The sequence below is a fragment of the Sus scrofa genome, chromosome 11 (assembly GCF_054392235.1).
Source record: "Sus scrofa isolate SSC_HxYL_T2T_F1_AM1 chromosome 11, Sscrofa_HxYL_maternal_Yorkshire_Landrace_v2.0, whole genome shotgun sequence".
Taxonomy (NCBI): Eukaryota; Metazoa; Chordata; class Mammalia; order Artiodactyla; family Suidae; genus Sus; species Sus scrofa.
The window spans coordinates 48,055,770-48,127,858 of NC_139393.1; positions in this window are offsets into that span (position 1 = coordinate 48,055,770).

The following is a 72,089-nucleotide window of genomic DNA, read 5'->3' on the forward strand; positions in this document are numbered from 1 at the left end:
TCAGTCACATTTCTGTATACTAACAATGAAATATTAGAAAAGGTATACAAAAATAAAATACCTTTTAAAACTGCATCCCACAAAAAAACAAATACCTGGGAATACACCTGACCAAGGAGGTAAAGGACATATATGCTGAGAACTGTAAAACTTTAATCAAAGAAATTAAAGAAGATGTAAAGAAATGGAAAGATATTCCATGTTCATGGATTGGAAAAATCAATATTGTAAAAATGGCCATACTACCCAAGGCAATCTACAGATTCAATGTAGTCCCTATCAAATTACCCATGACATTTTTCACAGAACGAGAACAAACAATCCAAATTTTACATGGAACCACAAAAAAACCAGAATTGCCAATGCAATCCTGAGAAACAAAAACCAAGCTGGAGGCATCTCTCTCCCTGACTTCAGGCAATGCTACAAAGCCACATTCTTCAACACAGTGTGGTACTGGTACCAAAAAAGACAGATAGACCAATGGAACAGAATAGAGAACCCAGAAATAAACCCAGACACCTACGGTCAATTAATCTTTGACAAAAGAGGCAAGAACATAAAGTGGGGAAAAGAGAGTCTTTTCAGCAAGTCTTGCTGGGAAACCTAGACAGCTGCCTGCAAATCAATGAAACTAGAACACATCCTTGCACCATGCATGGAAATAAATGAAAAATGGCTGAAATACTTAAATATAAGACAAGACACCATCAAACTCCAGGAAGAGAACATAGGCAAAACATACTCTGACATCAACCTTACAAATATTTTCTCAGGTCACTCTCCCAAAGCAATAGAAATAAAAGCAAAAATAAATCAGTGCAAACAATCTAACTGGCCAGCTTTTGCACAGCAAAGGAAACCAAAAAGAAACCAAAAGACAACTTACAGAATGGGAGGGAGAAAATGGTTTCAAATGATGCAACTGACAAGAGCTTAATCTCTAAAATATACAAACAATTTATACAACTCAACAGCAAAAATACCAGCAACCCAATGGAAAAAATGGGCAAAGGACCTAAATAGACATTTCTCCAAGGAAGATATACAGATGGCCAACAAGTATATGAAAAAATTCTCAACATCCCTGATTATTAGAGAAATGTAAATCAAAACTACCATGATATACTACCTCACACCAGTCAGAATGGCCATCATTAATAAGTTGACAAATAACACATGCTGGGGGGGGTGTAGAGAAAAGGGAACCATCCTGCACTGTTGGTGGGAATGTAAGCTAGTACATCCTCTATGGAGAACAGTATGGAGGTACCTCCAAAAAGTATACATAGATCTACCACATGACCCAGCAACCCCATTCTTGGGCCTATATTCGGACAAAATTTTCCTTAAAAAAGACACATGCACTCGCATGTTCATTGCAGCACTATTCACAATAGCCAAGACATGGAAACAACCCCAAATGTCCATCAACAGAGGATTGGATTAGGAAGATAGTGTATATACACAATGGAATACTACTCAGCCATAAAAAGAATGACATAATGCCATTTATAGTAACATGGATGGAACTAGAGACTCATCCTGAGTGAAGGAAGTCATAAAGAGAAAGAGAAATACTATATGATATCACTTATATCTGGAATCTAATATATGGCACAAAGGAAACTTTCCACAGAAAAGAAAATCATGGACTTAGAGAACAGACTTGTGGTTGCCTAGGGGGAAAGAGAGGGAGTTGGAGGGACTGGGAGCTTGGGGTAAATTGATGCGGAATATTGCCTTTGGAATGGATTAGCAATCAGATCCTGCTATGTAGCACAGGGAAATCTGTCTAATCAATTATGATGGAACAAGTAATGTGAGAAAAAAGAATGTATGTGTAACTGGGTCACCATGCTCTACAGAAGAAAAAAAATATATATATAAACGATTAAATAAAACAAAAATAAAAAAGTATAAATGATTGCAGAAATTAATAATTTAGCTGGGAATGTTTATGTGTCTATCTTTTCTGCTTTTTTTTGGTGTGTGTGTGTGCGTGTGTGTGTGTGTGCAGCATTTTGTACACATGCATTCATTGAGGAGAATACCTTCTCTGATTTCTTCCTTTTATTACAACTACATTGTAAATAAAAAACTGAGCAGAACCATTTTTAAGCTTTTTTTCTATCTTTATATTAACGTTTTGATATTTCTATTTTCTTTTAACCTGGTTTACTGCCAATTGTTTATCTAGCTGTTGTTTCTTTTAAATTATTAGCCTAATGCATTCTTTAAGATTATTTATGAAATATGCAGATTCTTTCACCTCAATTCATTGTGTTTTTTCTTTTTTAACTTACTGAACCTTCCTCCTTTTCTTCTTTTTCTAACTTACTTAAATGCTTTAAATGGTTGAAACGATTTAAGAATCTAACCAATTGAAATCCTTTAGTCAAGACTATGTAGAGCTAAGTGCAAGTCTGTGTTATAATTCATTGTTTCCATTTACTTTGGCTCGCATTTCTCAAGATTCTTTTGCATGTCTAAATGTCTTGGACTGCATGTTTATTTACTTATTTATTCCTACAGCATGTGGAAATTTCTGGGCCGGGAATCTGCCCTAGCTTCAGCAGCAACAATGCTGATTCCCTTACTTCTAGGCCACTAGGGAACAACTCAAGTTGCATTTTAAATGTTTCTATCTTCCTTACAGGCTTTTTCTGTTATTTCCAATATGCCTTTACTTTTCTTAAACATTTCGTTCCTTGCTGGTTCTAGCTAATTTTCACCTCAGGCTGTGATTTTCTTTCTTATCTACTGCAAGTTACACCTAAATTCAAAAATTCAATATTTATTTATTAGACCCTTTGAATTCAATGGTATGGTCATTTTTAAAAATTATACTGGTTATATAAGTGAATTTACTTCTGGTTCCTTTCCTTCTTTATTTTACATTTTCTTTTAGCTCCCATTCCCTCTTCACTGCTAATCATTATTCATCATCCAAAGAGGACTTTTCTTCCTGAACAAGTTATTTGCAAACTGATATACATTAGAAGGAGCCAGGAGAAAGCTCTAAGCTATGAGGTGATTTTCAGGGATAAAAATTATATAGGTCCCTCAGTCTCTGTCTCTATCACTATCTCTCAGCATAAGTGTGTGTGTGTGTGTGTGTGTGTGTGTGTGTGTGTGTGTGTGTGTGTGTGTGTGTTTATTTAGCCGTTAATTTTGGTTGATGAAAAATATTACCAAGAGGGTTTATCAGCCGTGATTACCTCTTGCCATGTCATTTGCATAATATTCTTATTTCCTCTTTTACCAGATCCTCCCTGTTCTTCCTCCACTCAGATCCATTCACTTTTACCTATCAGCTCAAATTACAGACCTCTGATTTTATTTTTTAGGGTGTGTATCTACCTTGTAGAACTACCTACCCTGTCAACATTTCATTATTTCTTTTCTTTTCTTTCTTTCTTTCTTTTTTTTTGGTTTTCTAGGGCCATACCTGCAGCATGTTTCCCAGGTTTGGGGTTAAATTGAGCTACAGCTGCCATTCCACGCCACAGCCACAGCTACTCAGGATCTGAGCCATGTCTGCAAACTACACTATAGCTCATGTCAATGCCAGATCCTCTAACCCAATGAGCAAGGCCAGGGATCGAACCCTCATCATCATGCATACCAATCAGGCTCATTATTGCTGAGCCACAATTGGAACTTTCAACATTTCCTTATTTAAAAAGTTTGAGTATCCACCATGCAACATCTGGCATGACATAGTACATTTTTTATCTTCATTGAACTTGGCACTTTTCTTCTTACTCTTGTGTTCAGAAAGAGATCTTGCCCTATTTTCTATTTAGATGAAATTACTGATTCATGTTCCCTTCAGTTTCATTGGATTTAAAGAAGAGGAGGTAATGCTGTCTTTGCGGCCTTATTTTAAATGCAGAATTTTTGGTAATGTTTAATTTCCTCCTGGAATATCATTAATTCTACACTATTATGTTTTGTCTTGAAATATTCAAAATATATTGAATACTCTTTCACATAAAAAATGCTCGGTGACATGAAAAATGAGTAAGATACACTTCCTTAAGCTGCTCCCTATTTACTCAGAGAGGGGAACACGTATACATCCAATCACAATACATTGGCAGAGTGTGATGAGTTTGAAATGATAATTGATTAAGACAAAATGTGATTTGATAAAACAGATGACTGTTGACACTATCATTTTTTTTCTGAGTTATGAAATTATGACAGCATACCATAAATATTCTTTTCAAGCTATTCTCATTAGGTCTTAAAATCTTTCACTTTAGATTTACAGTGGTCTGAAAAGACCTGCTGTTGTATCACTCTGAATACTGTAAATTATTCATGAATCAGCATTCTTCATGTTAAACTGAAGTAAAGCAATTGTCTGAAATATGGCAATAATTAATACCTTACAAGTCACAGATCTTTCTTTCTAGCTCTTTCAGTGTCATTTCTTTTATGCCTCAGTCACATATTAATAAACCATTAGGATATTATTTGTGCTTTTTTACAGGTAAAAGACTGTGATCAATAACAGTTGACATTTTGAGTTTGTCATATAATAACTGAATGGTATTAATTTTAATGACAAATTTTAAGTCATTTCATTTCATTTTGAAGAATTTTTTTAAAAGTCTCTCTCGATTGTGTTTCCCGTTAGGGTCCACATGAGCCAATGTTTATGTGTGAATTTTTCTTGTAGTCTTATTATTTCATATACTTGTATTACTGCCAAAAATGTATTAAAATTTTTCTCTGAAGACATATTCCGTTTCATGCAAAAATGTTGATGTTTTCTCTGTTCAGCTAATAAACATTATCTCCTATAGCTTCATATATCTGGATAAAGTTCCATTTTTTTCCCTAAGCAGCATGGAAGATACAGTTTATTGTTTTCTCAGTTTCCCATTACCAACATCGAGATATCACATACTTAATTTCCAAGATGTTTTACACTGTTTTAAGTTAAATAATACAGATGACTTGGTAAGTAATTATTCTGGAACAAAGTCTGATAAATTTAAAAAGTCTTAATGCCCCCAAAAATGAAGTGTCTATATAGAGCAATACTTTTTATTTATAACTATGTTTGCCATAGTTGAATAATAATTCAAGGATCTCAATACACATTTTCTCTTGATTAGTAATAATATGAAACACTATTGACCACTTCCCACCTATTTTTTAATGCTTAGGGTAGATTATAGAATAAAGCAGAAACTTTCTCTGTCTTATTAATATGTGGAAAATAAACACTAAAAAATTACATATAATTAATCACATTTTTACAATTGTGCCAATAGGAAGTGTTTTTCAAGCTGAAACCAGAGAATAACTAGGATTGAATGATCAAAGATTTGGGGATGGGAGGGAGTAAACATTCTAGACATAAAGCATAAGGGACAGTTGAACACTGTATGAGACATCAAAGACCAGAAAATAATTCAAAAAGAGTGAAGGAAGGTGATTGCGATAAAATTAGTTTAGAACAGATAACCAAGGCCACATCATGTGACAATTATATACTTGTGATTTTGCATTCTTCCTGAAGCAATTTAAGTGGGGGAGGGTAAAAATAATCCACTCTGCCTCACCTCAATATTATTTTATTGACTATGAGAAATATGTTAGTAAGTGTCTTGGCAATAATGTGAACAAGCAGATGGACACGAGGAAGTAGAATTTCTAAAGGTTGGTGGCTAAATATTAATTTTCGAACATGGAGATATCGAGATTCATTTTCTAGCATTGTTGCTGGAACTCTGCCTCTGTCACCAGTGCCAAATAGAAATGCAGAGACAGAATTTTGGGCAAAGGAGAAAAAAAATAGCTTTATTGCTTTGCCAGGCAAAGGAGGGTCACAGCAGGCTAATGCCTTAAAAACTGTGCCCTCCTTAGGAGAGATTGGGAGGTGGTTTTATAGTTAGGGAGTGAAAAATAGGGCTGCAGATAAGGATCAAGGTAGAGGCAGGCTTGCATTGTTTTCAAAGTTGGTGTTCAGTGGTCTAGTGGTCTTCTTTCTGGAATAAAGAATGCTTCGTTATCATCTTACATTTGTTGGGGGAGGTTACTTCTGTAGAATAACTCAAAGATATTGTTATCCATATTCCTTGAGGTGGGACCAAGACCCTACCCCTGAAACTGCACTATTGTTTCTTTATTGCTGCTCTCTAGTCCCTACATCCCTTCCCTTCCCTGATTAGCAATTGTTTGAATCTGCCCATTGGAACATGGGGAAGGTCATTGAGCCTGAAGTTTATTCCCTAAAATCAAGCAATGGGGGACAGAGAAAAGTTTGTTTGCCTAGGAGCCCCACAGGGTACAATATTTAGTACTATCAAACTTGGGAGAATTGCTAGTCTTTACTGATTGGAAGAACACTAGAAAAAAGTAAAATATTTCTGTACAGAAAAAAGTCTTGGATTCTTTTGGGGACATTGTCATTTGAGAAGCAAATGAAATACTCTAGCAGATATTTATTAAATAAAATATTTATTGATTATCCTTTGAATGTTTGAAGTAATAAGATACAAAATCCTTTCAAAATAGTTCTCATGGATGTTATATTGAAAGGAGGGTAACAAACAACAAAAACCAAACAGTAGTAGAGTATAAGTCCTGTGAAGAAAACTTAGATAAGAGATTCAAGGGAATAAAGGATGCTAGTAATAGCTATTTTAGAGAAGGCAGGGCAGAAAGGGTCTCTGAACCCAGAGCTCTGTGCCAGGCTGAGTATGTAAGGTGAGCATTTCAGGGAGTGAGGGAGGTAAATTCTTTAAAATGGTGGGTTTGTGGATGGAAATAGCTGACTTCTGAATAAAGTTGATTTGGGAATTATTCAGTCATCTCTGGAAAATTAAGTGTGGGGATTAAATGAAATAATCCAAGGACACCTAAAAATACAACTCCGGTACCTCTTTTTGTTTAATACCATAATTGGTCTCCAAAACAGAGTTAGAGTCACTTTCTCATTTTGGGTCCTGGGATACAATTATAACATACATTGTGATAAGAATTTTGTTGTTGTTGTTTTGTTTTTTATGGCCACACCTGCAACATATGGAAAATCCCAGCTGCCGACATATGCCAAAGCCACTGTAATGCCAGATCTGAGCCATGTCTGTGACCTACAGCACAGCTTGGGGCAATACCAGATCCTCAACCCACTGAGTGGGGCCAGGGATCAAACCCACATCCTCATGGATACTAGTCAGGTTCATTTCTGCTGAGCCATAATGGGAACATCCACATTTTGGAAAGGAAGAATTTTTTAGAATGCAATGGGCAGGTTATTAGAGGGCACTCTTTCCAAGTCAGGCCATACTAAGTTTGATGTTAATTTTTAATTGTTTTGGCCAAGATGAGAAGTGGTGTCCTAAGGCTGTCATGTATTGGTTTAAGATATGGGCACATTTGAAATTCTAAGTAGTTTTCAGGCACAGGGGTAATGCTTTTACTCACTAGCAAGATGGGCCTCTCATTTCTATGAGATGATAGTATTCAGTCAGTTTTGAATTTCAGAGATTTTGAGCACATTCACCAGAAACCACCATCCAAAGCCTTACAGCCTCCTTCTGAACATTAACTATGTTAAAGAGGCTTTCTAATGCTGCTCTTTTAACATTATCTGAACTCCAGTTCTTATATAATTAGCTATGGCCTTGATCTCCATCACCATTTAAATGCCTCACTGGAAGATTTCTCCTGTGGCACAATATGATCTGTGGCATCTCTGCAGTGCCAGGACACAGCATCCACCCCTGGCCCAGTGCAGTGGGTTGAAGATCTGGTCATCACCACAGCTGCGGTGTAGGCTGCAGCTAGATCTCTCAGATCTGGTCCCTAGCCCAGGAACTCCATATTTCTATGGAGTAGCCAGAAAGAAAGAAAGAAAGAAAGAAAGAAAGAAAGAAAGAAAGAAAGAAAGAAAGAAAGAAAGAAAGAAAGAAAGAAAGAAAGAAAGAAAGAAAGAAAGAAAGAAAGAAAGAAAGAAAGAAAGAAAGAAAGAAAGAAAGGAAAGAAAGAGAGAAAGAAAGGAGAGAAAAAAGCTAACTGTCTCATTTGTGCTCTAAAAACTGCATCCTTCATAATCTGTTGTTTGGGTATAGCCTTAGCAATATCTCCTCTGAAACTCTAAGGAATCTGAGTTTCCTTCAAAACTGCCAAAAAACAGTTTTATCTGCTTTCTCTAGTTCTCTTATCCAAGAGCCCCTAAAAGTCATTCAGGATTCTACCATCACCTCAAAATCCAGTTGCAGGACTGAGCTATTGCACGATAGCATAGACAGAAGTTAATATCTACACACATATTCACAACATTTTAAAATCTCTCTCTCCTTCTAAACAATTTGGATAGTGTACTTTCTTTTGTATCTCGGGGGATTTTGCTCAGAAAATAATGATATCTGCTTTTTTAAAAAAATTATTTATTTTTCTGCTGTGCAGCATGGGGATGAAGTTACTCTTACATGTATACTTTTTTTTCCCACCCTTTGTTCTGTTGCAATATAAGTATCTAGACGTAGTTCTGGATGCTACTCAGCAGAATCTCCTTGTAAATCCATTCCAAATTGTATCTGATAACCCAAATCTCCTGATCCCTCTCACTCCCTCCCTTCCACTCCCCTCAGGTGGCCACAAGTCCATTCTCCAAGTCCATGATTTTCTTTTCTGTGGAAATGTTCATTTGTGCTGGATATTAGATTTCAGTTATAAGTGATATCATTTGTCTTTGTCTTTCTGACTTATTTCACTCAGTATGAGTCTCTAGTTCCATCCATGTTGCTATAAATGGCATTATGTCATCCTTTTTTATGGCTGAGTAGTATTCCATTGTGTATATATACAACTTCTTCCTAATCCAATCCTCTGTTGATGGACATTTGGGTTGTTTCCATGCCTTGGCTATTGTGAATAGTGCTGCAATGAACATGAGGGGGCATGTGTCTTTCTCAAGGAAACTCTTGTCCAGATATATGCCCAAGAGTGGGATTGCTGGGTCACATGGAAGTTCTATGTATAGATTTCTAAGGTATCTCCAAACTCTTCTCCATAGTGGCTGTACCAGTTGACATTCCCACCAACAGTGCAGGAGGGTTCCCTTTTCTCCACAGCCCCTCCAGCACTTGTTATTTGTGGATTTATTAATGATGGCCATTCTGACTGGTGTGAGGTGGTATCTCGTGGGAGTTTTGATTTGCATTTCTCTCATAATCAGGGATGTTGAGCATTTTTTCATGTGCTTGTTGCCCATCTGTATAACCCTCCTTGGAGAAATGTCTATTCAGGTCTTTTGCCCATTTTTCCATTGGGTCGTTGGCTTCTTTGATGTTGAATTGTATAAGTTGCTTGTATATCCTAGAGATTAAGCCCTTGTCTGTTGAATCATTTGAAACTGTTTTCTCCCATTCTGAAAGTTGTCTTTTTGGTTTCTTTTTGGTTTCCTTTGCTGTGCAAAAGCTTTTCAGTTTGATGAGGTCCCATTGGTTTATTTTTGCTCTAGTTTCTATTGCTTTGGGAGAGTGACCTGAGAAAATATTCATGAGGTTGATGTCAGAATGTGTTTTGCATATGTTCTCTTCTAGGAGTTTGATGGTGTCTTGTTTTATATTTAAGTCTTTCAGCCATTTTCAGTTTATTTTTGTGCATGGTGTGAGGGTGTGTTCTAGTTTCATTGCTTTGGATGCAGCTGTCCAGGTTGCCCAGCAATGCTTGCTGAATAGACTTTCTTTTTCCCATTTTATGTTCTTGCCTCCCTTGTCAAAGATTAATTGACCATAGGTGTCTGGGTTTATTTCTGAGTTCACTATTCTGTTCCTTTGGTCTGTCTGTCTGTTTTGATACCAGTACCACACTGTTTTGATGGCTGTGGCTTTGTAGTATTGCTTGAAGTCTGGGAGAGTGATGCCTCCTGCTTGTTTTTTATTTCTCAGGATTGCTTTGGCGATTCTGGGTCTTTTGTGGTTCCATATAAATGTTTGGATTGTTTGTTCTAGTTCAGTGAAAAATGTCGTGGGTAATTTGATAGGGATTGCATTGAATCTGTAGGTTGCTTTGAGTAGTATGGCCATTTTTACAATATTGATTTTTCCAATCCATGGACATGGACTGTCTTTCCATTTCTTTACATCTTCTTTGTTTTCTTTGATTAAAGTTTTATAGTTCTCGGCATATATGTCCTTTACCTCCTTGGTCAGGTGTATTCCAAGGTATTTGTTTTTTGGGGGATGCAATTTTAAAAGGTATTTTATTTCATACTCTTTTCTAATATTTCATTGTTGCTATATATATATGTGACTGATTTCTGAATGTTGATCTTATATCCTGCTACTTTGCTGAATTTGTGGATCATTTCAAATAGTTTTGGGGTTGAGTCCTTAGGGTTTTGCTTTTTAATATTTATACTTAATCATTGGTCTTTGATATTTAATTTGACTAATGCTAAGTAAAATCTTTTGGAAGAGTTACATAATAATCTTCTTTCTTTCTTTATTTTTTTCTTTATCTTCTTTATTTCTCCTACTCTTCCTTCTGAACCAGGTCATTATAGTTATGAGACATCGTTTGCAGCTTTTCCCAGGGCACTGTTTTCAGAAAATACCAGCAAAAATCATGGTACACCTTTTAGTCACCATCCAATTTTGAAATAGATGATTTAATATGCATGTAAAATGGTAGAATGTAATATGTACTTTAACATGTTTACAAAACAATATTCTCAGAAGTTGAAAGAGTAAATTAGCTTTCAACTCTGATTCTAGGTGAGACCCAGGTAACCAGCAAAAATTATAATAAGTCTGTTATAACAGAATTTCCCTGCGTATTATAGGGCATCAATCTAGACTAGATTGGCATACTGTGTATAGAAGTGAGGTCAATTCCGAGAAAATTCAATATTCTCAAGTTATACTCAAGCTCTATTAAGCTTCAGTGTGACATAGTAAAACACTCAGAATTTTCTGTGACTCCAAATGTATTAAAGAATAGTCCAGAGTGATAAGGGATGTGTTATTTAGCATGCTAAAGTCCTAAAAATTGAAGATTTTGTGCCAAGAAGGCAGGACAAAACTTGTTTTCAGAAGATCCACAGCTCTACAAGGCTAGGAGAGTGATGAGTTTCTATCTATGGTGAAGAGCAGACAGAATGAATTTCATGTGAAATCAGTGGACAGTATAGCCCTGGAACTAAATAGGACAAAATCTTGGCTCTCCCATTTCAATCACTATTGCAATGAAATTTGCATAACATATCACTGTCTTTGATGAGCCCTTTATCCTAGTCTCTCTTGAGACCTTTCTAACAGTTCCTATGTTGTACTAGGTCATGAAATCTAGAACAAATTGAAAATACAGAAATCATTTTGAAAATAGAAGTTAATTAGACTAAATAAAATATTAAACAAAAACATATTGCAAAACATTAGAAATGCAATGTTGAGGAGGATATAAAAATAATAATACTAACATAGATATATATACTTTTATCATATTTACATATATGTATATGCAATCTAAATATTTACAATATATAAAATAAATCATCAAACATATTATAGCCATAGTTATTGCAGATTATTTGGAAAAAAATTATAACACTGTGTTGAAATCCATATTCTTTAAAACAATGTTATTACCTTAAAAATACCCAATAAATTTGTATTATATAATAATAAATAATATTTATGGTAATAATGCTGTCATTCAGTCATTTAACAGAAAGTATGAGAAAGACAATAGCAAAATAATTCTAAGAAATCAAAATATTTTAGATATTATTGATTACACACAGAACCTCCATTCTTTACTATCACATTAGGTCTTTTACCATAGTAACAGGTTCTTCAACTACCTCTTTCTTCCTCAAGGAACTCTGCATTATAAAAAGTGATCTCACTACCAATTTCAAGGGTAGAATTAATACAAAGTATTCCTTTTGCTTTTGCCACTTGTTTCCTGCAGAATGGATATGTGGCAATTCTAGCCAGTAAAATGCTAAGAAAAGGCATAGGAAAGTTTGATTTATTTTCTTTGTCAGCAGGCCATTGATTCTGTTTGCACTGGTTGGAACTGCCCTTGTCATTTACTACCATGTAGGGAATGAAGGGAACACTAATAACGGCAAGAGGGAAATAGCTCATGTCCTTGATGAAATCTTTGTGTCAGAGAATCAATCAACCTGAATGTCACTAATTATCAGGAATTCTTAGGAGATATAGTATATTTTTCTTGGACTACAAAAAATGTGGAAGCATAGTTTGTTTTATTTTCAGCTAAAAGCATTCTAACTAATTATCAAGAAGAAAATAAACGAAGGTAAAATTAATTAGAGACCAGAAAAAGGTGATGAATATGCACGGCAGAAAGAGATGTATAATAAACAATATAAATATAGAGTGAATTGGAATATCATAAGAAGAAGAAGTATACAATTTAAATCCCTAAAATTGAGGTGAATTGAAGTAAAAAATCAGATATAGGGAGAAAAAAGAAAATTTAATCATGAGTAGATAGAAAAGATAAAATATTTAAACCCATAGAGAACATTATATTGTACATTATACTTTACATTACCTATCACAGAATGATTATGGCACGTAGTTTTCAACAAAGTTACCTTGAAATTATCATGTGATCGGTAATACTGCTGTTACTTGAATTGCAGCAGAAAGTAAAAAATAAGTATTACTTTCTTATATTTTTTTCAGAATAACATAGTAACTTACTATTGTATGAGTAACAGCCTTAATATGCCAACATCTAGCCTGGCAAAAACAAATGCCCTACAAGAGTCAGAGTCAAGAAAAAAATGGTTCATGATTTTTCTAGATTGGTAACATATGAAAGTACCCACTAAGTTCAATATAAGAAATACTGAAAAAAATTCTGGTCACAAGTAATCAAAGAAATAAAATTATATCTGATTGCCTCAAATATTTTTTAATGTCTTACTAATTTTCAGACTGATGAAGTTTCATTTAGACTATTCAAATAAATTACTGAGAATTTGCAAGCAAAAAAATTCCTGATCAGTTCCATGACATGAATATCATCCTTGAAAAAATGTGCTTAATGGTCAAAAATTGGCAGACTTTACTTGAAGATTTTGTTGATGTCTAAACTACCTATTTCCTCTGTCTCTTCTATGTTGGTTTCACAAAATAATAATGCAAGCAGATGCAGAAGATTTCTTACACTTAGGAACAAAATTCCACTACATTCCATGATGGAGATTATGATCTGAATGACATAGGCAGTATGGCCATTATTGACAAAGCTTCCATGAACATATATATGCAGCTTTTTGTGTTGTTCATTGTATTAGATACTAAGAGTATGCTCAGTTTTTTAAGTAACTGCCAAACTGTATTCCAAAGTTGCTGTGTCATTCTATATTCCCACCACCAATGAATTAGCGCTCTTGTTGCTCTTACACTCTCACCAGCATCTGGTATTTTCAGTGGTTTGGATTTTTGCTATTCTAATAGTTGTGTAGTGGCATATCATTTTTATTTTAATTTGCATTTCCCTTATGACACATTATGTCAGACATCATCATATGCTTACTTAACATCTGCACTTGTTCTTTGGTAAGGTATCTGTAAGAAATTTGGTCCATTTCTTAATTGTATTATTTGTTTTCTTAGTATTGAGTTTTAAATATTCTTTATCAATTTTGGATATCAGATGTGTCTTTGGCAAATACTTTCTCCCATCCTGTGTCTTATATTTTATTCTATCAATAATGTGTTTTGCAGAGCAGAAGGTTTTACTATTAATGAAGTCCAGCTAATCAATTATTTATTTCATGAATCACACATTTAATGCTGTATGTTAAAGGTAATCACCATACTCAAAGTCATTTGTGTTTGCTCTTGTGTTATTTTCTAGGAGTTTTACTGTTTTGTCTTTTACATTTAGACCTATTTTCCATTTTGCTTTAATATTGTGAAATGTGTAAGGTCTGTGTCTAGATTTGTTTATTTTTGAGTGTGAATGTATACTTTTTCCAGCATCATTTGTTGAAAAGTTGTCTTTTTTCCATTATATAAAGTTATTCCTTTGTGAAATATCAGTTGACTATATTTATGTGTCTAATTAGACACTCTGTATTCTGTTCCACTGATCTACTTGTCTCTTCTTTCGGCAATGCCACACTGTATTTCTGCACCTTTATATTTCATCTTGAAGTTTCTTTTTAAATTTTATTTATTTATTTATTTATTTATTTATTCATTTATTTATTTTTCCACTGTACAGCATGGGGATCAAGTTACACATACAACCATACATAATTTTTCCTCCCATTGTGGTGTTGAGATGTAAGTATCTAGACTTAGTTCTCAGTGCTACAGGGCAGGATCTCATTGTAAATCCATTTTAAGAGCAATAGTTTCCATTCACTAACCCCAAGTTCCTGATCCTTCCTACTGCCTCCCTCTCCCCCCAGGCAGCTGTAAGTCTATTCTCTAAGTCCCTGATCTTCTTTTCTGTGGAAAGGTTCATTTGTACCATATAATAGATTCCAGTTATAAGTGATATCATATGGTATTTGTCTTTCTCTTTCTGACTTATTTCACTTAGTATGAGAGTCTCTAGTTGCATCCATGTTGCTATAAATGGCATTATGTCATTCTTTTTTTTTTTTTTTTTTTTTTTGTCTTTTTTGCCATTTCTTGGGCTGCTCCTGTGGCATATGGAGGCTCCCAGGCTAGGGGTCCAATTGGAGCTGGTGCTGCCAGCCCACACCAGAGCCACAGAAATGCAGGATCCAAGCCGCGTCTGCAACCTATACAACAGCTCACGGCAACGCCAGATCGTTAACACACTGAGCAAGGGCAGGGATCGAACCCACAACATCATGGTTCCTAGTCGGATTCGTTAACCACTGTGCCACAATGGGAACTCTTGTCATTATTTTTTATGGCTGAGTAATATTCCATAGTGTATGTACACCACATCTTCTTAATCCAATCAAATGTTGATGGACATTTGGGTTGTCTCCATATCTTGGCTATTGTGAATAGAGGCGTTGTGAACATGTGGGTCATGTGTCTTTTTTAAGGAAACTTTTGTCTGGATATATGCCCAAGAGTGGGATTGCTGGGTCACATGGAAGTTCTATGTATAGATTTCTAAGGTATCTCCAATCTGTTCTCCATAGTGGCTGTACCAGTTGACATTCCCACCAACAGTGCAGGAGGGTTCCCTTTTCTCCACAGCCCCTCCAGCACTTGTTATTTGTGGATTTATTAATGATGGCCATTCTGACTGGTTTGAGGTGGTATCTCATGGGAGTTTTGATTTGCATTTCTCTCATAATCAGGGATTCTGAGCATTTTTTCATGTGCTTGTTGGCCATATGTATATTTTCCTTGGAGAAATGTCTGTTCAGGTCTTTTGTCCATTTTTCCATTGGGTCGTTGGCTTCTTTGCTATTGAGTTGTATAAGTTGCTTGTATATTCTAGAGATTAAACCCTTGCCTGATGCATCATTTGAAATTATTTTCTCCCATTCTGTAAGTTGTCTTTTTGGTTTCTTTTTGGTTTCCTTTGCTGTGCAAAAGCTTGCCAGTTTGATTAGGTCCCATTGGTTTATTTTAGCTTTTATTTCTGTTGCTTTGGGAGACTGATCTGAGAAAATATTCAAAAGGTTGATGTCAGAATGTGTTTTGCATATGTTCTCTTCTAGGAGTTTGATGGTGTCTTGTTTTATATTTAAGTCTTTCAGCCATTTTGAGTTTATTTTGGTGCATGGTATGAGGGTGTTCTGGACTCAAGCCAAAAACTACTTGAACTGATTAATAAATTCAGCAAAGTAGCAGGATATAAGATTAACATTCAGAAATCAATCACATTTCTGTATACCAGCAATGAAATATTAGAAAAGGAATACAAAAATACAATACCTTTTAAAATTGCACCCAAAAAAACCAAATACCTGGGAACACACCTGGCCAAGGAGGTAAAGACCTATATGCTGAGAACTATAACACATTAAGGAAATTAAAGAAGATGTAAAGAAATGGAAAGGTATTCCATGTTCCTGGATTGGAAAAATCAATATTGTAAAAATGGCCATACTACCCAGAATGATCCACAGATTCAATGTGACCCCTATCAAATTACCCATGACTTTTTTTTCACATAACTGGAACAAACAATCCAAAAACTTACATGGAACCACAAAAGACCCAGAATTGGCACAGCAATCCTGAGAAACAGAAACCAAGCAGGAGGCATAACTCCCCCAGACTTCAAGCAATATTCCAAAGCCACAGTCTTCAACACAGTGTGGTACTAGCACCAAAACAGACATACAGATTAATGGAACAGAATAGAGAACCCAGAAATAAACACTGACACCTATCGTCAACTAATCTTTGGCAAAGGAAGCAAGTGCATAACGTGTGAAAAAGAGTCCATTCTGCAAGAATTGCTGGGAAAAATGGACACCTGCATTCAAATCAATGAAACTAGTCATGAATTGAGTAACATCAGCCCCTCATTGTGGTTCTTCAACATTTTCTTTTCTATTCTGAGTATTTGGTCTCTCTCCATATAAACTTTCGAGTCAGTTGGTCCATATCTACAAAGTAACTTTCTAAGATTCTGGTGGGGAATGCACTGACTTTACAGATCAAGTTGGGAAAAAATGACATCTTGAACATGTACTATATCTCCATTTATTTAGTTCTTTATTTCATTCATCAGAGTTTGTAGTTTCCTTAGCTATATCTTGTACATATTTTGTTAGATTTATACCTAATTATTTAATTTCTGGGTGCTACCATAAATTGTATTTTTTAAATTTCAAATATCATTTTTTGTGTATTAACCTTGCATTCTACAACCTCGCTATAATTGCATATTAGTTTCAGCGGTTTTGTTGTTATTGCTGTTGTAGATACTTTTCTATTCTCTTCATAAATAATCATGTAATCTGAATGGGCAATTTTATTTCTTCCTTCTCTATCATAACATATTTTTTCTTGTCTTATTGCATTAGCTAGTATAATAAGTATTATTCTTGTATAATATCAAAAAGAGTGGGAGTTCCCATTGTGGTGCAGGGGTTAACGAATCCGACTAGGAACCATGAGGTTGTGGGTTCAATCCCTGGCCTTGCTCAGTGGGTTAAGGATCCAGAGTTGCCATGAACTGTGGTGTAGGTTGCAGACATGGCTCAGATCCCACATTGCTGTGGCTCTGGCATAGGCCGGCGACTATGGCTCTGATTCAACCCCTAGCCTGGGAACCTCCATATGCTGCAGGAGCGGCCCAAAGAAATAGCAAAAAGACAAAAAAAAAAAAAAAAAAAAAGAATGGTTAAGGGGATGTTCTTGCTTTGCTCCTGTTCTTAGTGGGAAACCTACTTTCTTATGCACTATTTTTTTTAGGAAGTCTAAAAATCTGTAATCATTTTTCTGGTTAAGCTATAAATTTATTTTTTCTATTTAAACCGCATACAACATAATTTATATCAAAGATAAAATATCTACATTTTATTTTGAACTATTTCATTGGCCATTTAAATCAGATCATCATTAAAACTATTTTTTTTTCTTTAGCTACACCTAATGTTAGGAAAGTTGAAGTCAACTAAGACACAATTTCATCTTATAATAATCAATTAAAATGTATAGATTCTATTAGATCAACTGAAATGTATTTAGAAATTAATATGTTTACTATTTAGGTGTCTCTTTTTATTAATAATTACCATCTGTAAACTAGGATCTCAAATGTCACTTTTACTTTGAGGTTTTATAATTTCTCTACCTAAAAAGGATTTGTAGGTTTTGAGCATACTTTTTATTTTTTCTTAAAAATATGTAGTACAGGTTTTGTGTGAGAAGGATATAAAAATGTACATATTTCAGCACTGTAATTTCTCCATGACAATCCAGAGTGAAAGATACTTAAGAGATTTAAAAATCCCTACAGGAGTTCCCATCATGTTGCAGTGGAAATGAATCCGACTAGGAACCATGAGGTTCCATGTTCAGTCCCTGGCCTCGCTCATTGGGTTAAGGATCTGGTGTTGCCATGAGCTGTAGTGTAGGTTGCAGACATGGCTCAGATCTTGCATTGCTGTGGCTCTGACATAGGCCAGTAGATATAGCTCTGATTGGAGCCCTAGCCTAGGAACCTCCATATGCCATAGGTGCGGCACTAGAATTGACAAAAAGACAAAAAATAAATAAATCAAATAAAAAATAAAAATCCCTACAGATCATTGAACAGACATGCATAGATACACACAGAGAAACTAAAATGTTACTCTTTAATAAAAAAAAGGAAGAAGCCAGGGTAAGAAGCTGATGATATTTAAACATATTCAAAAAGTATTGAAGATCAAAGAACCTGAGCTTATTGCTATATATCTGAGAATATATTTTGAAAAGAATTTTTGGTGATACCTACTATCAAATAAAAATTAGTTTCAGTTACAAGTAATCTTTGAAAAAAAATATGTATTAGGCTGACTACAATAGACAGAGTGTCATAAGATTAAATGCTAAAAAATTAATTTCTGTGAACTAGATAAACCAAAGCTTGAAGGTCTAGGTTCAAAATCCCAATATAGTGAGACTGTGGAATTTGGATGTTAAGCATTTTTTTTATGTGCTTGTTGGCCATCTGTATATCTTCTTGGAGAAATGTCTCTTCAGGTCTTTTGCCCATTTTTCAATTGGGTTGTTTAATCTTTGACAAAGGAGGCAAAAATATAAAATGGGAAAAAGACAGTCTTTTCGGCCATTATTGCTGGGAAACCTGGACAGCTGCATCCAAATCAATGAAACTAGAACACACCCTTACACCATGCACAAAAATAAACTCATAATGGCCAAAAGCATTAAATATAAGACAAGACACCATCAAACTCCTGAAAGAGAATAGACATGCATAGATACACACAGGCAAATATTCTCTGACATCAGTCTTACAGATGTTTTCTTAGGTCAGTCTCCTAAATCAACAGAAATAAAAGCAAAAATAAGCCAACGGGACCTAATCAAACTGACAAGCTTTCGCACAGCAAAGGAAACCCAAAAGAAAACAAAAATAACTTACAGAATGGGAGAAAATAGTTTCAAATGATGCAACTGACAAGGGCTTAATCTCTAAAATACAGAAGCCATTTATACAACTCAACAGCAGAAAAGTCAACAACCCATTTAGATTTTAAAGTGATTTAAATTGCAGTTGGATCAATCTGAGAACATCATTCTTAAAAGTAACAACAAAGCACATTACTAAAGGTTTACATATCTTCTATGCATTTAACTTTTAAATTATTAATGTGATATTTAATGCCTATTTATGTAATTCTTCATAGAGAACAACTAAAATATGATTTTCTGGAAAAGAATTACTAAAAATGCTAATATGAACTTTAAAATAGTATTGTCTTAGTTGTCCTTGAGACCAAAGCCCTTTGAACTTGAGGAATATGTTTTTCTTGAGTGTTTTTTTTCTAATTTTTAATAATTAAGGTGTAGCAGATATCATAGTGCATATGAGACACTGAATTTGTTTGTTAAACAAATTATTGAATCAACAAAGGAATTAGTTATCTAGTAGCTAGTTGTAACAATAAAGACCCAAGAATGCCAATTTTTTTCTGAGTTATGTCATATCCATTGCTTATTGTTAAGATAACTTTTTCTTATGGAATGACACAATAAAATTTATTTTTATTTTCCCTACTTTTTGTTTTATCCACTACTCTAGAGTATTTTTAAAGCATATATTGGGGAAATATTTGTTATGTTAATAACAGTATAATAATTATGCTGAGTAGTAAAAGGAAATGGCAACAAAGAGATAGTCACTGTATTTGATCTTGGAAATTTTCATTGACATAGATCAAAGCAGGTTCAGTGGAGTTAGGATGGAGACCTAGAAAGAGTGGTTATAAATGTGGAAGTGAGTATGAAGGAACTGAAGTAATAAATAGCATCACCAATAAATGTTTCTCTACATTGACAGCATCTGGGAATAGTATGTTATTTTAAACTAATAGCATTTGAGAATAACATATAGCTCATTTATCTAACTCTGAATATATCTTGTGTTTTCTGCATGACATATTTTTGAGTGAAAACTCTTAGTTCATCAATGTTATTTTTCAAAGAATATTATAAATGAATCTATTTTTCTGAGTGTATAATAATATTTCCAATTGAACTTATAACATGGAATATTTATCTCTCGTTTTGCTAATGAATTTTGGGAAATTAATGGATTGTTCCCATAATTCTCTGTGTTTAAAAGCTTAAATCCAGCAATGCATGTTGTATATGTTCAGGATCTTCAAATTTCATCATTTATCATTACATTCCTATTCTTATTACTATGATCCTGTATTTTTATTATATTACAAGTTTTATTTATTGTTAAACATATTATTAAATATTATATTTATGTATAAGCTATATGTATATGCATTTATAAATTTCCTATATATTTTTCTCTCATATTCCCTTCACTATGTCTCCCTACCTATTACTCTTCTGTGCATTTTATTTTTATGTGTTTTATTATACATTTTAATTTTATGTATTTAAACAGGAAAAAACAAAAATTAAGGCTTTTCATTCTCCCTGAAAACAGCTGTTGACATATTTCAATAATTCTCTATGTAATATAATAAATTGTTTTTTTCATAATAATAAGAGCTATGTAGTATTTATCCAGTGGCTTGGATATTTTTGAATAAATAATGATTTATTTGTTATTTTGAATTAAAATCAAAATGTGTATTGGAAAGTATCAACTGAATATATTGATTTATATTATAGAAACACATGTGATTTTTTACATATTCTATATGCCTTAAAGATATATATCTGTTTATATACATATGTTGAATTTTATAACATTCAAATAAAAAGAATATTTCAAAATTTTGATTTATAATCATGAACTCCATAAGCATTTTTGCTTAAATAAGTATGATATTATAAAGAAATCAGATAATATGCTATTATCTGGAGTTTATGGAAAGATTACTAGTTGCATAGTTAAAACATAGTGATGATTTCCAGTGACATTTTTATTCTATAAAAACTTTTAGTGTCCTAATATACTCACTATAATCTCAGGGAATATATTAAATTTAAATTTATTTATTTGTTTATTAATGTGTATATTTATTGTCTTTTTAAGGCTGCACCTACAGCATAAGGAAGTTCCCAGTCTAGAGGTGGAATCAGAACTACAGCTGCTGGCCTACACCACAGCCACAGAAATTTGGGATCCAACTGCATCTGCAACCTACATCAAAGCTCAGGGCAATGCCAGATCCTTAAGCAACTAGGCAAGGCCAGGAATTGAACCTGTGTCCTCATGGATGCCAGTCAGATTTTTTTCTACCGAGCCATTATGGGAATCACTAAGTTTAAATTTAAATTGAAGTATTCAAAATTTTTACTGAAATGAAAATACCTACTAATCAAATATCATGTGGTGTAAAATTTGTTTTGTTTTGTTTTACAATTTTAAGGAAATGTTTTTATTTTGAGATATGTATAAATTATTAGATAATTATAAGAAATTATACAAAGAGATTCATGATAAAGTGTTGAGTTTCCCCCAATGGTAGCATCTTACAAAACCCTAGGAGTCTATAACAACTAGGATATTGACATTGATACACACAATGTCAATTAACAACGTTTCCATCAGAACAATGACATATCATGTTACACTTGGCTACATTTGCTTCCCTCTCTCCCCTACCCTTTCTTAATCTTTGATATCACTACACTGTCATTCATTTTTATAACTTTTTCATTTAAAAAATGTTACATGTATATACATTTTTCCTCCACCCTTTGTTCTGTTGCAACATTAGTATCTACACATAGTTCTCAATGCTACTCAGCAGGATCTCCTTGTAAATCTATTCTAAATTGTGTCTGATAAACCCAAGCTCCTGATCCCTCCCACTCCCTCCCCCTCCCATCAGGCAGCCACAAGTCTCTTCTCCAAGTCCATGATTTTCTTTTCTGAGGAGATGTTCATTTGTGCTGGATATTAGATTCCAGTTAAAAGTGATGTCATATGGTATTTGTCTTTGTCTTTCTGGCTCATTTCACTCAGTATGAGAGCCTCTAGTTCCATCCATGTTGCTATAAATGGCATTATGTCATTCTTTTTTACAGCTGAGTAGTATTCCATTGCATATATATACAACTTCTTCCTAATCCAATCCTCTGTTGATGGACATTTGGGTTGTTTCCATGCCTTGGTTGTTATGAATAGTGCTGCAATGAACATGCGGGGGCAAGTGTCTTTCTCAAGGAAACTCTTGTCCGGATATATGCCCAAGAGTGGGATTGTGGGGTCATATGGAAGTTCTATGTATAGATTTCTAAGGTATCTCCAAACTGTTCTCCATAGTGGCTGTACCAGTTGACATTCCCACCAACAGTGCAGGAAGGTTCCCTTTTCTCCACAGCCCCTCCAGCACTTGTTATTTGTGGACTTATTAATGAGGGCCATTCTAACTGTTGTGGCTGTGGTTTCAGCCGGCAGCTACAGCTCTGATTCATTCAACCCCTAGCCTGGGAACCTCCATATGCCACCAGTGAGCCCCTAAAAAGAGAAAAAAAAAAATCTGCCTTATAAGGGCAGAATTGCCTATTAATTGTGTGTAGAATATAGAAGTTACACAATAAATATGTGATAAATAAATTTTAAAAAAAGTTACAAAAACCCAATCATGAATTTTCAAATTTTCAAAGTTGTATAAACATTAACTTTAAATATGCACAAGATATGATCTTGTTGTTGTTTTAAAGACTGAATTGTGATGGACATCCAAATGATAAATATGAATTTTTTTGTGACTAGAAGCCATTATTTAACACATTTTTTCCCTGCAAAAAAAAATTTAGTAGTCAACAGTATTCCTTGAATGCAAAATCAATTAGGAACCAGAACACCAAGTAATATTCATGTATTTTAAGAATACATAATTCTGTTAACACTTTGTTAAAGGTTATTTTAAGTAATATCAATTTTTGGTTCCTGTTGAATCACACTGTCAACCTTGATCAAAATAAGGAAACTGTGTATTGCATCTGATCAGAAGAATAATGGTATTACAGTAATTTTCTGTCATTTATCAGAGAGGCCTTGATAGTCACTTTCAAATGTGTTAACAGAAACCTGATGGGTCAGGAATGATGAGAAATGAGGTTTGGTTCTGGGTGTAATAGCAAAGATGTCACTGGTGACCTAACTGAGAGGTATCAGTGCAGTGCTGAAGGTGCCATTCTCATTTGAGTTGGTTGAAAATAAAATCAGAGAAATAGCCAAGACATGGAAACAACCTAAAAGTCCATCGACAGAAGAATGGATTAATAAGATGTAATATATATACACAATGGAATACTACTCGGCCATAAAAAGAACAAAATAATGCCATTGCAGCAACATGGATGGAACTAGAGACTCATACTAAGTGAAGAGAGTCAGAAAGAGAAAAACAAATACTACATGATATCATTTATATCTGGAATCTAATATATGGCAGAAACCCTTCCACAGAAAAGAAATTCATGGAGTTGGAGAACAGACTTGTGGTTGCCAAGGGGGAGGGGGAGGAAGTGGGAGGAACTAGGAACTTGGGGTTAATAGATGCAAACTACTGCCTTTTGAATGGATAAGCAATGAGATCCTGCTGTATAGCAATGGGGAACTATATCTAGTTACTTATGATGGAGCGTAATGGAGTATAATGTGAGAAAAAGAATGTATTTATGTATGTGTGACTGGTTCACTTTGCTATACAGTAGAAAATTGACAGAATTTTGTAAACCAACTATAATGAAACAAATCATTAAAATAAATAAATACATACATAAAAATAAAATTAGAGGGAAAAAATAGAGGTGAGTTAAGATAGCATCTTAAGGAAGGTTTTTTTTTTTTTTTTTTTTTTTTTTTGTCTTTCAGGGTCGCACCCATGACATATGGAGGTTCCCAGGCTAGGGGTCAAATTGGAGCTACAGCTGCTGGCCTACACCACAGCCACTGCAACACCAGATTCCAAACTCATTTGAAACCAACACCACAGCTCACGGCAATATGGATCCTTAGCCCATTGAGTGAGGCCAGAGATCGGACCTGTGTCCTCCTGGATACTATTCAGATTCATTTCTGCTGAGCCATGATGGGAATGCTGGTTTGTCATTATTTTCTTGTTTTTTTTTTTTTTTTTTTTTTTTTTTTTTTGCAAAGAAAAAGAGAAAACAATGGTGTAGAGAATGACAAGGATTGATTATGAGGTGATTTTTAATCATTTTAAAATAAATATACAATGACATATTATTCAGCTTTAAAAACAAACAAACAAACAGGAAATACCACCATTTCTGACAACCATTTGTGACAATACCTTGAGAAGATTATGCTAGACACAGAAAGGTATCACACCATCTTACTTAATTGTGCAATATTAAGAAGTCAAATTTATAGAAATGGAGTACAGAACAGTGGTTGCCAAGTTCTGGGGGATGGAAGACATGAGGAAATACTGGTGAAAATGTATAGATATTCAGTTTCAAGATGAACAAATTCTGGGGGTCTAGTGTACAGCATGGGGACTATAGCTAATAATACTGTTCCATATACTTGAAATTTGGCAAATTTTAGTGTAGAGTAGCTCTTAAATGTTCTCACTATGCATACAAAAATTAACTATTAGGTGATGTGTTAACTTGATGGTAAAAATAATTTCACCAATGTATACCTAAATTAAATCATCATGTTCTTCACCTTAACAAATCATATTGTACACCTAAATATATACAGATTTTATCATGTCAGTCATGTCTCAGTAAAAGTAGTAAATTTTATATTAAACACTTTTTTTGGTTAAGATTGGAAGTGTCACTGGAGTGAATAAAATGCTGTTGCAGGAGACTAACTGGAGAATTTTCAAAGTGAAGAACTTGAATTGTATAAGAGGATGTGATTTGCATACACACATGATGTTACCATGTGTAGAAAAAAATAATTTGAAGAAATACAGTAGCAGAAAAGCAGAACACATGATGTTATTATGCATAGAGAAAAAGATAATTGAAATACAGTCACAGGAGAGAAATCAGAGTGTAGGCTTAGATGCATAGGGATAGGTGTAGTTAATGAAGATAGAAGACATTGTCTCCTGAGTGTTTCATTTATGGAAAATAGAGGGTGGTAAGTCAGAATGTGAAAAAACAAGGTGGGAATATAAGGACAGAAAATAATCCCTAGAAATATCCAGAAGTGTGAGATAATAAAGATAAGTAGGTTAGTAAAGGAGCTAGCAAAATTCTTGTTAAATATTAAGACCCTAGCTCAGATTAGATATTGTAAATTTAAAATCTGGCCCTTACAATGGATTTATATTTCACTCTAGCAATATTCATCTGTATAGACTTGGGCATGGAGTAGCCTATAATTGGATTTTGGTTTAATCAAAATAGTAAAATGAAGTTAAAGAGACATGGGACTCATAATCATATTTGCAACTTTCTAATAGGGTTATAGGTTTCTGGGTTGACATACTAGAATAAGTAAGCTGGAGCCTTAGGATACAGTGCTCAGAGGTTAGAGTGACCATTATTAAAATTATGAGAGATTGCTAACATATAAGGTATCAACATGGGAGTGAATAACCAAGGTAGTCTAAAAGACAAGTGCACAGGAAAAAGAGAAACAAACAAAAACCAAACAAAAAAAAAACAAAAACAAAAACAAGGAAATGAGGTGCCAAGTCATTAAGAGTATTATTTATGTGACTATCATCAAAACAGAGGATTGCAATGGAGATACAATGGAGTTGAAGAGAATGAGAGTGATTTCAAGTTAAAATATTTTATTGTTATATCTATTTATAAAGGGATAAAATAACATTTTTTATAAATTACTTCTCTGATTTTGGTATTAGTGTATTCAACTCTGGAAATACTAAGGTAAATGTGCTATACTTTGGCTATCCTTTGTTGCAGTATTTACTGTTACATTATAATTGCCTTGTGGTAATGTAGTGAGAAAAGAAGGAAAAACAATGCTGATTCTCCCCTTCTTCTAGGGACAAATGTGGTCATTTATCATGGGTCCATAGTACTGAAACAGAGATTTTCTCATGAGGTATTTTGTGAGAGCACTGTCACTGACTTCCCAGAGATATAGTCCCTTGACTGGAGCTGTCATACAAAAGTTAAACAGGTAAAAGGAGTTACTTCCACATATTTTTGCTGATAGGACTCAATTTTTTCTGTGCTCTAGATGAAAAGAGATGACATTTTCTGGATTTTGTGCTGTTCATGCATGCTGAGCATTTCCAGTACTCAGGCCAATTTGGGGGCCAAATCTGGAGGTAAACAACAGCAACAAACCCTCTCTGCTGTACAGAACTTTCTTAGTTTTGACTTCCTTTTCAACCGGCCTGAATGTAGTTTTCATAATCTGTAGATAGTCATTCTTTGCACCCTGTCAAGAGCTTTCAATTGCCATTCATGGGGGAAAAGGCTTTATCGGGTTGATACCATTTTTATCAGTACCAGAATTTCAAGACTGAAATATTTAATTGATAAAAAGAAATGTGAATATTTTAAAGAAAAAAAATACTGAAAGGCAAACTAGGTTTTTAGAAACAAATTTATCAATAAATTTCTGTGTCTGTGGTTAAAAAAAAAAAACTTACCTGTGTTCCTAGTACAAATTCAGATTAGATTATGAATGGTTTACAGTTAAATTATCATAAGTAAAATGCGATAATACAACAAATACAATGATTTTTGAAAGTTAAACAATCAACGCATTTGTAATCCATGTTTTTGCTCATTATAATATAAAAATAGTAATATCCCCATAAATATTTCAATGGAAAAAATAAAATGCTGACAAGAAAGAATATTTTATAATGTTGTGAGTTAAATTCTATGACAGTCTCAGAATAATGAAAGGAAAATCATACCTTTTGTGAAATTAAATCTGTTGTTTATGGTGTATACCAATATTCATTTATTTCAGCACCTGATAATGTTGTACTATATTTTCCATTGCAATATGGTACTACCGTTTAGGTAAAAAACAGTTATCTCTAAATATTAATCACTTAGTTTCTACATGAAACTGTGCCAAGAGATACATTATATTCTGTGTGTATAGGTGTATTGTATGTTCATCTACATACACGAAAAGTAAATAATTTAATATTATAACAAAAAATGTCCAATTACCCTGAGTCAAAGATAAACAGTACAGTAGCAAGTCTTCTGTATCATTCAATGTCATATTTGCCTTGGCTGCAGCATCTCATTAAAAATCATATAAATTATCGTCCAGTTTTACTTCAGTGGTTGAAAATAAATTATTTGCACCTCTCTTGTGAATTAAGTTATCTCTATGCATACATATAAATCATGCCAAAAGAAACCAAATTACCCCCTAAATGCTTATAGACCCATATTCCTCATTCATAATAACACTCATTTCATCTAAAGACATTTAACAGTGCAGTACACTTAATATGTTTCAAAGATGAACCTATAACACTCAGGATTATTAACTACAACAAATCTGAACAGCAATTCAAGGCTGCCAGTTTCCTGACAGTACGGTAAATAATTTTAATACAAGATATACCTGATAAGTTTTAGCTGCTCTCTAGTTTTGAAAGCAACGTACTCCGTCCCTTCTCTTCAGGCCAATGAAAGAGTCAGAATGTTAGGATAACTTTATTTTAGTTACTCTAGAGCTATCATCATGTTTAAATCTGTCTTGGTTCAAATATATCTTTAGCTACTTAAAACTTCTCTTCTAGTACATGTTCCAACTTTAAAACCCACAGAGTTCATTTGAAAATGTGTTATAGGAAAGATTTTTATTTGAAAACTACCTTGAGCCATGACTTTGCAATAGCATTTCTGACAGAATTGTCATAATTAAATTTAACATTGTAGGAGGAAAATTAAAAAATAAACATAATGACTTTTGAACATAAAGCATGCAGCCAATTGAAGTTGTATCAAATGTAGGAACATTATATTCCTTAAATATATTTTCTTTTTTCAAAATAGACAAAATTAAAAGAAGAGAGTTATGGAAGCTCTTAAGTAGTGTCTCAAGGATTGCTTAAATAACAATAAGGAATTAAAATAATAAAATAATATTTATTTAATAGGTTTTAGGCTTCTATAACTAGCAAAGAGTTTGGTAAAGAGATGTCTCATATCATAATCCAAACATGTCCTACTCTAAAATAAGGAAGAGCTCTGAAAGCCATATGCTATTGAAATTATTTATTATAAAATAAAAAAAATGATTGATTATCAATTCAGACTCATGCATACCATAGAGCTCACACAATACCAACTTTTTCTAATTCCCATAAGCACATATTGTTAAATGCTTCATATTATTTATTGATATTTTAATATAGGAATGTTATGGTCAGTATATTCTTTATAATTATCCTTTATTTACTATTTTAAACTTCTGTTTATAGAAATTATATTATGCACCCTGGTAAAGTGTGAAACCTAGTTATACTGGTCATATATAAGTCCATTGAATTTATCATATATATAATATATATATCTTAACATGTACATTATCTCTAATTATACTCTAATTATACACACTGTATTTCACGTAGTAATAAATATGTTTTTAACATTTTAATAAATATAAAAATTGTCATGATTTAAACTGATATTAAGATAGTCTTGATATTAAGACCCTGCAAAGAAGAATAAGTTGTGAGGACAGGTGTAACATTGTTTGGCAAGTTGGAGCAATCTGCTCTCAAATGTAAGAAATAATTTTGTGCATTATATAGAATGATATTAAAATCATAATTATAAAAACTGAAACTGAATATTATTTGTTTTAATCATATATTAGTACTTATAAACAATATCAATGATAAGACAGATTATCACAGATATCTATGACGACAGATTACGCTTGCCAAAAATGTAAAAATATGTATTTAAGTTAGAAATTCAGATGAATTACCAGTATTCAAAAAGCTACTAACATTCATGAAAGCTGTAAAAGCCCTATTCAGACTCTAAAAATCAAAATCACCAGTACCTATTGTTGATAATTAAGGATGAATCAGTAAAATCTCTCGAATATGAAGAAGACTAAGGCTCAAGCTCTGGCTCTGACGCTTAAAGATATGTGGTATTTCAGTGTTTGGATAAGTATATGCCTTGGACAATTACTTAAAACCTTTGTATCTATATATTAAAATGTCATTTTTTATCATTATAGATAAAGGCTCTTATAAATCTGTGTATTTCCCAGACAGTTAAGGAGAAATTTTCTCTAGTTGCTTAATGTGCTATTCATAATAAATGTAAAAAATGACATTATGTGGTATCTTGGTCTTAAAATTCTGTTTCACATAGGGAAATATTTGGAAAACATAAGGACTGAAAACCTAGAGGTTTATACATTTGTGCCTTTGAGGCTTTTGTACATCAAATTTCTTGTATCAAATAATCCTATTATAAAACATAGCAATATAGTTATTGTATTGTTGCTAGCTACAGTGTGTCACAGAGGCACTTTCAAGCAAAATTATAGCTTATCCTCCTGTGATGACTCTATGACATAATGGACACCCCTATATGAAGAAGCAAGTTCTTATGGAAACAGAAGTTACATAACAACTCCCAAAAGTGATTTATAAATTTCAAAAAGTAAATAATCTCTTCCAAATGTATTCAAATGATAAAAATCTATTATGAAAAGCATTAAATAGTCAAAAATATTTCTATGTATTTCCTGAGTAAGCAAATGCAATCAAACATCACCCTTTTCCCATACAAGGCTCAACTCTTAGATCCTAGTTCAAGCAATCTGAAGAAAAAACAATTTTTTTAAATAGATATAACATCTAATTAGTGATAAAAACTAGTCAGAGATCTCATATGTTTGGTCAGAGTATTCAATTATTATCTGTTATATAGGAAAAGAACACAAAATGGGATAAAAATCCATAGATGAAATAAAATTAAACCATCAAATCACAAAGTTTATACAAATACACACACACACACACACACACACACACTAGAATTGGGGGTTTTTAAAATGTACATAGTGTTCTACATACCTTTAGATAAAGTCGATAACACACATTTTTGACAAAATTGACTTTTTTTAACTGATCTTTATAATTTGCTACTTTTCTTTTTTCTTTTTTTTTTTTCTTTGTCTTTTTAGGGCCGCACCTGCAGCATATGGAGGTCCCCAGGCTAGGGGTCTAATCGGAACTGTAGCTGTCAGCCTATGCCACAGCCACAGCAATGCCAGTTCTAAGCCACGTCTGTGACCTACACCACAGCTCACAGCAATGTCGTATCCTTAACCCACTGAGCAAAGCCAGGGATCAAACCCACAACCTCATGGTTCCTAGTCAGTTTCATTTCCACTGCAGCATTATGGGAACCCCTAATTTGCTACTTTTCTAATAAATGTCAAATAATTCATAGAAAATTGAAATAAAGAAGCATAGGTCAAACCAGTGGGAAAAGAATGAGAAAATCTATAAATGAATTTAAATCTTTGAAGGGAGAAAATCAGAACCTGACACACTGTATTTCTCAACACACACATATCAATAATATATTATGGACATAATTTTAACTTATTTTTGATTAATAACTATAAACTTCTACAACATGGAACAGCATCAAAACTTATGCCTCTATTAATGAACATTAATTTATTATATTTTTCATCTTTTTTCTTTCTCATTTTTCAAATAGTGAAAAATGACTTTTATCTTTACCTACTACATCTCTTGCCTTTTTACCTTTTATCTCTTTACCTGGCTACTTCATAGCATACTTCCTAGAAGCAGAATTGTTGAGTTACATGGTATGATGACATTTTGGGAACATGTTACCTAAATCATCCTCACCACTGAGACTTTGGTGGTGATTGTATACCTATCCTTTCTGTAATGGTGGTGATTTTATACATAGCCTGTCTGTAATGATACAAGAACAATGAAGTTTGTATTGAATCACAACATAATTTTTGAAGACTAATTTGACATTTCTAATACTTATGTCTTTACAAATAAACTATACATTGTAAATTTAAATATAGAGCTTTGTGACATCTTTACAGAATACACTGAAATAAGTACCATTAAATAAATTTATTAAAATTAATGCTTCTTCATAAACATTCTAATATTTGAAGAAAGTAAATTAATTTTATAATCATAAAATGAGAATTAGCTTAGTTTAAATATATCCAGTAGAGTTTTACCTAAGGGTTATAAAGTTCACAAACATTATTTGATTGGCTTAAATACAACTGATTCTTAACTTTCCTATCACAGTTACCTTAATACAGGCTTAGTCTTAAAGCTAATACCAGTTAAATCTAGATACATGTTGTTTCTTTCATTATTATTATTATTATTATTATTATTATTATTATTATTTTGCTTTTTAAGGGCCACACCTGCAGCATATGGAAGATCCCAGGCTAAGGGCTGAATCAGAGCTATAACTGTTGGCTTACACCAGATCTGAGCTGTGTCTGTGACCTACACCACAGCTCATGGCAATGCTGGATCCTTAACCCACTGAGCAAGGCCAGGCACTGAACCTGCATCTTCATGGATCCTAGTCAGATTTGTTTCTGCTGCACTGTAATGAGAACTCCTGTTTTCCTAAATTTCTACTATATGCTGTTTTCTTAGTACCTAGTTTTGTTGGTATATAAATCCATGTGAATTTTGCACATGATGTGACAATAAGGAAAATATTACCTGTTTTTGTCCATTCAGCTTGTTAAAACAAGATATCATAAACTGAGTGCCTTATAAACAACAACAACCAAAAAAAGAAAAGAAAAAAAAAAAAAACACATCTCTCACAGTTCTGGAGCTGCATTCAAGACTAATGAACAGGCACAGTTGATGTTTAATGAGGGCCCATATCCTGGTTCATAGAGAGTTATCTTCTCACTTTGCCCTGAATATGTGGGAGCAGGTGTAAGATTTCCCTTGAGTCTCCTTTATAACTGCACTGATTCCCTCATGAGGGACTTGCCCTTATGACCTCGTTACCCCCCTAAGACCCCCTTCCAAATACCACCATATTGGGTAACACATTTCAACATAACACATTTTGGGGATAGATAAACATTTAGACAATAGAATTCCTTATGTGAAGAAATAGCATTTTAACTTGAAAACATCATTAAATTATTTAGATTTTTAAAGGTTTATTTATGTATTTTATTTTGTTGTCTTTTTAGGGCTACAAGTGCTGCATATGAAAGTTCCAAGGCTAGGGGTCCAATTGGAGCTGCAGCTGCTGACCTACACCACAGTTCAGCAATGCCAGATCCTTGACTCATCTGTGACCTACATCATAGCTCATGGACAATGCCAGATCCTTAACCTACTGAGTGAGTCCAGAAATCGAACCCTCATCCTCATGGATAATAGTCAGGTTTGTTATGGCTGAAACACAAAAGGAACGTCCTAAATGTTTAAGTTTTAGATGTTTATGAATCTATTATATTTACAATTTATAAATGTTTCTACCTATTCTATAAGTTTAACAAATCTCTAAACCAGCTCAAACATATTTTGGCTTCTTCTCATATTCATCTTATAGAGAAATTCTGAAAATATTTGAAAAAAGGATGCACCCTGCGTATATACAATTTATATTTTAAAAATTCAGATTAGAAATTTTTATATTTATTATGTTAACTCATTTTCCACTATAATGTTTTTTCTGAGATATTGGAGTTATTCATAAAATATTCTTTTAAACCAACAATACCCTTCCTAGTTTAGAAGGTTTCTTGAAAAATAGCAGTCATTATGTGATCCATAAAATATACATCTCACAGATGCTCACATATTTCTTCCAAAGATAAGAGAAAATGTATCTGCTACTAGACAGGCATGCTGATTTTTCTTTGATTCTAAAGAGTAATTGGGATGTCTTCTTAGAATATAAAAAATGTAAGGGAAATGGTGTCACTTATACAAATAATATAACCTCTGCCAACTGGAGCAGTTAGAGATAGGCAGAAATGAGAGAGGTGAGGCTGGATGGGCAAGCAATGAGCTAAGTTATTAATGACATAGAATATGTTGGGTTTGGATGTTAATGAAAGAGAAAAGCAAGCTAATTAACTCTAAAATTAGAGAGTGCCCAGATCATAGTTCTATAAAAAAATAAACACTATGCTCTGTGGAAAATTCAATGGATTGGTACACTAAACGACCTAGGTACATCTGTTAGGAAGATATTGTAATGTTCAAAGTGGAGGATGATGCTAGACAAGGTGATGTTGATAAAGACTCTCAATATCAGAAACATACAAATCAAGGTCAAAATTATTTTTAAATTTATAATTTAAATGAACAATTATTACTAAGTAAGGTCTTTTAATTTAGTGACAAGAGAGTAATAGATGATACTACTTTCAAGACAGTCTCTGATTTAGAAGTGACTTACAGATCATTACCTGGAGGATTGCTTCTCTATACTGAGTTTTAAAAAAGAGGATCTGAAATACACACACACACACACACACACACACACACACACACACACACACACACGCATATTTTAAAAGACTAATGAAATTGTAGTATTTCAGCTTTCCTTTTTTCTTGTGAAATATCAAAAAATGTCTCAATGTTAGAAAGCCTTAAAGCTAGAGTACAGTAATATAGATTAAAGAATCTGAGGTTAAATTTGTGAGAATAACTTTTCCACAGAAGAAAAAAAAAATGGAGTTTTTTCCCCAGCTTTATTGAAGTATAAGGGACAAAACCGTATATTTTAAAAAATGTGCATTACAACCTGATGATTTAATATATGTATACACTGTGAAGTGACAGACACAATCAATTTAAATAACAGCCATCAAAAGAAAAATAAAATTTGCAGTTGTCTTTATCTTCAGAATTTATAACAGAATCCTAAAAAAAAGGAATTACCAAATCTTTTCCTACAGCAAAAGAGTATTATTGACTAGAGTAGTCATATCTGCCTGTGATAGATTAAGAGTAAATGATGATTTACACAGATGTGTGCTATTTTGGAATGAATATGTGATTTTTTGGAAAATTTGATTCAGTGTTAGCTTTATTTTAAATATGATCCAACTACAAATGTTCAGTAGTCTAGTGTATTTTCACTTTTTACTTTATTTGAGATCTTTTGGAGATATCCAAAATGGCTTTACACTCAAAAACCAATGTGAAAATTACCATTAGAAATGTTCCTTCTCCTTCACCTAGGGCCTTGTCATACTGCGAGTATAGGGAAGTCAGAAATAGATCAAAGACCAAGTGACCATGTTCACAGATTGATTTTTCTGCTGAGGTGGAACTCCTTGCTTAAACATGATTTTTCTCCATACAAAAACTTGATTTATTTTCTTTATCATAAAACACAAAAGAACGTATATTCCCAGTATGTTCAAATCTCCCCATCCTTAAAAATTCTCTTTATATAGCATCACAAGAAATGTCATTCTTTATTTTTGTTCCTATTCATCCAATTTTGGGGATGATTGCTTTCACTTATTTTATTTACCTTTGGAAAAAATATCTGAATTTATTTGATAAAATAGACTTTTCTGATGGTCACTTTAAAAAGTTTGGAAAAATTTTGGAATTTGATTAATTCAATATTATTGTTTATCAGAGAGGCATTCATGTTTCTCAAAAATAAAAATATCTTATTTTTGAAAATACCCTCAACATAGCTGTAGGCTTACTTTCTAATAATAAATATAATAATAAATAATAAATATACATACAAATGTAAAGCATATTCACAAAGACTTGTGTTTCTCTAAAATATCAGACTATATTCATTGGTCTTATTTCTTTGTAAACCATGCATTTTTAATTCTATCACTTTGCCTGTACATATATTCTTTTCAGTAGAACATAATTGTGTACTGAAATTCTGATGGAAGAAGATCTTATTGATATTTATACTTATTTTCCATGAATAGATGTGCTGATCTATCACAAGTTTTTATTTATACCTTCTCTCCATTAAAATTACAACATTTCGGAGTTCTCCTGTAGTTCACTGGGTTAAGGGTCTGATGTCATTACTGCAGTGGCTCAGGTCACTGCTGTGGCATGGGTTCAATCCCTGGCCTGGTAACTTCCACATGCTGCAGGAATGGCCAAAAAAAAAAAAAAAGAAAAAAGAAAACTAAATATTTAATTATTATATTTTTTTTTCATTTGGTTTTTGTTTGTTTGTTTGTTTGTTTTATTTTCCCACTGTACTGCAAGGGGATCAAGTTATCCTTACATGTATACATTACAATTACATTTTTTTTCCCCACCCTTTGTTCTGTTGTAACATGAGTATCTAGACAAAGTTCTCAATGCTACTCAGCAGGATCTCCTTGTAAATCTATTCTAAGTTGTGTCTGATAAGCCCAAGCTCCTGATCCCTCCCACTCCCTCCCCCTCCCATCAGGCAGCCACAAGTCTTATTTTCCAAGCCCATGATTTTCTTTTCTGAGGAGATGTTCATTTGCGCTGGATATTAGATTCCAGTTAAAAGTGATATCATATGGTATTTGTCTTTGTCTTTCTGGCTTAATGATTGTATCTTGATCTGATGATTTAGTATTGCAAATTACTGCCATCTAATAAATTTACTTTGAAAATTATTTTCTTAAATTCTTAAATTCACTGATACCACATTTATTAGAGTATTTCACCTGGTTTAAAAAGAACTATGTTTCACTTTATTCCTTTTTCTTTTTGTTTTCTTGGTATTCTTCTTTAAGATGATTTTCAAAAATTTAAAGTTAGATATTTTCTGATATGAGGTAATTTTACAGCTTTAAACAATATACTTAAATTATTGACCCTTTGATTTTAGAAGGATTTCTTTACTCAGCATTTCATGTTCTTCCTTCCTTCTCTCAGCAAATATACTGAGAATATTATAACTAAGTAAATAATATTTCTTTAAGGATTGCTAATTAGTATGCCTGATCTCATAGGAAAGAAATGTAATTCTAGGTCACAAATTCTATATCATACTCTTTCTCTTTAACCTGCCTTATACTCTTATTTCCCTCCTCACTGTCCTGTTTTTGGGAGGGGTTTGTTTTGTTTTTATTCCTATCACTTTGTTGCATATTATATTATTTGCCATGAGTATTTCAGATTTTCCTTCAATGTCAATAGGATTGTAAACTTCATGAATATAACATCTTAGTTGCTTTATTGTCTAACATTTATTTTGTGCTCATTATTTACTGAATTAATGAAAACATAAGTTCTCATCAAACCTTCTTCCAGTAACCTAAAATGTGCCTGCCATGCACATTTACATCTGAAATTAAAAATGTACTGTTTAGTCTCAAGGTAAGTCTTTGTTATCAGCTATGTAATTAGTTATATCTTAACCACTACACATTAATTCAATCGGTTATACATGAAATTGAATTCCTAATTTTCAAGAATTTAAATAGGTGTTAACCCTACAGCATAAAAAAAGATGGCATAATGACCCTGTATTTATGTAGTTAATATCAAAATGTAAACAAATTAATATAACTAGCTACAATTAAAACTAAAGCCACAAAGGATTTAGATAGGGGAGGTGTGATAAGGAAAGGGAGGAAGCCCATTTAGAAGGAAGATTGACATGAAATGTCTCTCAGACAGCGACAGGTGATCCTAGATTTGAAGAGGCAGAATGTAACAGAAAGAGATTACAGATATGGCTGGCAGTAAATATTTAAGACTAGGACTCTTCTGATATCAAGAAGTAATGAAAGAAGCTAAACTGACAGAGAGCAAATTTTAATGCATATTTTTGCAGGGCAAGTTGAATATCAAAACTTTGATAAGGTAAAAATAAAATATATAGGAAATTCAGAGTTAATCCTTTATATTAATTTAAATATTTTAATTATTTTTTGTCTTTTTGTCCTTTTTTAGGGCTGCACCTGCAGTATATGGAGGTTCCCAGGTTAGGGGTCTAATTGGAGCTGTAGCTGCCAGCCTACGTCACAGACACAGCAACACCAGATCTAAGCCACATCTGTGATCCATACCACAGCTCATGGCAATGCCGGATCCTTCACCCATTGAGCAAGGCCGGGGATCAAACCTGCAACCTCGTGGTTCCTAGTCAGATTCATTTACACTGTACCATGACAGGAACTCCTAAATATTTTAAACTTAATGATATTATACATTTCCACATCATGCTGAAAATAAAGAAGACATAAATCTTTCCAGAAATATTTATACTCTGCTGCTATCCTTGGCTAAACCTAGTAAAGGCTATTTTTTAAGAGATTTATTTTTACAAGCTCTACAGTCAGAGGTTTCCATGGAAAATGTTATCTCTGAAACTCAACTATTATTTTATCCATGGTTACTTTTTCATCTAGCAATATAAACCAACTCCATAGTATAGCAACATGAGTAAAAAACTCCTTTGGCAGAAAAATGTGATTTCACATTATCTGTATTTTTCAAGTATTATCATGTAAATGGAAAGCAATTATATTTATTTATAGCTAGTGAATAGTAAAAATATTTATGATACACTTTTCTTAAGTTAATAACAGATATTATAAATTAATATATTTGCTAAGGAAATATTGATCTGATCTGCAATTAAATATATAAGTCTCTGGATATCTCTAACAATATAAAGATGTTTAGTTCAAGTGATACACTTCCACTGTTTTAGGTTGATGTTAGAAGATATTATAGAAGAACTGAATACATTTTTAAGAGATATTAGTGGATGGAATGAAGTTTTGTTAAGCTTTGTGTTGAGTTTTGTTATCATGCAGTACACAAACAGAGAAGAAAATAGAATTTTAAAAAGCTAAAAAAAAAAAAATTTGTTCTCTAAAACATATGCTCTAAGGAATTTTATGAAGACAAGAAAAATTTCTTTTACAAATTCCAAATATCAGCTTTGGCTTTGACTTCTTATGTTAAATGTATTAACATTTCCCTTTTATATAAAATATAAATATATTCCATGTTGAGAAAAAAACTAAGAGAAATTTTCACATTTTAGACTAAATGTTATTCTAATCTGTATAAGATTTGACTATACACTATATGAAAAATTATTTGGGGATTTGTCTTAATTATTAAAATATTTTTGATTATCTATAATGATTTAATATGATATTACGGTAACAATTGTGTATATTTCTTTTTAAGTAAAAGAATTTATGTCCTGTTAATGTCTGTTATTGTTTAACATTTTATAAAGTTATGAAATATTTTGCTTACATTTTTAGAGAGAAATTTTTCTTTGTTTTATTTCTATATTTGTCCTGTTTTTATTTCTGCTTCTTTGCTTTAAAACCAATGTGACTGGCATAAATACCTGACCTCTTTGTAATAGATTTGATTACTATCCAGATTTAGAATATATACTATAACACACATTATTCATCATGATAATAGTTGACAACTTCTGGGAAGAAAAACAACTTAAGAATTAGGCTTGCCACATATTTAATTTAAGCATTGAGATCTTTATGCTTTTCCTCCATCACCTCAGTGTATAAACTACAGCAAGTTTTCTCACATAGCATAATGTGACAGTAAGAATTATAGAACCTTTCAAATTGTAGACTCAATTTGAAATGTCAGAGCCAGTGTCCCTGTGGGCCTAATTTTGTTTTCTAAATTCCCTTTTCCCTGCCTGCACTCCTCTGTGAGACTATGCCATTTAAAAGGCACATTTACTTTGTGAAAAGTGGCCCAAGAGCAGCACAAACATAACACACATAAGAGCAACACATAAAGAATTTTTGCTTGTTTTTCAGGCATTGTGGTGCTTGGAAAATGTGATCACATTGAAGTGAATATACTTATACCACTAGTTTACCCTTCTGCATTACAGAAGGACTTGCATTATATGTGTTTTTGTCTCCATTGATTTAGATGAGCACTAGTTGTTGGAGATGAAGTCAAGAGATACACACTTGAAAATTATGAGTGAAAAAAAATTTAATTCTTCTTTGTTTCCATTTAAATCTGTTTTTAAATGTGTTCACTTTGTAAGGAAATTAGTAATGCCTATTGATATGGATGCTACAGCAGAGGTTATACTTTGATATAAATGTTGACTTCATGAATATTGGCTATAGGACTAACCCTTGTTAATATTGTGGAGCTATAACCTGGAACCAAGCAGTGACTCTTACTCTGAAAATAGCACAGTGTTCTCCTTCCATCGGTGTATTGTGGTAGAGATATCATAAGCAAGTACCACAATCTGGGTGTCTCCAACAGCATAAATAGATTGTCCCACAAATCTGGAGGACAGAAGTCAAAATAAAATGTACCGACAGGGTTGATTTCTTCTATGGTCTCTTCTATTGGCTTGCAGATGTTATCTTTGCCTATGTTTCCACATGGTCTTTTCTCTTTGTGTCTTTTCTTGGTATCCTCTCCTTGTAAGGACACTGGTCATATTGGATTAGAGCCCATCCTAAGGACCTAATTTTAAATGAATTATCCATATAAAGATTCTATCTCCAAATACAGTCACATTCTGAGGTCTTGGGATCTATAATATCAACATATGAATTTTGATCAGGCCAGGGGCACAATTCAGCCCATATCACCCAATGTTGTCTTAACATCCTGTATGTATGACCAGTATTAAATTATCTATTAAGCACAGATACTGACAATTAGGGCAAAAAATATTGAAAGAATGCTTTACATTAAGGAATTTGTAACAGTAGGGAAAGAAAGGATGAATTCAGAAAATCAGAAAGGGATAGACAATTCGTTGTATTCCATGAATAGAAGCAGAGGGGAGAAGTCCACTGGAATTTCTCCTTTTACGAAAAAAAATGTAAATTTGGCATGGATGATAGAATATTCTAGAGACAATTGAAAGTAGTTCAGGTTTTATAATAAATTATAACTGGGGGAGGTGGGATCAAGATGGTGGAGGAATAAGATGTGGTGCTCACTTTCTCCCACAAACACATGAAAAAAGAAATGTAGAACAAATCACACAAAACATCTACTGAATGCTGGTGGAAGACCTTAAAACTCCATAAAGGGCAATAAATCCTCCACATAACTGGGGAGAACAAAAGAAAAACTAAGAGAGTGAGAGAGAGAGAGAAGGATTCATGATGGAACTAGCACTCCTGGAAGGAGTTGTGAAAGAAGGAAGATACTCACACCCTGGGAAGGCACCTAACTGACTGTGAGATCAGCCAAGACTGAGGGACCATGAAATTGTGGATAAAAGTGCAGCAGCTGAGCTGAGGAGATCAAAGCAGAGTAAGAGTTGCACAGCCCATTGGCACTACCTCCCCCAGATGCCACAGCATGAAATGCTCAAGTGTGGGCTGGGATTGGCACTACCTCCCCCAGATGCCACAGCCTGAAATGCTCAAATGTGGGCTGGGCACTGAGACTCAAGCTCTAGAGGTCAGTTCTGGCAAGAAGACTAGGATTTTCTGTGTGAAGTCAGCCTGAGAGGCTAGATAGTGGTGCACCATGGGCTGGGGAGTGGAGTGCCAGAGGCAAGGGCACCTGGAAGGAGGTCTGGGACACAGAAGAGGCAAGACACCATTGTTAGGGAGGGTTAGAAGAGGAGGGGTGGACCATCATAGGAATATATTTCCCTGAACATGCATGGACTCTTAGAGGGTGGGTGCCTTTGTTACAGGCTATGGGTGGGGAGGCACCACTTGAATGGGCTCTGGGAAAAGGGGTGCCTCTTTGGGGGGCTACAGATGACTGGTCACCTCCTGAGAGGGCTAAGGGCAATGGGGGTAAACCAAGGCACTCAACACAGACAGCAAAGGTGGGCATGCCCTACCATCACTAGGGATCTGTGAACAAACACAAACTGTGACCCCAGTAACCTCAAAGTTCAGCACATAGGAGGGCACTACAGCTGAACACCACCTGTTACTGCTCTCACTTCCCTTAGAAGGCATATACCCTGCTGCTGTCACTGCCAAATGCTCCATGTGCTGCCTACAGATTACTGTCACTTCACAGGGCCCTGCAAATAGGAGCATCCTATGTTACCTTTCTCATGGGTTCTTGCCACTCTCAAGGGCCCAGCAATAAGGCACTGGATACTAGCCCTGCCCATTGCCTCCATCCCCCTGGAAGAATGCACAACACCTTAAAAATTAATAGTAAGCCTCACACAATGTCCAGGGGCTCTCATGGATATAGATAGCCCTCCAAGACTACAATAGTTGTTTTACCTAAACTCACAGAATAAGAAAAATAAAAGCAAAATGAAGAAGCTTGTTAATGCTTCCAATTTAAAAGAATAGGGAAATTCACCTGAAGGAGCAATGAAACAGATCTCTGCAATCTAACAGACACTGAGTTCAAAAAGGAGATAGTGAAAATACTGAAGGAATAAAGAGCAGATATGAACAGTAATGCAGATTACTTTAGAAAGGAACTAGAAAATATAAGGAGGAGCCAAGAAAAATTAGAAAATTCATTTGCAGAGATGCAACCTTAGTTAGAGGAACTAAAGAGCAGAATGAATAATGCAGAGAAACAAATTAGTGATTTGCAAGATAAAATGATGGAAATAACCCAATCAATACTTGCAATACTCATATAAGACAAAAGAGAGTTTAAAACGAAGACAATAAAGACAGACAAAGAAGGGCTTTAACAATAAAATGATCCATTCAAGAAGAGGATATTACAATCATCAATAAATATATACTCCTAATATAGGATCAGTCAAATACATACATAAAATACTAATGGACATATAAGAAGTTGATGGGAATAATAGCATGAAATTTTAACATTGCACTCACATCAATGGACAGATTCTATTGATGGAAATTCAATAAGGCAATAGAGATCCTAAATGACACAATAGAAAAGTGAGACTTACTTGAAATTTTTAGGACATTGTACCAAAAAACATCAGAATATATATTCTTTTCAAGTGAACATTGAACATTCTCAAGGATTGACCACATACTGGGGCACAAAACTAACCTTAACAAATTTAAAAATATAGAAAAAATTTCAAGTATCTTCTCTGACCATAATGCCATGAAGCTAGAAATCAACCACATGAAAAAAATGGAGGAAAAAAAAAAAAAAAAAAAAAAAACTATGTGGAGACTAAACATGATAGAAAAAAAAATCAATGGATCAATGAGGAAATAAAAAGGGAAATTAAAAATACCTTGAGACAAATGACAATGAAAACACAACCATTCAGAATCTACAGGATACCGCAAATACAGTTCTTAGAGGGAAGTTCATAGTGATACAGGCCTTCCTCAGAAAGGAAGAAAAATCTAAAATCAACACTTAACCTACCACCTAAGAGATGTAGGAAAAGAAGGAAAAACAAAATCTAAAATAAGCAGAAGGAAGGAAATCATAAAGATCAGCAAGGAAAGCAATAAAATAGAGATTCAAAAAATAATAGAAAAAAAATCAATAAAACCAAGAGCTGGTTGTTCGAAAGGGTAAACAAAATTGATAAACCTCTGGCAAGACTCACCAAAAAGAGGAAAGAAAGAACTCAAATAAACAAAATAAGAAAGAAAGAAGGAGAAGTCTAAGCAGTTACTGGAGAAATACAAAAAAAAAAAAAATTAAAGAATATTTTGAACAATTACATGACAACAAATTTGACAATGTAGAAGAAATGGACAACTTTCCAGAGATATAGAGGCTGTCAAAACTGAATCAAGATGAAGTAACATGAACAGAACCATCACTAAAAAATGAAATTATGTATTTCATAAAAACACTTCCAACAAACAAAAGTCCAAGACCAGATCGCTTCACTGGTGAATTCCACCAAAAACACAAAGAACACATATCTATCCTTCTGAACCTTATCCACAAGATTGAAGAATGAATAATCACAAAGACATTTTATGAAGACACCATCACCCCAATACCAAAACCAGATAAAGATACTACCAACAAAAAAATTTAAGTCAATATCATTGATGAATACAGATGCAAAAATTCTCAACAAAATTTTAGCAAACTGAATCCAACAAGATATAAAAAAGATCATACACCATGACCAAGTAGGATTCATCCCAAGTTCACAAGGATGGTTCAACATATGCAAATCAATTAATGTCATACACCATGTTAACAAAAGAAAACTCAAAACCACATAAGCATCTCAATAGATGCAGAAAAAGCATTTGATGAAATTCAATATCCATTCATGATAAAAGCTCTTGCCAAAGTGGGTATAGAGGGAACATTCCTTAATATAATAAAAGCAATTTATGACAAACCCACAGCCCAAATAATACTCAATGGAGAAAAGCTGAAAACATTTTCAAGTAAAATCTGGAGTAGATTTTCACCACTTTAATTGAACAAAATATTGGAAGTAGTATCCATAGTAATCAGAAAAACAAAGGAAATAAAATGTATCCAAATTGGAAAAGAATGGATAAAATTATCATTGTATGAAATTGATATGATACTATAGGTAGAAAACCCTAAAGACTCCAAACGAAACTACTCAACCAATGAATTCAGCAAAGGAGCAGGATAAAAGATTAGCATCCAGAAATCCATTGCATTTCTGTACACTAAAAATGAAATATCAGACAAGGAATAAACAAATACAATACTTTTTAAAATTGCAACAAAAAAAACTAAAGACATGGTAATAAACCTAAGGAGGTGAAAGATTTATATGCTGAGAACTATAAAATATTAATCAAGGAAATTAAAGAGAATTCAAAGAAAGGTAAAGATATTCTATGCACCTGGGTTGGGAAAATTAATATCATTAAAATGGCCATACTACCCAAAGCAATCTACAGATTCAATGTGATACCTACCAAATTACCCATGGTATATTCCACAGAACTGGTGCAAACAAACCAAAAATTTATATGGAATCATAAAAGACACAGAATTGCCAAAGCAATCCTGAGAGAAAAAAATAAAAATAAAACGATAAGGAGGCATAACTCTCCCAGACTTCAGACAATATTACAAAGCTGCAGTAATTGAGATAGTGTAGTACTGGTGTAAAAACAGACATACAGACCAATAGAACAGAATAGAAAGCCCAGAGATACACCCAGACACCTGTGGTCAACTAATCTTTGTCAAAGGAGGCAAGACTATAAAATGGGGAAAAGACAGTATCTTCATTGAGTGGTGCTGGGAAAACAGGACAGCTGCATGTAAATCAATGAAACTAGGACACACCCTCACATTGTGCACAAAAATACACTCAAAATGGCTTCAAGATTTAAACATAAAACAAAACATCATAACACTCCTAGAGGAGAACATAGCAAAACATTCTCTGACATCAACTTTACAAATGTTTTCTAAAGTCAGGCTCCCAAGGTAACAGAAATAAAAATAAAAATAAACCAATGTGACCTAATCAAACATATAAGCTGTAGCACAGCAAAGGAAACTATATAAAGAGAACAAAAAGACAACCTATTGAATAGGAGATATTAGTTTCAAATGATGCAGCTGACAAAGGCTTAATCTCTGAAATATACAAACAACTTATAAAAAAACACAACCCAATTTTAAAAGGGGGAAGAAGAGCGGAATAGGCATTTCTCTGTAGATAATGTACAGATGGAAAAGAGACACATGAAAAAATGCTCAACATCACTAATTATTAGAGGAATGCAAATCAAAACAACAATGAGGGACCACCTCACACTGGTCAGAATGGCCATCACTGGGGAGGAGACAAGATGGTGGAAGAGTAGGGGGACACGCTCACCCTCTCCCACAAACACACACAAAAAAAACACACATCTAAGGATAAATGACTCGCACAGAACAGCAACTAAACCTAAACTCCAATAACGGCAAGAAGTTCATGACATTACTAGGTAAAACAAGAGAAAAGAGGAGAGTGAGAGAAGGTGAATCCGAGCTGGACGGGCACTCCTGAAAGCTAACTGTGGAGGAGAAAGGGATCCCGCACCCTGGAAAGCCACCTACTCAGGGGAAAGATCAAACAAACTGGAGGAATCTCCAGATGCAGAGAAGAGTGTAGCAGTAAGTTGGAGTTCTGAAAAGCAGATCAAGAGCCAAACAGACCATCTGAACTACGGGCACAGTCACCAAAAATTGAGACACCTGGGTGGGGGCGGGGCACTGAGACCTCGGCTCAGAAGTTATTCCCCGGGAAAGGGCTGGGGGGGGGGGTGCGGGGCAGAGCGGAGACTGATTGGGAGGTCTAGAAACTGGTCAGTCAAGTTTGACAGGGCAGAGACTGCCTAGGAGACCAGAAAACAAAGCTGTCGCAGAGGAAGGGAGCAATACTCTAGGGGCGGAGAAGTAGAAAGCCACATCAGAGGGAACCTGGGAGAAGAGCCTGGTCTGTACCCATGCTGAGGAGGGGAGAGAAGAAGGGGTGGGTCCCCATAGAATACTCCCCATGCCACAGCAAGCTTACAGGCCTGCTAGCTAACAGAAAGCTGTGCTTCCCAGTGCATCCCCTCCCCCCATCCCTTACACACACGCCAGACCTGGGGCTGCCTGCCTTCCAGGAGGGCAGGCCTCAACAATTGCCAGAAGTCTACCACTGCAGGGGCTGTCCCTGCCCTGGCCTGCTTGCCCTTTGGAGGGGCTACACCCCTGTGGAGCAACACCAAACACTGCCAGCACCCAGAAAAAGGCCTGCAGACCAGAAAAGCTACAACAAACTTGGCTGGGCCTTGAAAAGATCTGCTTAATTCTCGGACAATCCTTCTGAGTCAGGCTGCCCTGGGGAGGAGCCTACTGGCTTTGCAGCAGCCCAGCTAGCTGCCAAAGCCCTCAGGGGGTGCTGAGCTCTCCTGGATCAGCTGCATAGGACTGCCAGCTCCACGCAGGACCCCCTGCAGCCGAGAAAAGCTACAGCAAGCCTGGCCGGGCCGTGAAAACATCTGCCTAATTCTTGGACAGTCTTTCTGAGTCAGGCTGCCCTGGGGAGGAGCCTCTTGGGTTTTCAGCAGCCCAGATAGTCACCCAAGCCCTCAGGGGGTGCCACACTCTTGCAGAACAGCTGCAAAGGACTGCCAGCTCTCTGCAGGACGCCCTGCAGCCCAGAAAAGCTAGAACAAGCTTGACCAGACTGTGAAAAGATCGACCTACATTCTCAGGCCGTCCTTCTGAGTTGGGCTGCCCTACGGAAGAGCCTCTTAGGTTCTCAGTGACCCAGATAACTTCTCAAGCCCTCTGGGGGGTGCTGCACTCCTGAGGAACAGCTGCCCAACACCACCAACCCCCTGCAAGAACCCCACAGCCTAAAAACACCAGAGCAAGTGCCTGACCGAGTGAAATCTGCTACCATCGTGGTGTGGACCTCCCAGTCCTGTCTACCCTCAGGAAGTCCTCCTTTGCTTCAAATAAACACTGTTAGCCTCATCAACACTCCAGAAAAGCCACACTGCCTCAAAAAAGACTGACCAACAAAGCCAGCCCTCAGGAAACATTCCACGGCAGTGACAAGGCAAACAGTGCCCAGTCATGGAGAGTACAACTCCCTCAGGAGAAAGAAAACAACAAGCAAGATGAAGAAGCTTAGAAACTACCCTCAGTCAAACCAACAGGAGAACTCACCTAAAACAGTCAACAATGAAACAGATCTCTGCAGTCTGACAGACCCGGAGTTCAAAAGGGAAATAGTGAAAATACTGAAGGAATTAAGAGAAGATATGAACAGTAATGCAGACACCCTCAGAAAGGAACTAGAAAATATAAGGAGGAGCCAAGAAAAATTAGAACATTCATTTGCAGAGATACAAACTGAACTAAGGGCAGTAAAAACCAAAATAAATAATGCAGAAGAATGAATCAGTGATATGGAAGATAGAATAATGGAAATCACCCAATCAGGTCAGCAGACAGAAAACCAAATCAAAAAACATGAAAGCAATATAAGAGACCTATGGGATAATATAAAGCGGGCCAATCTACGCATAATAGGAGTTCCAGAAGGAGTAGAAAAAGGTAAGTGGATGGAAAATATATTTGAAGAATTTCTTGCTGGAAACTTCCCAAATCTAAAGGATACTGAGTTCAAGATACAGGAAGCACAGAGGGCCCCAAACAAGTTGAACCCAAATAGACCCACACCAAGACACATTATAATAAAAATGGCAAAAGTTAGTGATAAAGAGAGGATCCTAAAGGCAGCAAGAGAAAAGCAGAATGTTACCTACAAGGGAACCCCCATAAGGTTATCAGCTGATTTCTCTACAGAAACACTACAGGCCAGGAGGGAATGGCAAGAGATATTTAAAGTGCTAAAAGGAAAAAAATATGCAACCTAGAATACTCTATCCCGCAAGAATATCATTTAAAATAGAAGGGAAAGTAAAAATTTTTTTCCAAGAAACAAAAACTAAAAGAATACATCAACACAAAACCCAGACTAAAAGAAATACTGAAAGGGCTTCTCTAAACCAAAAAGAAAGGAAAGGAAAGGGAAGAAAAAAGAAAAGAAAAGAAAAGAAAAGAAAAAAAAAAGAAGAAGAAGAGGAAGAACTACGACTGAGGAAACTGCACCAGAGAGCAGTCACTCAAATAAGCCAGCATACAGATTTAATCATGAACATGCTTCAAACAAAATAAAATTAAAAAGAAAAAAATAAAAAAGAGTCATCAGAAACATAAAATGTGGGCAAGGGATGTTAGGAAATAAATAACCCTTTTTGTTTGTTTGTATGTTGCTCTTCTTAATTTTAATATAGTAATGAAGTGTTTGAACTTACAGGACCATCAGGCTAAAATACACAATTATGGGAAGGGGTTAGCATACTTAAGAAACAGGGCAACCACAAGCCAAAACCAAATATTACATTCGCCAAAAAAGAAAAAACAATACTCAAGCAGATAATAACAGGAGATCATTCAACCAAAAAAAAAAAAAAAACAAAGGAAGAATGGAGAACCATAGAATCAAGTGGAACACGAGGTTCAAAATGGCAATAAATATAATCATCTATCAATTATCACCTTAAATGTCAATGGACTGAATGCCCCAATCAAAAGACACGGAGTGGCTGAGTGGATAAAAAGGCAAAAACCTTCAATATGCTGCCTACCAGAAACTCACGTTAGGACAAAGGATACATATAGATTGAAAGTGAAAGGGTGGGGAAAATATTCCACGCCAATAGACATGACAGAAAAGCAGGAGTCGCAACACATATCAGACAAAATAGATTTTAAAACAAAAGACATAAAGAAGGATAAAGAAGGACACTACTTAATGATTAAGGGATCCATCCAAGGAGAGGATGTTACTATCATCAACATATATGCCCCAAATACAGGAGCACCCAGATACATACAACAAATATTAACAGACATAAAGGGAGATATTGATGGGAATACAATCATAGTAGGAGACCTAAATACCCCCCTCACACCAATGGACAGATCCTCTAGACAGAAAGCCAATAAAGCAACAGAGATCCTAAAGGAAACAATAGAAAAGTTAGACCTAATTGATCTCTTCAGGACACTACATCCAAAAAAATCACAATACACTTTCTTCTCAAGTGCACATCAACATTCTCAAGAATCGACCATATATAGGGACACAGCGCTTACCTCAATAAATTTAGGACATTGGAAAGGATCTCAAGTATCTTCTCTGACCACAATGCCATGAAATTAGAAATCAACCATGGGAAAAGGAAAGAGAAAAAACCTACTACATGGAGACTAAACAACATGCTACCAAAAAACCAATGGGTCAATGAGGAAATCAAGAAGGACATTAAAAATACCTCGAGACAAATGCTAATGAAGACACAACCTCTCAAAATGTATGGGATGCTGCAAAAGCAGTGCTCAGAGGGGAATTTATAGCAATACAGGCCTTTCTCAAAAAAGAACAATGATCCCAAATTGACAACTTAACCCTCCACCTAAATCAACTAGAAAAAGAACAAAAAAGTCCTAAGGTCAGCAGAAGGAAGGAAATTATAAAGATCAAAGAAGAAATCAATAAAATAGAGATTCAAAAAACAATAGAGAAAATTAATAAAACCAAGAGCTGGTTCTTCAAAAAGGTGAACAAAATTGACAAACCCCTGGCCAGACTCACTAAAAAGAGGAGAGAAAGAACCCAAATAACCAAAATTATAAATGAAAAAGGAGCGATCACAGCGGATACAGCAGAAATACAAAAAACCACAAGAGAATACTATGAACAACTATATGCCAACAAATTAGACAATCTGGAAGAAATGGACACTTTTCTAGACTCTTACAGCCTGTCAAAACTGAATCAAGAAGAAACAGACCAATAGAACACACCGATCTCTAGAAATGAAATTGAAGAGGTCATAAAAACACACCCTACAAATAAAAGTCGAGGACCAGATGGCTTCATAGGTGAATTCTATCAAACATATAAAGAGGAATTGGTGCCCATACTCCTTAAACTCTTTCAAAAGGTTGAAGAAGAAGTAACACTCCCAAAGACATTCTATGATGCCACCATCACCCTAATTCCAAAATCAGACAGAGATACCACCAAAAAAAGAAAACTATCGGCCAATATCATTGATGAATATAGATGCAAAAATTATCAACAAAATCTTAGCCAACTGAATCCAACAACATACCAAAAAAATCATACACCATGACCAGGTTGGGTTCATCCCAGGTTCACAAGGATGGTTCAATATATGCAAATCAATCAGCATCATACACCACATTAACCAAAAAAAAAGTCAAAAACCACATGATCATCTCAATAGACGCAGAAAAAGCTTTTGACAAAGTCCAACATCCATTCATGATCAAGACCCTCGCCAAAGTGGGTAGAGAGTGAACATTCCTGAATATAATCAAAGCCATTTATGATAAACCCACAGTAAACATAATACTCAATGGGAAAAAACTGAAAGCCTTCTCACTCAAATCTGGAACAAGACAGGGATGCCCACTCTCACCACTGCTCTTCAACATAGTTTTGGAAGTCCTAGCCACAGCAATTAGACAAACAAAAGAAATAAAAGGCATCCATATAGGAAGAGAAGAGATCAAACTGTCACTGTATGCAGATGACATGATACTATACATAGAAAACCCTAAGGACTCGACCCAAAAACTACTTGAACTGATTAAAAAATTCAGCAAAGTAGCAGGATATAAGATTAACATTCAGAAGTCAGTTGCATTTCTGTATACAAGCAATGAAATATTAGAAAAGGAATACAAAAATAAAATAACTTTTAAAATTGCACCTCGAAAAATCAAATCCTCAGAATACACCTGACCAAAGAGGTAAAGGACTTACATCCTGAGAACTATAAAACTTTAATCAAAGAAATCAAAGAAGATGTAAAGAAATGGAAAGCTAGTCCATGTTCCTGGATTGGGAAAATCAATATTGTAAAAATGGCCATACTACCCAAAGCAATCTACAGATCAATGCAATCCCTATCAAATTACCCATGACATTTTTCACAGAACTAGAACGAACAATCCAAAAATGTATATGGAACAACAAAAGACCCAGAATTGCCAAAGCAATCCTGAGAAACAAAAACCAAGCAGGAGGCATAACTCTCCCAGACTTCAAGAAATACTACAAAGCCACAGTCATCAAAACAGTGGTTCTGGTACCAAAACAGACAGACAGACAAATGGAACAGAATAGAGAACCCAGAAATATACCCAGACACCTACGGTCAATTAATATTTGACAAGGGAGGCAAGAACATAAAATGGGAATAAGAAAGTCTATTCAGCAAGCATTGCTGGGAAACCTGGACAGCTGCATGCAAAGCAATGAAACTAGAACACACCCTCACACCATGCACATAAATAAACTCAAAATGGCTGAAAGACTGAAATATATGACAGGACACCATCAAACTCCTAGAAGAAAACATAGGCAAAACACTCTCTGACATCAACATCATGAATATTTTCTCAGGTCAGTCTCCCAAAGCAATAGAAATTAGAGCAAGAATAAACCCATGGGACCTCATCAAACTGAAAAGCTTTTGCACAGCAAAGGAAACCCAAAAGAAACCAAAAAGACAACTTTCAGAATGGGAGAAAATAGTTTCAAATGATGCAACTGACAAGGGCTTAATCTCTAGAATATACAAGCAACTTATACAACCCAACAGCAAAAAAGCCAATCAAGCAATGGAAAAATGGGCAAAAGACCTGAATAGACATTTCTCCAAAGAAGATATACAGATGGCCAACAAGCACATGAAACAGTGCTCAACATCACTGATTATAAGAGAAATGCAAATCAAAACTACCATGAGATACCACCTCACACCAGTCAGAATGGCCATCATTAATAAATCCACAAATAACAAGTGCTGGAGGGGCTGTGGAGAAAAGGGAACCCTCCTGCACTGCTGGTGGGAATGTAAACTGGTACAGCCACTATGGAGAACAGTTTGGAGATACCTTAGAAATCTATCCATAGAACTTCCATATGACCCTGCAATCCCACTCTTGGGCATCTGTCCGGACAAAACTCTACTTGAAAGAGACACATGCACCCTCATGTTCATTGCAGCGCTATTTACAATAGCCAGGACATGGAAACAACCCAAATGTCCATCAACAGAGGATTGGATTAGGAAGAAGTGGTATATATACACAATGGAATACTACTCAGCCATAAAAAGGATGACATAATGCCATTTATAGCAACATGGATGGAACTAGAGACTCTCATACTGAGTGAAATGAGCCAGAAAGACAAAGACAAATACCATATGATATCACTTTTAACTGGAATCTAATATCCAGCGCAAATGAACATCTCCTCAGAAAAGAAAATCATGGACTTGGGGAAAAACTTGTGGCTGCCTGATGGGAGGGGGAGGGAGTGGGAGGGATCGGGAGCTTGGGCTTATCAGACACAACTTAGATAGATTTACAAGGAGATCCTGCTGAGTAGCATTGAGAACTATGTGTAGATACTCATGTTGCAACAGAACAAAGGGTGGGGGAAAAAATGTAATTGTAATGTATACATGTAAGGATAACTTGATCCCCTTGCTGTACAGTGAGAAAATTAAAAAAAATAAATAAAAAAGAATGGCCATCATTAACAATTCAACAAATACCAAATGCTGGAGAGGGTCTAGAGAAAAGGGAACCCTCCTTCACTCTCAGTAGGAATGTCAATTGGTACAGCCACTATGGAAAACAGTATGGACGTATCTCAGAAAACTAAATATAGAACCATCATATTATCCAGCAACCCCACTCCTTGGCATATATCTATACAAACTTTCATTGAAAAAATACATGCCCCACCATGTTAATTGCAGCACTATTCACAATAGCCAAGACTGGATATAACCTAAATATCCATTGACAAATGAATGGATTAAGAAGATGTCATACATATACACAATGGAATACTACTCAGCCATTAAAAAGAACAAAATGATGCCATTTGCAGCAACATGGATGGAACTAGATACTCTCATACTAAGTGAATTAAGTCAGTAAGAGAAAGAAAAATACCATATGATAGGACTTATATCTGGAATCTAGTACATAGCATAACTGAACTTATGTCCAGAAGAGAAACAAACCCACGGACTTGGAGAACAGATTCTGTTTGCCAAAGGGGATGGGGAGGAAGTGGGATGGACTATAGTCTGGGGTTATTACATTCAAACTATTGTTGGTGTGGGTAAGTAATGAGATCCTGCTGTATAGTGCAGGGAACTCTATCTAGTCACTTGTGATGGAACATAATGGAGGATAATGTGAGAAAAAGCACATGTACATATATATATATATATATATATATGTATGACTGTGAAATTATAACCAGGGAATTTTCTTTTTTTTTTTTTTCAATTGTTAGGTTTAGGCACATAATAATTGATAAACCTGAAGATCATACCCTGTAAGTTATAGGTTGAGGTTTTGAAGGGTGAACAAGGACACATCTCAGTGTAGACATAGAATTCAGAATCCAGAGGCTCTTTACAGAGGTCAGTAATACCACAAGACACTGTCACCTTGGCAGTCATATCAGAATGAAGAGCAGGAGATAACAATTTTACACAATTTTTGGTTTATAAATTTCCCTCATTTAGGACAGGAACAAGCCATGCTGCCATACTTATCTTTAAATATCTGATTGGGGAAATAAAATAAATGTGAATAATTTAAATAATTCTAAATATGATAAAGCAAATTTTAAACATCAATATCCCACAGAATTAATGAAACAAGGAATACTTTCTGACACACCTATCTGTTATCAGTTGAAAATAACCAGTCTAAGGGATAAAATTCATTTGAATAGAATGTTAATTTTATAATGAGAATAGAAGTGAATTAATGTCATTATAATCATACTATTTTATGTATGTATTTATAAAATAATTCACTGAATGTCTACCTGTGTATACTGTATCACTATACTCTCTTAGTATTTTGCTAGTAGTGAGAAAAAGTAAGGACTCTGGTGCTAGATTAAACTTATCGAGTCTCCAGGCTCAAGATTATGAACTAGGATCTATGAGACATTTTGCATGTTACTCAATCTCTGTGCCTTATGTGCAAATGGAGGATATAAAGATGAATATAAAGATATTATCTATTTCTCAGTGTTTTAGGAAGAAGGGCTTTCTGTGTTCAAAACCTAGTCTGCCCAAAAAGGTGGACTCCTTTTTTTCTACCTGTAACAATTTACTCAAGAAATGTTTTTCTGACTGCCAGTTCCCAATTCCCATTTCATGTACTCACAACCATTGCATTTATCTCATAGAGCACTTATCAGATTGAATGAACTTCCTACTAACGAGTTCATTTTTCTTATTTCTACATATGAAAGGCTGAGGAAGATAGGTGCTATGAATGCTTAAGATATAGTATTAAGTATAATTAAATAATTGAATAATAACCTGGTAGCCCAAAGGAAGCAATTAAATTTTCCAGAATCTATTGGTATATAACTGTAAAGTACCTAAAGAACAAATTTCTTTATTGTCTTTCCCTCAAGCTGGAGATATTCGTAAAATGCTATTTTATTATTCAACTGAGTAAACAGCTTCATGATCAAAGAGAGTAAATATCATACAGAATTTGGTTAATTGACTATGAATCAAAGTAATTAATTGAAGTATTTTATTAATTAAATAGATTATTTTAAAAATACAACTGTAATTATTTCCAGGTTGTATGTCAATGGCCTTTTTTTTTCTTTCAAAAACCAAAGAAAACCAAAGCCTGATGGAAAAGGACTATTTAAAATAGAGTTATCAGTTGTTGTCAGCCCTCATAATTATTTCAAAAAATAATGAAATAAAATGAGATTTTATCATTTAGCTAGAGTTTAAGGAAACTAGCAACATTGAAGCAGGCAGAAACCAGGCCCTTAGTCTGCCACCAAGTGGCTGATAGTTGTTTATTATCAGACCTCTTTAGATAACTGCTCCAAAGGTCCTCAGATTCTGAGCATTGCTGTAAATTATGAAATAGAATCAGTGGTTTGTCAATGTTTTAGTAAAGGAAATAAAAGTAAAGGAAATAAAAGATAATTTTGAGTACTTTTATTTAAAAAATAAAGTGGAATTTTTCTTGTTAAATGGTGGTGATGTCTAGAATTTATCCAGTATCCATATCTTCCAAAATGGCCTCTAAGGAACCTCCAAAAAACTTCAAATGTCTTCAAGTAGTTTGCAAAATGGTGAAGAGTTGATATTTGATATCCTTTTCACCAAAAGATTCTATTATTTTACCTTCTTTCTGTACTTTAAATATATCTAATACCCTATAATGACTTAACCTGGAATAACTTATGATGCCATAAAATTTTATATTTTCTAAAATGCACACCACGTTGTAACACATATATTTTATGTAAACATCTCATGAATAAATTTTTGTTTAATATATTAATGCTCATATTTTGTATACTTTATTTTGAGTAACTAATATTTAATATGGAAGTGTATAGATATTTTAAAGTTCTATTAGAATATGATTTGGAGTTTTACATGTTAGAATTTTTCTTAAAGTTTAAACCTGAGAGCCATATATAATTTCATTCACATTTTTAAGAAGAGTTATAATGGAGTTCCTGTTGAGGTTCAGGAGGTTAAGTATTTGACTGGTATCCCTGAGGATGTGAATTCAATCCCTGGCCTCACTCAGTGGGTAAAGCTGTGAGCTGTGGTGTAGGTCATAGATGTGGCTTGGATCTGGCATGTGGCTGTGGTGTAAGCCAGCATGCAGCTGCATCTCTCATTAGACCCATAGCCTGGGAGTTTCTATATGCCTCGGGGGTGGTCCTAAAAAGAAAAAAAAAAAAAAAAAAAGAGCTATAAGACCAATCATCCTGTGATTTACTGAAAATTGATAAATGAGGCCAAACTTCATTATCTCAATAGCTTCTGTAAGACAAGACCAACAATTTCAAGGAAAAACTTATTGGTGATAATTTGCCAGAAAATATAATTCTGTAGTGTTTTTCCTCCTCTTCTGTTGGAGTTTGAGATTTGGGGATACTGTGAGAGGTCATTCTGACATGACATTGTTAATACTGGGAATGCAGAAGGGTGGAATTTGCCATGAAGACTCCATAAATGTGCCCATAGAACAGTAACCTTAGATGCATGGAGATGGAGATTTTGAGCTAAACTGGAACTGTAAAAAGTGGTAGCTGAACAAAAGATTTTATAGGCTTTTCTTCCTATCTGTAGCATTGGAGAAAACAACAATTTTTGTACATGTTGTGGGTGTGTGGGGGTTGTGATTATTCATTTTCTTCAGCTAGAATCTGTGTACTGACTGATTGACTAATATGAGTCAGGCAATTTTCTACAAGTTGAAATTATAGCAGTTTTATTTATTCATTTATTTATTCATTTGCTGTTAATGGTGATTTTAATTAGAACAAAGGGAACAGTAATGTCAAAGGCTCTTTTTTAAAAATGTCTGTATATGACAGGTTTTATTATTTTTTAATTGTTTAAATTTTTTAATATCCAACTTCACTAATTACTAGAGAAATACAAATCAAAACTACAATGAGGTACCACCTCACATCAGTTAGAGTGGCCATCATTAACACATCAACAAACAACAAATGCTGGAGAAGATATGGTGAAAAGGATACCCTCCTTTACAATTAGGAACGTAAATTGGTACAACCACTGTGTAAAACAGTACAGAAATACCTCAGAAAACTAAATACAGAACTACCATATGATCCAGGAGTCCCACCTCTGGGCATATATCCAGACAAAACTTTCATTGAAAAAGATACATGCACCCCTATGTTCATTGCAGCACTATTCACAATAGCCAAAACATAGAAACAAACTAAATGTCCATTGACAGATGAAAGGATTAAGAAGATAAGGTACATATACACAATGGAATAATACTCAGTCATGAAAAGGAACAAAAAAATGCCATTTGTAGCAACATGGATGGACCTAGAGACTCTCAAGAGAAGTAAATAGAAAGAGAAGGACAAACACCTTATGATATCAATTATATATGTAGTTTAAAATATGGCACAAATGTCTCTACAAAACAGAAACAGATTATGAAGGGAAGGAAGCTGATGGGAGAGTTTGGGTTTGGTAGATACAGCTGTTACATTTATAATGGGTTAGTGGTGGGGTCCTGCTGTACAGCACAGGGAACTGTATCGAATCTCCTGGGTAAGAACCTGATGGAAAATGAAAAAAACGAAGTGTGTATGGGGGACTGGGTCACTTTGCTCTACAGTGGGAGATGAAGGAATATTGTGAAAAAACTATATTTCAATAAAATTTTTTTAAAAATTAAAAGTTTTATTTTTAGCTAAGATTTATACACATATCAGACTCCATTTTTTTTTAATTTTCATTATACATTCCAGGTGATTTGCATACTGTTTTTAATGTATTTTTCTGTTGACTTGCTTTATCCTTATTCAACTATATGATTTCTAAATAACTACTCTACTTTAAAATAGATGTTTATATCATTTCATTCACTCATATTAATTCCATAGCAGCTATCTTAAAGGGCAACAACAAGTGATATGTGAAAAGAATATTCTTGCTGTCCAAGGTGTATTCCTAGTGTTTCTTATTAATCACAATGCAGGAAATTAGTTGAAAAGTATATTTAACTACCTTCATTTCATAAGTAATTATTATTTGTAGCATAAACTTAAGGTTATCAAATGTGTATTACTGTCTTTGCAGATGGTCAGCTACATATTTTTTTCTTTTCCTATGTATTATAATTTTCACATACAATATTAAAGTGCACTTTAACATTAAGAGATTCCCAGCATTTTTCCATCCCTTGCTTTTATATTTCTGAGATACTCTAAAAATATTTTTTCTTAATAGGGATTTTTTTGATAGGATAAATTGTTTTTACTAATATTTTGCTTGCTTTTAAAATAAAGTAGATATGAAATTCTTCATTAGAGAAGGTTTATTCCAGAAAGAAGTTTTTGCTTCTAAATATGTCAGTACCCAGAGATTACCACCAATCTAAAGTTCCTTCCTTGAAAACATAAACTAGATTATAAATATTACTACACATTCAAGACTCACAGCACTTACCAGTACTGTTGCAAAATTCTATCATCTGGATAATACTGATTCTCCTAGTGACCGCAACCTAAATTTATAATATCTTTCCAAAATCCCCTTTTTTAAATATTGTTTTTAAGAGAATCAGCTTGTAATATTTCCTTACAGTTTTTAAAGCAAGAAAAGCCTCGAAAATTGTGTCATATACCCAAATCCAGATTTATCCTTCTGGTTAGGGTGACATTAGAGACTTGATCTTCCAAAAGAATAGAAAACACACTCACTGATAAAATTCTTACTTAGTTATTCCACCTCATAGTTCAGTTTTGATTAACTACCATGAATAACTGGGAAAACTATGTTTTTTTAATACAAAATATATTCTTTAATTAAAAATAGTGCTATACTTGTTCACATATTAAAATGACAATTAAAGGAAGATTCTGAAGCATCAATTATTTGGCAGTCATTTGAGAAGATTGTATCACATAGTACATAAAAAAAGTAAGACCAGAACAAGCTAAAACAAATAAAGCAAAATATCAAATTTCTACCGTAATTTTGATTGCCTTAGAATCTGATTTAGAGCTTATGTTGAATGTCTCTTTTTTTTTTTTTCCAAATTTTGAGCTCAGAATTACTCTTGCCCAGATTCTTTCATCTTCTCCACTTCCTTTTAGAGTGTTTCTGATCTTTCTTTCTGGATAACACAAATTTGTCTGTTTATTATACTATTCAATTTTGTTATTCTCAAGGCCAAAAAACAATTTGCATGCCAAACCTCTAATGTACAGGGAAAACAGGATTTTTACTTAAAATCAATTTTGTTCCTCATATTAAAAATAGCAACAATTCCAAGGATGCATGCTGTCATGATTTATAGCTTTGCTGTTGATTTTCTTGCCTTTTTTTTATTTCCACATTTTTCTTTCGTACTATAATTTACAGATTGCCTTTTAAGCAGTTCACCCTTCTGACTCTTCTAGTAAAATACTTTAAAATAGGCAAATTATTAAATTTACCCAGGTGGGCAAAATATAATAACACATCTTATATTGTAGACATATTGTTTAAATACACTGATTCCAAATACATAGACTTATTCCCTCTTTAGATGTTTCTTCTATTAATTTTTCTCTTTCAAAGTGATGTTCTGCATATAAAGGTTACTAAATCTCCAAGGTTTTTATTAGAAAATTAGCATGGATATGTAGATATTCAGATTGATATATTTTCATATAACAAATCATCTTTCTTATTTTTACCACCAGCTCATCCATAATTATAATCACCATTAGGAAAATTATCATAAATTTACTAATCTAAATATAATTAAAGTCATTATGAATGTTAGCAGTACCCTATACCATGTAATGAGAAACAATTTTGGTTTTCTTTTGGTGACTAATGCTAATAATTCATTTATTTTTAATTTGTACAGCATTTCCCATTTGGCTTTGACATTTTTAGTTACTAATTAGGAATTAATGTAAGGTGTGTGGGGAATTAATAAGATCTTTCATGATGTTGATGAAATTCACATATTTGCTAGGGAATTAGTTAATATTATTCTATTCTATCCACAGTATGGATGCATCTAATCTGAACAATTGCCCTCATAAAGGCACAGTCCTGAAATTGTTTTCAGTTTTTTTTATACACTCTTCCTTGAAGAGAGGAAGAAGTCATTGACAGTCGTTCCAAAAACAAAATAATAATCAAAATAAAGTCACTGGCACTGACCTCTCTCGCTCCTCCATTTAGGGTATTGCAGATAATTATTAAGAGTAACTATTGGATTCCATCTTACATGATCTTTTATATGAGGCATGTGTTGCTAAAAGATAAATTGAGGCAAACTTAAATTCTCTCAAGTTTATATTAGCAAATGTTGATTCTAATGGGAAAGCACCATACCAAAAGTGATTATGACCACTGGGCTGACAGGAACTAAGGGAGAGGTTTTTATAAAGAAGCAGGCAAGCAAAGAAAGGAGGTTCTTTGATTTGTTACAGTTTAAAAGGCTGTCGTATAAGGGAAAGTATAGTTTATGATTGCTTATTCTTATATTTGGATTTCTTTTTTAAACAATTGAGGTATAGTTAATGTACAATATTGTGTATGTTACAGGTATAGAGTATAGTGATCCACAATTTTTGAAGGTTATACTCCATTTACAGTTATTATAAAATATTTGTTCTGTTCCCCTCCACGTATTTGCAGGAATCATTTCCAGTTTAGGTTTTCATTTGTTTACTTAGTCTTTCAAAGTCATTAAAGCCACCTCAGTCTAATGTCATCCTTCTTTAATAATGTGAATAATTGTTATAAACCACAACTCCCATGATTACTCCAAAGATCTTGAGATTGCATAGTAAAGAGAATGATATATGTGCTACTTGTGATTTGTTTTTATATCTACTTTTAAAAATATTTTTAAAAAACTAAACATGAGTAGAAAAAAGAAATTGCTATAAGAACAGTGAGGCCACTCTAGGAATTCTAGTACAAATGTCATTTGACCAAGAAAATGTGTTGGAGTTCCCGTCGTGGCGCAGTGGTTAACAAATCCAACTAGGAACCATGAGGTTGCGGGTTCGGTCCCTGCCCTTGCTCAGTGGGTTAACGATCCGGCGTTGCCGTGAGCTGTGGTGTAGGTCACAGACGCGGCTCGGATCCTGCGTTGCTGTGGCCCTGGTGTAGGGCTCTGATTCGACCCCTAGCCTGGGAACCTCCATATGCCGCGGGAGCGGCCCAAGAAATGGCAAAAAAGACAAAAAAAAAAAAAAAAGTGGTGAGCAGGAAAGAATGTCTAGACCTAGAAAAAAATTATAGTAGGCTCAGAATTAAAGAATGAGACTATTTCCTGATGTTAATTTCTTGCTTTGGCATTATTATTACAGTGCATAGCTTGGAAAGTTAAGTTCTAATCTTATCGACACGTCCTTAATAAGGAAAAAATAGACGTTAGCTTCAGAAGTCATTCTATGTAATGTGGTTGTTTTCAGATATTTCTGAGATTAAATTCTATTTTGTGTTATTGATGTAGAAGGTCTTTCTCAAACCAAGATTATAAAAGTTTTCTCTTTACATCTAGGATTTATATTTGAGGATAAAAAGGAAAATAGATCAGAAGAGGCAAGAGTTGGATAGAAATAACCAGTACAAAAACTTCTAGTTAGGAATGAATTTAGGAGAGAGATCGGGGAAAAAAAAAAAAAACCAAAAAAAACAATCATTTGAGATAAACTTTAACCTGGATAACTAAGAAAACTGAGAAGGGATCCATAAATGGTAACAGAGACTCTCAGACAATGCTTAGGTCGTGACTAGAAATTATTCTGTATCAACAAGGAGTATAATTATCATTGTCAAGAAAGAGACAAAAAAACCTGGCTCATATGTCTTCCTTCCTTTAGGGACTTTTAAATAAACAAATTAGAAATTTGCTTGATAAAGAAAAGGACACAGGTAGATAGATGGAATTAAAATTATGAAGATGGAATAAAGATACATGTAATTATAGCCTTCTGAGAAGGAGTTAATACTGGATGCACAGATTGTTTTCAAAGAGAAGAAAGATACTTCCTCCTGTGACATGGAGAAAAAGAGAAATAAAATGGGTGTGGCTATATAAATTGTATAATCATATTATAGCACATTTCAGATTATATAGATAGGATTCTCCATTTTACTTAGCAAATGAGAAGTAGGCTTTCTCTGTATGAAAGGAATATGAGTTTAACAGGAACATGGCAAAAAACAGGATTAGCTGTTCAAGGGCATTAAAGGAAATTGGAAATTGGCATAAAAATAAAACAATGGGAGGGTAAAGAGTATCTTACGTTGGTTTTACATATTACAGTAAATGTTAGGATGTGTTGGTAACTTATCGCTTATTATTTTCCTAATGACAGATATTTTTTCTTTGATTAATCAGTAGAAGCTCATGCCCATGATGTGATATGTGAACATTTTCATACTCATCTATGTTAAATGAACAACAGCTACAAAGTCCTAAAAAGACTAATACAGGAGTTCCCATCGTGGCGCAGTGGTTAATGAATCCGACTAGGAACCATGAGGTTGCGGGTTTGGTCCCTGCCCTTGCTCAGTGGGTTAAGGATCCAGCGTTGCCGTGAACTGTGGTGTAGGTCGCAGACGCGGCTCGGATCCCGCAAGTTGCTGTGGCTCTGGCGTAGGCTCCAATTCGACCCCTAGCCTGGGAACCTCCATATGCCACGGGAGCGGCCCAAGAAATAGCAAAAAGACAAAAAAAAAAAAAAAAAAAGACTAATACACTTAAATTTTTTTATTTTTGTTGTTCTGAAATAATCCTATTAGTACTTTATAAATCTTTAATATATATTAACTCTATTACATAAAAATCTTAGGAAAAATTAAAAGTTTAAAAATAATTTTCTTTTAGAGTTTAATATATTAAGTCTAATTTAAACATTTTCCTTTAAACCAACTTCTTGATATGAATTTTCTTTTCCTCCTGTCTTTTTTGTATTAATTTAAGAGTAAATCCTTTTGTTCATTTCAAGCTCCACATCCAAAATCTCAACCTGTGGATTATAATTTTTCCCTCCCTGAGAATGTGTTTTCTTATAATACAAAAAAGGGAATCATAAGTAAATACAAAATCTCCAGCTGTTTAAAAGTTAAAAAAAAGAAAAATTGCTTTAGCTTAAAATGTATGTGTTGTCCTTGAGTGAAGATTAGGGCAATTAATTTTGTTTGTTTCCCTTACCTGCAAAATCAATCAGGCAGTGATGATATCATCAAGTACATCAAAGGTTTTAAAGAAAACACAGTAAACAAGATTTAATTATTGCACTCACCACATAGGGGGTGCACTCTAGGAACCTAAACTATAAGGCAGATTAATTTTCTTTTATTTTTCTTTCCCTGAAGCAATTGCTATAGCAACAAAACTAAATTGCATGTGAGGCCAACATCTTCAAACTTTGAAGGCAAAAATCTGCTACAGCATACTCCCAGTCTGTATTGTGAAAGACAGAAGAGCCATTCAAAGTTTTGAATGATTAGTTCTACAAAAAGTCTGGTTTAATGTGTATTAAAAGATCTTTTATTGTTTTAGAGAGGATCTTGGAAATAGCATCTTTGTTTATGTGCCTGTCATGCAAATCATTGCTAGGGATGACCTTTCTTCTACATAAAATATCACAATAAAACCTTTACAAAGTTAATTAGATTTTGTAGATAGGATTTATTTGGGTAAGGGATTCTCCTTTTATAAAACAGCCTATTCTAGCAAAAATAGAACAATTGAAATTACATTTTTATGATATGGTGTCTTTTGCTTTCTATCATTTTCTATGTATTTGGTGTACAAAATCAATTAAGGGAAGAAAGTTATTTATTTTATGCATTGCAGGATTGTATGTAAAAATAATAGACTATAATAATGATAAAATAGACATGCTGTAACTAGTATGTTTGTAGATGTGAAAAATTAATATTATTGCCATTTTTATTTAATGTAATAGTTTAATTTCTCTTACTCTTATCCTAATAGTTTTTAACATCTAGAAAACATACAATTTTAATCTAAATAAAAATTTCAAGAGAAAATTCAATTTTTATAAGAAAAAGCCTACATCTTTGTGTGTGTGTGAGCTTGTGGGTTAAAACTCATAGGCTTTTGAAACAATGGCTTTGAATGATATAGCTGCTATCCTAGTGAAAGCATTATTTATTTAAAAGATAGCTGCATGTTGAAAAGATCTTTATTAAATATAAATACATAAGAATCTTGCATGCAGTATTTTATTACCTAATTTATCATATTTTGAAAAGATTGTGATTTGTTGTCATAGCCTGATCTATTCATGTTTGCTTTTTAATATTTTCATCTTTCTTTCTTTCTCTCTTTCTTTCTTTCTCTTTCTTTCTTTTTCTTTCTTTCTTTCTAGGACCCTCAGAATTTCTTTCTTTGGAGTAACACCCATATTGTATAATAGTCATATGGTTGGAAGTGACTGAGAAGTGTAATTAGTTGCTTTTCTGGAAGCTGAGGATTAGCACTCTCTCATTTAGTCAGAGATATGTATAGTGAATAGTTGTTAGGGTGGAGAATAAAGCAGAGGTGCTATAGGTAGAGGGGCTGACATGATGGAGACACTGAGTTTAATAAAAAAAATTGGAAGAGCTTCTCTTATTCTGGAAAATGAAAGAAGGAAATTAAGGAGAGAGCCTAGTAAGTAGTAATCCAGAGAGCTGTACCAAATGAAACCTGAGAAACTGCTAGAAGACAGGTCATGTGGGAGACTATGGCTCCCTTAATTGTGTCGCATTTTATTTTAAATCCAGTGCAAATTTACTGAAAGACTTCAAACTGTATGATGCTGATATCCAAGTAATATGAGAACATACATCAGCCTGTTGCTTAAAAAATGCATTTAAAGAGAATGAGAGATGATGCAAAAAAAAAAAAAAAAGATACAAAATGAACTTGTTAGAAGGTATTAGGAAAGAGATAAAGGTCTTTAAGACTAACACATTGGTGATAGAAGAAAATTAAATATGTGCATGTATTTGTGTATGTGTATGTGCATAGGTATGTGTAATGAGGATAGAACTAAGGGAATCTGGTGTTTGATTCAATTTGAGATGAGAGAGATGTCAAAATGGATTCACTCTTTCTGCAACTCAGAAGAGGGTTGATCATACTGCTCTTTTCAGAAGTGGAAAATAATGGAGGAAGTTCATAAATGGGGAGTGTAGATTGAGACTTCATGGTTTATTTGAATAAATGTGGGACACCTCAGTCCCATGATCCCCAGAAATGTCAAACAGATATTTGGCTACTCACATGTAGAACACAGAAGAGACATTCTAACTGAAATATAAGTTTGAAAATTGACAGCTTTGGAATTCCCTGCTGGCTCAGTGGATTAAGGACCTGACCTTGTCATTGCTGGGGCACAGGTTTGATCCCTGGCCTGGGAACCTCTGCATCCCATGGGAGTGGCCAATAAAAAAAAATAGTAAATGGACAGCCCTTAGATTATCTATGTAATAAAATCATATGACCCCTTTATCATTACAAAATATCATTTTATTTTTTAAATTAACATTCAATAAAATTGACTTATTATAGAACAGTTCTAGGAATTTTTATAAAGTGTGTATATTTATGTAAGCATCATCACAATTATGACACAGAATTGTTTCATCACCTCCAAAATCTCTCTTTCTTGTTATCCTCCAGTAGTCACAAATTTGCCCCACTCCTAATTTAATTTCTTTGAAAAATGTTCATAGTTTTGTTTTAGAAGGCAATCAAAATGGTTGAACTTGGCCAACCTATCCTGTCATGGCTTCTGTGTGTTTTGATTTGAATATTAGTTAAATTTTCAGACGTTGCCATGATGTTATGACCTGATCCACAGGTGCACAAGCCAGTAGCCACTTTGGGGAACTGAGCAGCATCTGTCTCTCTGTTTTTCATTGAAAGTATTTGATGCTGGAGTTTCTGTTGTGGCTCAGTGGGTTAAGAAATTGACATAGTCTTTGTGAGGATGCAGGTTTGATCCCTGGCCTCATTCAGTGGGTTAAGGATCTGCCATTGCCTTGCAAGTTGCAGACACAGCTCAGATCTGTTGTTGCTATGTCTGTGGCATAGGCTTGCAGCTGCAGCTCCAATTCAACCCTTGAGTTTTCCCCTAGTGCAGAGTTCAATGCTCTACAAGTCCTGCAGGCCAGGCTCTCCCTGCCAGAGGAAACTTCTCCTGTGCATTAAGCCTGAATTAGAGGCTTCTCTTAGCTCTGCATCTGACAGTGCTGATATCCAGTTCTAGCTTTGGAATTGCATAGAGACCAGATTGAGAAATAGCAATGGGGGAAAAAAAAAAAAATAGGAAACTCACTGCTCTCCAGTGTTATTGCAAATTCTGATCTTCTCTATTTGCCTGTTACTATTTACTTTTCAGAGTCCTTACCCAGTTCTCCCATGTGTTATGTTTAGGTTTTATGGTTGCATTTCTTCAGAGAGAAAGGGTGTACTTTGCTTACTTTATCTTCAAGTTTCCTGAACTAGAAACCGACTATTTTCTTTTTACTTCACTGAGACTCCTAGTCTGATATGGGACTCTGTGGTAAGGATTAAAACAAATCAGCCTTAATTATAAATATGCAAACCTCTGGACTTAGCCTACATAATGCAAAGCCCCAAAGACAATTGAATGCTTGCCTGTGAGAGAATATGGACTTAATGAAGGTCTGAACAATGCAGCATCTTGATTCACTTAGGTATGTTCGAGCATCACCAATTTGGAATTGTTTGGAAAATGAGTTTTTAATAGCAGCTATTTCTAATCATGAATATATGTAACATTTAGGATTTAGCCTGAACATAATTCCCCAAACAAATCTGAACCTATCATTATACAGTTAATGGAACACATTTCAGCCAGGGATGAGAATTTAGGATAACAGAATGCCCCTGTACTGCTCAATCTATAAAATGCATGGCAGTTACAGCAAGACTAAAGGTTTAGGAACCATTAAAAACTGTTTGAATAGCTAGAATTCTCCATTGTGGGGATTTAAATGTTAATAGTATTAACATTACTGTACTGATAATATGTTTAAAGAATGAAATAATGGGGGCTATGTTTGCAGTATTAACATTACTGTACTGATAATATGTTTAAAGAATGAAATAATGGGGGCTATGTTTGCCACAATGTAACCACATCCCTATGGCAGTAAAAGATACTCAACTTAACCAAGTATCTATAATTCCCAAGAGTAGTTATTATCTTATGAGAACTATGCACTATATTCACTTTGCTTCTGTAATAAATGTCTGTATTGTGATAGAAAATGTAGCATAATTTTCTAGAAGATAAAATCAGTTTGACAGCAGTCTCAGTTTGTTTCACATGAAATAATCTAACATATAAAATATTTTGTAACCAGTGAGATTATCCCTTTTAACTTTTCTTGTTTCTAAGGCACCCTCACTTTGGACTCTTAGAGACCTGCCAGTGAGATTAATCCATGGGCCCTCTGAACTATCAACCCATAGTTGAACACTCACATTAATGGTTTATGATATGTATCATTTCACAGTTTTATAGTACAATGTGAGCTAGAATAAGCAGAACAACAATTAGCATTTGTCTTTAGGGAATAAAATCAGTCTTTGGTCTTAAAGGTCATACAATTTTGATTTTACTGTAATATTCTATAAAGTTTTTCATTATTTTTGGATTATGTGAGGATTCCTATTTCTAAATTCTTTTTTAAAATAAAGTTTAAATGAATGCACTTTGATATAGAAAAACAGACAGCTTTGGGTATTTCAAACTGCCAGGGATATAATATAGGGAATTAGAGTCTTAAAATAATACCAGAAATGTTGAGGAGAGAAGATCAAAGAATCCATAAATCCTGTTCAAGAAAAGGAAGTGCAGCTATCACTAGGAGCTACTGCAGATAAGATGAGCGGCCCACAGCACCCTGCTGGGGGTTTTGAAAAGGATGCCCATAACTTACAGGAAAACTTCCCATCTATCATCTGTCAAAGCCAATGAGCTTAGTCATCACTGCTGCAGGAACAAACCTGTCTTCTATTTCATTTTCTAAATTTTTGCACATGTGTCTTTTAATGGTAGAATTTAAACTGCAGATGTTCAGATAAGAGAGTATTCCAGTTCCTGTAGCATAGGCAAAGGTTATTTAGGCAGCAATTGTGATTAGCCAACAATAGCCTACTACTCAGCAATAATCTCTCTAAATATGTCTCTTTTCCCTACTCATAGTTAAAAGAAAAATTATATATCATGCCTTTACTGATTGCACTAACTTCATAGGGCTCCTGTGACAAAATCTTACATACTGAGTGACTTAGACAACAGAAATTTATTGTCTCACAATTCTGGAAACCAGAAGTCCAAGATCAAATTTCAACAGGATTCATTCCTTCTGAGAACTGTGAATCTGTGCCATACCACCCTCTTACCACCACCCTATAAATAAAACTTCCACTAAGTCAACAGATGGCATGGTTATCAGAGAATTTTAGCAAAGAATACACAGCTATGTCCAATTGAAGTATCTTCTTCAGTGACACCAATAGCCATCTACTGCTGCCCTGAGAAATAGTATTTTGGACCTTCAGTGTTCTCTGCTTTTGGATATTTTGTTTGTTTGTTTGTTTGTTTTGGTCTTTTTTTTGCTATTTCTTAGGCCGCTCCCACGGCATATGGAGGTTCCCAGGCTAGGGGTCGAATCAGAGCTGTAGCCGCCGGCCTATGCAAGAGCCACAGCAATGTGGGATCCGAGCCGCGTCTGCAACCTACACCACAGCTCCCGGCAACGCCAGATCCTTAACCCACTGAGCAAGAGCAGGGATTGAACCCACCACCTCATGGTTCCTAGTCGGATTCGTTAACCACTGTGCCACGAAGGGAACTCTTGCTTTTGGATATTGAGGTCAGTTTAACCTTGAAAAGTGAAGAATCATGTACTTGAGTAAATATAGATACCTCTATATGTGCCATCATAGTTACCTTATTCATAAGCTTTTTGGAGCATGTGCTAAGATGCTGAGAAAGTGACTGATTGCCGTTCATAGTAAATCATTTTCTCACCTTATTATTAAAGTGAAATGGAACACAAATTTTTTCATATATTGTACCTTTTCTGACAGATCAAATTACATACATTTTCCCCAACGGACACTTATACATTCCTCTGATCTTGTTCCCACCAAGACCTAGTTCATTTAGTCAAGTTATCACACACTTCAGATCAGTGTAGATGTACCCATTGGACCATTTCCTCTTTAGGCAAAATAGACACCAGATGAATATCTCAAGTTCTGTACTTAGGGATAATTTTTTTCTCACTATTTTTAAAAATAATTATTGGGGTACATCAATCCACAATGCTGTATTAGCTTCAGGTATACAGCAAAGTGAATCATGCATACAAAAACTCACACTGTATACACACACATACACACACACATGAAATATCCAAGGATACTATGACAACTGTGAACACATGTATAATGAGAATACAAGGGGGATAAGAAGGAGAAAAATAAGAAATATTTTCAGCAATAAAGACTTAAAATTTCCTCAAAATGTATTTCTAGAATCAAACCATAGAATGGAAGCTCAGAGAATACTTAGTAGGATAGGTGCCCCAAATTATACATAGGTGTATAGTTTTCAAACTATAAAAAATTAATCATAACAAAAAATCCTGAAGAAAGTTAGAGGAAAAAAAAATTAAAAAAAACTTCACCTATAAAAGAACATAGACAAGAATTTCACCTGACTTCTCAGACTACTCAAGCAAGAAGAGAGTGAAGTAAAATATTTTAAAGGTGAATGGAAAAAAAAAAAAAAAAAAAAAAAAAAACTTACCAACCTAGAATTCTGTATCCCATGAAATTGTCTGCCAAAAGAGAAAGAAAAATTTAGACAAACAAAAATTGCTGAAATCACTGAAATCTATTGCCAATAGACCTGCCTTGCAAGAAATGTTGAAATAATCACTTATAAAGAAGAAAAATAATATATATATATACATAAATCAGATCTCCCAAGAAAAAAGAGTATCAGAAGGAATAAGTAAATGCAAAATAAAACATTTTCTTCTTCTTTTCTTTCTTTTTTTTTTTTTTTTTTTTTTGCTTTTTAGGGCTTCACCCACCACATATGGAGGGTCCCAGGCTAGAAGTCAAATTGGAGCTACAGCTGCCAACCTATACCACAGCAATAGCAACATTGGATCCAAACTGTGTCTGTGACCTACATCACAGCTCATGGCAATTCTGGAACCCTCACCCACTGAGCGATGCCAGGAATTGAAACTGCAACCTCATGGTTCCAAGTCAGATTCATTTCTGCTGCACCACAAGGGGAACTCTGATTTTTCTTAATCTTAATTTAAGCTACAAATAACAGTTTAAAATAATAGCACAATGGATTAATTTGTTGTGCACCTGAAACTAATATGTTATAAATCAAATATACTTCAATAAAATTTGAAATATAATAGCACAATATACTCAATATATATTATATTTATATATTTGTTTATGTATGTATGCATATGGGAGAGGTATATCAGAGCCATGATAAAAGGGGTAAGAGAGAGCAATGAGATTTTTTTTTTTGTCTTTTTGCCTTTTCTAGGGCTGTTCCCACGGCATATGGAGATTCTCAAGCTAGGGGGCTAATCGGAGCCAGAGCCACTGGCCTATGCCAGAGCCATAGCAATACAGAATCCGAGCCACATCTGTGACCTTCACCACAGCTCACAGCAACACCAGATCCTTAACCCATTGAGCAAGACCAAGGACTGAACCCACAACCTCATGGTTCCTAGTTAGATTCATTAACAACTGAGCCACCATGGGAACTCTGAGAATTATTTTTAATTAAAAGGGATGAATACTCCCTGTGAAGTGGCCAAGTACCATTTAAAATGATCTTGAATTAGTTGTAAATGTATGTTGCAAATGCTAGGGCAAACACCAAAATGTTTTAACAGTAAGTATAACAGATGTGCTAAGACTGGAGGGAAAATGGAATCATGAGATGAGCAATTAAAACCACAAAAATGGAGTCCCTGTTGTGGTGCAGCATAAATGAATCTGACTAGGAACCATGAAATTGAGGGTTTGACCCCTGGCCTCACTCAGTGGGTTAAGAATCCATGTTGCCATGAGCTATGGTGTAGGCCAAAGATGAAGCTTCAATCTGGCATTGCTGTGGTTGTGGCATAGGCCACAGCTGTAGCTCTGATTCAACCCCTCGCCTGGGAACCTACATATGCCATGGGTGCAGCCCTAAAAAGCAAATAAATAAATAAATAAATAAATAAAACTGCCGAGATCAGCTCAGCAGGATGGGGCTGAAGAACGGGTGCTGTGAAACTTAAGGAAAAAAGTTGACATAAAACAAGACACAGAGACATTTATCTTAAGTAAAGTTGGGAACCTGGTGACTCAAGGTCTCAGGGACCAAGAACACCACCTCAAGAATCTGTAGGAGAAACAGTCCCAATAAAAAGTAGAAAGGAGAGACCCTGGCCATGATGACTAAGCAAAGGCCATCCAACTGCCCCTAACCACCCCTCCCCCACACATCTGCTTCTGTAAACTTGTTTCTGCATCTACTACCTTGCCTGAGGTCACTCGGGTCTGACTGGCCAAGCATGGACCTGGAAGAGGTAGCCCAAAAAGCCTTGTGAAACCCTTCTTCAAGGCTCAGACTCCAGAGAGCAATCTCCTCTGAGCCCACCGGCGTAATAAACCTGAATTCTCCAACTCTCCGAGTGCTCACTTGGTTTCTCACTGGGTAAAAAAACTGATACACTGCAGCCACAGAGCTGCTGGAGCTAGTACACTACAGCCACAGGGCTGTCACCAGAGCTGATAGCTTTGGCACAGGGCTACTGGGCAGCTGCCATAACAAAACCACACTGCTTTTATTGTGCTCTTTAGGATGCCATCAAGGGAGGATGAGGTGGTTGTAGGTGCAGGATATAGGTTTAAGTCATTTTAAAAGTCACATAGCTGGTTGCTGATCAAGCTTTTATTCTGACCTTTAGGCATTTAACAATCATTAGCATTTGAGGAAGCTTGGTGACAGCTATCTATACATAGCATCTAGAGCATCACCATTGTGCCTCTGCAGACAGCATGCCTGTCTGCAGCAACCTTGCATGCCTAGGTTTGTACCTCGGTTCTCCTTGCTGATGCATATTCTGCTAATGACCCCTCATAAACCCCTTGGGGCCATGATGCTCCTCTTTCTTTTATTCTTAAGAGGACATATCACTCTGTGCAAATGGCATGCCAATCTGCACAGGTCTGGGGGGGAGGGGTGTGTGGGGGTGCCTAGACCAATGCATTTAAGTCCTCATTCAGCTGACCCTATGAATAGTTTACGCCTTTAGGTCTTTGTTCTTAAGCTTAAGTCATTCACCCTCACTGCGACTGTTTTCCAAGCAGGAAGATGGGGTAAAGTAAAGAAGGACAAGATGGAGTTTTCAGCAAAGATGCTAAGAAAATACTGTAGAAACATGTCTCATGACATAAAACAAAAAGCATAATTTTTTAGGGAACAAAAATATGACAAAGAACAAGGGCAGCAGATTCGGCAGGAAGAAAATCAGTAACAATATATTTCGACTGCTCAACACCATCATTCAAGTGGATGTAAAGGGTATCAATCAGTTTCTTTTCTCACCAAGAGCAGACTACACATTTTTCATACATGGAACATTCACTAAGAAAGTTCATATTCTGGGCTATAAGATACACTTTAAAAATAAGATCATACAATTCTTTCCACAGACCAAAATTAGACTAGAAATAAGTAACAACAAAATCAAAACAAACAAATAAAAAAAAAAATGGGCAAAAGACCAGGAATAGCTAACAAGATATTGAAGAAGAAAAATAAAGTTAAACACTACCCAACTTCAAGACACTGCGTATCAATAATAATCAAGATAGGGTATTATTG